This window comes from Cryptomeria japonica, chromosome 6, assembly GCF_030272615.1.
Source record: "Cryptomeria japonica chromosome 6, Sugi_1.0, whole genome shotgun sequence".
In the NCBI taxonomy this organism is placed as follows: domain Eukaryota; kingdom Viridiplantae; phylum Streptophyta; class Pinopsida; order Cupressales; family Cupressaceae; genus Cryptomeria; species Cryptomeria japonica.
In genome coordinates, this window is record NC_081410.1 from 460705054 (window position 1) to 460777142 (window position 72089).

General features: G+C 37.4%; 1 protein-coding gene across 1 annotated transcript; it reads left to right on the plus strand.

Annotated features, from left to right (window-relative positions):
• The first annotated feature begins 25338 nt into the window (after window positions 1-25338).
• On the plus strand, window positions 25339-29729 carry LOC131876661 (uncharacterized). Its single transcript, XM_059222104.1, has 2 exons — window positions 25339-25530; window positions 29232-29729. Exons 1-2 carry the CDS (start codon window positions 25339-25341, stop codon window positions 29727-29729), a joined length of 690 nt encoding a protein of 229 aa, XP_059078087.1.
• The last annotated feature ends 42360 nt before the right edge of the window (window positions 29730-72089 follow it).

Consider the following 72089-nt stretch of genomic DNA (forward strand, 5'->3'; position numbering starts at 1 on the left):
AATGAACTACCATGGATGAATGTAAGTGAACCAAGGGGATAGAGTGATGGTGGTGGGATGGTTTGGATAGGAGGAAGTGGAGGATCAAGAGGTGGAGTATATGGGATGGGAGGATATTGACTTAGAAGAGAAAATTGTAAGGGGTGTTGAGATGAAGGAGATGGAATGGCAGGATCTTGATTAGGATGGGGGGATGATAAGGAATCTTGATATAGAGGGGATGGAATGGTAGGATCTTGATTTGGATTAATAATGCTTTGAACATGCTTTGGAAAAAGATCTTGGAATGATGGGATTAGTGTGGATGGTATGACAAGAGGTGAGTGGGTAGACTCTTTAGGTGGAATGGATGGAATGATGGAAGATTCAATAACTTGGGTAGATGGAGTGGATGGAAGGATGATAGATTATTCAAATGGGATAGATGGAGTGGATGGACGAATGAGGATTTTCTCAACTGGGCTAGATGGAGCGGATGCAAGGATGGGAGATTCATCAACTAAGAGAGATGGAGTGGATGGAAGGATGGGAGATTAATCAACTGGGAGAAATGGAGTAGATGGAAAGATGAGAGGTTCCTTGGATTGAGTTTGAATGACTATAGGAGTAGGTGATGGGGATTACGAGGGAATAATCTCAATGGATGAAAGGTCTTTGATGATGATAGGAAGTGGGAGAGGAATGGTAATGTGGGATTTGAAAGGGAAGTTGGTGGATTGAGATAAGATGTGGTAGATGGTGGGATAAGATAGGAGGAAGTGGGTGGTGGAGGATTGAGGTGAGATGAAATATTGTGACTAGTGCCACGTGATTGTTCATGAATGTTCATCACAACAATGTGTTATGGCACTGCTTGTAGATAACTGAATCGTGGTTTTGAAACAATAAGTTGTGATGCTACTTGAGGTTGATGTTGTGGGGCACTAACCACTTATGGTACTGATTCAATGAGTGGGGGCATAGATGATAATGGCATTGTGTAATTCATGCCCCGAGTCATAGCGTGTGTGACAGATGATGGCAGATTAGGATTAGATGAAGGATTGAGATAGGATGAAAGATTAGAATCAGATAGAGAATTTTGATAAGATGGAAGATTAGAAGTGGATGGAGACCTAAGATAATATGGGATATTAGAATTGGATAGAGAAGTGAGGAGAGATGGGAGATTAGAACTGGATGGAGAAGTGAGATGAGATGGAAGATTATAACTGGATGGAGAAGTGAGATAAGATGGGAGATTAAAATTGGTTGGACAAGTGAGATAAGATAGTGACATGACTTGGAGATTTGTCTCATCAAGTTGATCAACCATACCCTCATCATCATCGACATAGGGTGAAGTGGAAGAAAATGAGGGATGACCATACTCATCATAGTAGGATTGAGACATGACTTGGACATTTGTGTCATCAGGTTGATCAACCATACCCTCATCTTAATTGACATAGGGTGAAGTGGAAGAAAATGAGGGATGACCATACTCATCATAGTAGGATTGAGACATGACTTGGACATCTGTGTCATTAAGTTGATCAACTATACCATCATTATCATCGACATAGGGTGAAGTGGAAGAAAATGAAGGACGACCAAACTCATAATAATCAAATTGCAACATGACGATTAGTTGATGAGTTGGAGAGATGAAAGATGAGAATGGACGATAGACCAAAGACCAAGATGAGAAGGGGACTAACTTTGAAGATGTTGGAAAAAGGATGAAATTTGATGTTCAATTTTGGATATTTGATATTCAACCTCTAACTTAGGAAGGAAATGATGATGGGAATTGGGAAACAAGATATGATGATGGGAGATATGAGACATAAAGTAATCTAACCGAAACTCGACAACATCCGGACACAAATGGGACACAATGACTGAACGTCGCGTGAAGCCAAGAACCAAAGGATGTTAATCAAACAAGAATCTAGAGTATCACAGACAACATAATGCCTAGACCAAGGATATCTAGGACCAAAGAAATGCATAGATAAAGATATCAATTGCCGATAATCCAAAGATTTCTACCAAAATGCAGATAACATAACGATAATGTAACAACATCGAACGAGAAAGATCATAAAAGATAGATCTTGACAGCTGGTAGGTCAAGCAGTTTTTAAGACAATGTAGATAGCATAACAACAACGTTATGACTTCTAAGGATAAGACCACAAAATACAAGTCGTAACTGCTGAAAGATCAAGAAATGTCTAATGCAATGCGGACAACATAATGACAATGTAACAACATCTAAGACCAAGGTCAAACAAGGTGAACTCTAAATGCTGATAACTTAAGGAAAATATGACATGACACAGACAACACTTCGACAATGTAACAACGTCTAAGACCAAGGTCATGAAACATAGATGCAAACTACCAAGATATCAAGAAGTGTATAATGTAATGCAGACAACATAATGGCAGTGCGATAGACATCTAAGACTAAGATCATAAAATATAGATGCTAAATGAAGGGGACATGTAAGATTGTAAATCAATAAAGCAAAAATTCGACAACATAATGAGACTGGACTAACCAAAGAGGACAAGACAAAGAAAACTCATTAGGACAAGGGTGCAAACCAGCTAGAAAAACATGGGCAAGACTAAAAAATGTTTGGACAACATAACGACACCAAAAACACAAACCCGTTGTTTCAAGGCACGTACCCACTGCAACAACACAATAGACAGTATCAAAAGTGAACCCACTAGAACAAGACTCAAAAACAACCAGATCAAACCCGGTAGAACAAATAGCAAACCCACTGGTTGAGAAAATAATAGTGTCTGCGCTAAGTATGTCAATTTTGGCTCAAAGTTGACAACATTCCTGCTAATACAAGACTGCAAACCCACTATAATAGACCACAAACCGTCTAGAACTGACTTCAAACCTGCTAGACTAATATTTTGACAAAAGAATTGACACCAAACATAGAAAGCATGAAGATATGACCATAAAATAGATAAAATCAATTAAGTACAACCCTATGGATAGTCAAATGACAGTATGTGTTAAATCTCCTAACCATAAAATACCACATCCAACCAGATAGATAGAAGCCTAACAACACTAGCTCCACCCTCGACACACACTTCTCGGGTATGCCAAGCTTCAAATTCTTGGGTAATCACTTCCTAGTAAATTTTCTATCTCTAATTGGGGGGTACATGAGGAGTTTCTTCAGTATGCACGTATTACAACACCTGAATCAACACATAGAAGGAATTTTGGATACTAAAGAACAATTGGCTCATAGTGGGGGAACTTTCGAGGTGAATCAAGTAGTCATACATGTGGTGGCTAGCTCATTTAAGAGATATCTCAGCTCGTAGAACATGGATATTACGCATCTACCACACAAGCACCAGGGGATTTTGACTTGCGTCAAGACCATAAAGGTATTTGCATAATGATATTGAGGGAAATCATCGGTATAACACAACATTACCAGTTGATTTATAGCTTTCACTAAATCACAAATATTTATATAGCAGACCGAAAGAAAGTACCGCTTGGATCGTTATCTCCTCATCCAACCTTATAGGCTACTTGGGGGGACAAGCCCTCCTACTTAGAAAGGAAAATCGAGCATTGCTAACACTTTTCTCTTGCACCTACAACCACGAGAGCCAGAGGGAGAGGATAGTGTGTGTTAGCAGTAGAACCACTTTACAGATGCACAAGCGTGCAAGACAAGAAAGACATGGGGTTCATTCCTTTACTTGAATTGAAGTGTGCCTAATTACTCAAAATAATTAACATGTCCATTTCCTTAATTGAATTTAAGTGTGCCTATTTATGCAATAAGACACAAAATAAAGAAGGAAATGAAACAAATGAAATGAGCAAACTTGTTCCAACAAAACCCCACTTTCTTTAGTGGTCCTACAACCAAAATCTTAGTGTTTAATGCTTAGGGGTCTTCTTATAGCTCAAAATGCTACACAAATGTTAGCAAAACCATCCAACAACACACAAATTAGCTGATTAGTACTAAAATAGCATTCTAGAAAATCATGTTTAAATGATAATTAGCGATCTCGCTACTGTGTGGTGCAAACCCATTGTTTCAAGGTATAAACTCACTATTTTAAGCGAACCTGCTAGTTGTCTAAAATATGTTCCTGTTGGTGCAAGGATGTGAACCCACTAGTGCAAGGATGCAAACCCGCTATTGCAAGGATGCGAACTCGTTGGTGTAAGGATACGAACCCATTGTTGCAAGGATGTGAACCCGTTATTGCAAGGATGCAAAACCGTTGTTGCAAGGATGTGAACCCACTATTACAAGGATGTGAACCTGTTGTTTCACTGACAAAAGTCAGTTATCATTTATAAAAACTCGAAACTTAGAATGAAAATTTAACTTTCCGTACAAAAATGATGATGGCGAACTCACAATTGCATGAAAATTATAATAGTGAACCTACGGTTTTAGGGCGCAAACCCATTGTTTCAGGGTGCAAACTCGATGTTTCGTGAAATTGCGGGATTAAGGAAATAGACTTCTTGCTAAGTGAAAATCAGCTTGTAGATTTGATTTTTTGCTTGCAAGTGCTCAAAATCTGCTATAAAATAGACTAAAACAAGAAAAAAAACATTAGAATTGTATACACCTAAATATGGTCTGAAGATAATTAATTAAATAAGCAATTATTTAATTAATATTCCTCCCCAATTTAATTAAGTTCACTAAGCAATTTGATTAAATTTCCCCTTTCATCTACTTATTAATAAATCTAAGGATTTATTTAATAGGTTCATTTCATAATCCTCTTTGATTAATTAATTCAAATTAATTAATTCCCCCCATGAAAATCATTTCTTCTAAAAACCTTTTAATTAATTAAAACAAATCAATTATGAGTTGTGGAAATTAATTAGCCTTTTCCCATTATTTGAATTTTTAAATTCAAATTCTACTAACTTCTACCACTCCTAAACCTAACCATTCCTAAACTTAACCCATTCTACCTACCACCATGTCCCCTTTCATCCAATATCTTCTAGAACCTTTGTGACACTTGTCACTAAGTGTTCCCTTTCATACACTCTCTTCTAGAAGCCTCTTGACACTTGTCACCATAGAGATGGCATATGTTCCCTTTAATCCAAGCCACTTTGCCATCCTTCTCCAATTTAACCATTAATATCTTCATATCAATCTTGACCATTGATTCTTGCCACCTCACCCCTAGCCTTGGAAATCCTATAAATAGACCTCATTTTGGAGCAATATGGGTCCCAATTTCATCTCATCTTATGCATTGTTGCTATAGGCATCTAGTTTCTAGAAAATCATTCTTAGCATTGTTATCATGTTCAAATCTTAGCTCAATTGCATCTTCATTCTAGCTTATTTTCTAGAATAATCATGAAATCATGTAGCTTAATCATGCTATCATTGCTAGATCATGCATCTTCATCTTTTAAATCCTCCATTTAAGTGTAGTCAAGTCACTAGAGTTTGCATACCAAGATCTGAGAGTAAAATTCATACTCACATTTACTAGGAAGCGATAGATTGCTTAGCTATGGTTTTGTCTTTCTTTGATTTAATTCGCTAACCATTGTTTGTAATGATTTATTGAGTGCATTGTGTTTGCAGGTATAGGTACACTTCACAGAGCATGACATTTTGGCGCCCACCGTGGGGCCGTAATCATCATTTTTGGCCTCTTAATCTTCAACAAACTTCATCTTTGTCGGGCTCTGTTTTAGAAATTTGTACGAGTTGCTTTTTCAGCTTGTATGAATTTCCTTTCAGCCTAGGATGACAGGCCATCTTAACTCGTATCAAGTGATTCTTCTGTCGTACGACATCATTTTACTCATTGCAAGATAGCTGATCCTATGTCGTACGAGCTCCATTTCATTGTCGTACGAGAGCTTAATGTGTGTCGTACGGATTTTTGGCTGCAAAATCATATGTCGTACGAGTTCATTTTGGTGTCTATTCGAAATCTAAAGTTCTGTTGTACTAAGTGGAAAATTGTGTCGTACGAGTCTCTACATTTATGATTTTTTGATAAACTACAAGTTAGGATTTTCTGATTCTAATATGAGATTTTCTAACACTAACTTTGATTGGTTTGTGAGATTGTTGGTAGCCTAACTCTTTTCTACAGGACGATTTAAGAAGATACGCTTGTCAAAGACATAATTCAAAAACAATCAATGACTACTAATGGATCTATTTTGCAGGTTGCCTATGAATCCAACTAAACTTTGTGTATTCATTAAATTTTTCTAGGAAAACTTCAATTTTGCTAAGGGAAATGAATAATCATGTATTTCGTGTCTTTGATGATAGGTGAGTATGCTCTCACCTTTCTTAGGTGATCAGAAAGCTAGACTCATCTTTTGCTTTCATTAGTGCATTTCTTTAGCAGACCTGTCCTCCCAAGGAGTAATAACTCTTAGCCATTAAGGCCGGTGAGAGGGGAACGACCTAAGTGGGAAGGGCTAACGCTAAGTAATCCAACCCACTATAAAATAAACATGTTTTTGATGAAAATCAAAGCAATGATAGTGCTCGGGAATAGCTCTCCTTCATACCTTCGGGTATATCAAACCTTGGTTTTCAAGGCTGGGAGACCTCTTAATTGAGTTTATACCCCTACACGCCGAATGGATCCCTTGCTAGTGTCGGTTAAAATAGAAGCTACCCGATTCACCTCTAAAAGGGTGATAATCTTTGTGCAAGAGAGATAGTAACTCTCCCAAGACACTTGCCATATTGTGCCCCCATTAGCATTTGGAGTTGGATAATACGGTATTGAGAATCCATTGTGTGAGACTCCGCGACCATATTCTGATTAGCTATTGGGTGTGTACCTAAGTCAGCAAGCAAAGGTTTTCATTCTCAACTAGGTTCCTTAGGGTTTAGCATTCTTGGAGTCCATTATCATATCATGTATTTATTATGTATTCATCCCTAAATCGACAAATCAGGCATCCAAAAACTAGAAGACATAAGCAAAACATTAAAACTTCAGATATCAAAAATTCAACCAAACAAACATTTGTATCTCTGCTTTGTTATCTGTCATACAAGTTAGGATCTCTTTCATACGAACCTGTTTGCATAAAATCTTGTGTCGTACCACACAACATTCTGTGTCGTACGAGTTAGTTGTTTTGTCATATGGTTCAAAAAAGTATGTCATACGAGCCTCTGCTTTTTTTTACATGAAAACTTATGCTTTTTCGTACAGACTCGTATCTTTTGTCATTCTAAACTGCATATCCTCTCATACAAAACTCTGCATTTGTTAGTCCAGAGCTGTGTCCTGCATGCCTGTTCAAATTTGTCATTTCTGCCTGATCAATTTGCAGTAAACATAAAAACCTGTTATTTGTCAATCTGTGCTTAGATTGTCTCCTTGCTTCACTTGGTCAAGTTATAATCCATCAAAATCATACTCTATAACATATACACCTTAAGATTTTCAAGTTCTTACCCTCAACAAGTTCAAAATCTAAACATCTCAAAGTGCATTATCACCCTCTTTGGTAAACTGATCACTCAAACATAGTTTCTCATCAGGATCAATCATTGTTTATCACGAAACTAAAATGTTTGGTCAGAAAAATCTTGTCCCACATCGTAGGATATATCGTTTCTACTGGACTTGGTTCTTATCAAATCATCATCATTGCACTCCTAAACTGAAGATCGAAAAACTTGCAAATTTTTAAACAATTGAATCATCTTTTCGTGTCCTATCACTCTAGCGTATCTACATTGACAGTTGATCACTTATCAAAACAACATTTAGATAATCAAATCCCTGAAACAGAAACAAAAGCATTTGCAATAGCTGAAAAGCATGTCAACATGACATACCAAAGCAAAATACAAGTAACAAGCCAACATATCAGAGCAATCAAACAAGTTCAAAATCAAAATCCAACCATGTTAAAACCTCACAAGGATTTAAATACATCTCAAAAGAAAGGTGGCTCTTTTATGCATCTCTGAAAGAGATCCCTAAAGTATTTGGCTAAAGAAGATCAAAATCGTGCACCCATATCTAACAATGATCCATCCATCCATAAGAAAATTTGCTCTCCAAAGGCATCTATTCCTACACCTCTTGAAATCTTTCAAGAACCTTCCATAGCATCCTTGCCAAATAATGTATCCAAAGCTAAAGTTCCCCAAGCAATATCTAGGATTGCCATCAAACCTATTTCAGAGGATCCTATTCAAAGTCCATCTCCTTCATATCCAAGCATTGATTCATTGCAAAATCCCCATAACGCTCTCTTGCAAATTGAAGTCCTTATTCATCGAACGCTTGTTAAATGAGTCCTAATAGATGGGGGAGCTGGCTTGAACTTTTTCTCTATGAATCTTGTCCATGCTCTAGGATATTTAGAAGATTTAGTTGATCCCCGAAAAAAGATAAAAATCAAAGCACATAATGAAGAAGAGCATTCATCTAAAGGAATTGTGGTATTACCCCTCAGAGTGGGACCTTTGTAGAAGGACACAACATGCCAAGTTCTAGACATGGACCTACCATACAATGTACTCTTGGGGAGACCATGGATATAGGATATACAAGCTATTACATCAACATGTCATCAGTGCTTAAAATTTCCTTATAATGGACAGGAAATCACAATATCAGCAGACTCAAATCCAATGGAGTGTTGTAATAATCTGAAATCAGCTCGAGAGGTCATAGTTCTACATAACAAAGAGGCACCAGCTTCAAGCACACAATCCAAGGAACAATCATTTGCATCAATTTTGTCAAACATCAAAAAACAAATATAGCTAAGAGATCAAGGGACCGGAGAATATTTTCTATCATGGAAAAACAAACTAGAGCAACTTGAAATTGAAAGGGAAGAAGAATATATAGTAGTCGATGTAGTTCACACGTATGTAGGACAAATGTTAGGAACTAGCCTACTTAAATCAGAATCACATTCGACTAACATGGACTTAATCGAGGACGATCAGGATTTTCTTATGCGAGGTCATTCTGACGAGAGTACCGTTCTAGACATGGAAATACATACTGAAAGCTCTGACATCTCTATCATGACCCCTAATATCTTTGAAAGTATTGAACATGAGGATCCTTTATCCTTAAGCTATCCTAAACCTATGGACTGGGAAAATGAAGGACATACCACCATGATACCTTTCCAAATGACCATGTCATATCCTTATATCTTAATGAAATCAAACCCACAACAACTTTCACCAGGGATTCTGCTAACGTGCCTCCATGTCAAGTGGGTGTTAAATCTCCTAGTTGCAAAAGTGAAAATAAAGAAAAGAATATCAAGTCTAATGCTGAAAACCATTTATTGGCAACATTAGACCAGGAAAAAGTAAAAATGAAGGACACATCTAATGGTGAAAACCTCCTTGAGGCACTGGAAGATGGGAGATTCGACACCTTACCTGAAGTTTATCAAGAGAAGTTATCTATCATAATAGCACCAGCAAAGGCAACTATCATTGACACAATTGATCTACATCCAACAACTTCTCTATTAGAACTAGCAAGACAAAAATACTTGAAACCATTCAAAAGATGGAAAGTCAATTTTACCTGGTCATATACAGACATTCTAGGGTTCGATTCATATCTTACAATACATCACCCGAATATCAGTCTAGGAGCAAGCATCAATAATGGAACACAACATGAATCGGGAGTAGGAATTATATTCATCACACCACAAGGTCATACAATCCCAAAAGTATACAAATTAAGTTTTCCATGCACAACCAATAACACTGCAGAGTATGAAGCTTTGGTTACAGGTATCAAAATGGTTGTAGAATGGAACATTAAACAACTTCAAGTTTTTGGAGACTCTTGGCTCATCATCAATCAAATCAATGATCACTATCAAACAAAAGATGACAAGCTAATGTCTTATAAAAAGATGGTTGAGGATATCAAGAAATAATTTGTAGAAATAACTTTTGAATAGATTCCAAGAAATGATAATAAAGCAGCAGACGCCATGGCTACACTTGCTTCTCTATTACAGACATAGGAAAATCAACAACGTTATGATAATTGTCCTAATTCCCAAATCATCTGTCAACTTATCGGACATGATTCCTCCCACTATGGCCAAAATCACACATACCTGAAAGATAACATCTTACCTCCTAACTTATCAAAAAACCAAAAGAAAAAATTTATTCACCAATCCTCCCATTTTACTCTCATCGTGGATACCCTGTTTAAATGAGGTCTAGACGGTACTCTCTTATGATGTCTCGAACAAGAAGAATCTGAGAAGGCCTTACATGAAGTCCATAATGGCATTTGTGGCACTCATTCAAGTGGTCTTACCCTTTCGAAAAAACTCATACACTTGGGCTATTATTGGCCAACCATGGAACAAGATTCTTTTAAAATAGCTAGAACATGCAAATAATGTCAGATCCATGGGAATTTGATTCATGCACCATCATAAGAACTTCATGCTTTAGCAACATCTTGGCCTTTTTGTCAATGGGGTCTTGATCTGGTAGGAAAGATAAATCCTTCCTCATCTAATGGTCACAAATTCATCCTGGCAGCTACAAAATATTTCACAAAATGGATTGAGGTTGTACCTCTCATCAATATCACAAGAAAACAAATTGCTACATTTATCATGAATTACATCATTTGTCACTATGGAATACCAATGACCATTATCATTGATAATGGGTGACCATTCAAAAATCAAGATGTACAAGAGCTATGTGAGAAGTTCAAAATACAACACAGATTCTCCACACCATATTATCCACAGGGAAATGGATAGGCAGAAGCATCTAACAAAACTATTTTGAAAATCCTTAAAAAGACAGTGAACGATGTTGGGAAAGATTGGCATATTAACCTAAACCCTGCTTTATGGGCTTACCGCTCCAGTATTTGCACATCGACAGGAGCCACACCTTTCTCTCTTGTATATGGATCAAAATCCATATTGCCAATCAAAGTAGAGATACCCTCTCTATGTGTATCACTAAAAGGACTCATCCTAGATGAAGAACAGCGAGTATCTAGACTACAAGAGTTAGAATTGATCCATGAACGAAGACAAAATGCCTTTGATCATCTAAATGTATATCAACAAAGAATGTGTCGGAGCTATAATAATAAGGTTAAACCATGAGTCTTTCAAGTGGGAGAGCTAGTACTAAAGGAAAATCCATGCAACCAGGCAGATCGAGAAAAGAAAGGAAAATTTGGACCAAACTGGTTAGGTCCATTTGTGGTCACAACAGTATTTGGATCAGGAGCATATTGGCTTTCAACACAGGACAACAATCAACTCGAAGAACCCATCAATAACATGCACCTAAAGAAATTCTATGTCTAACAAATCAGAAAAAATAAAAAATAGTGAAAAATTAGAAAAAATAAAAAACAGTGAAAAATCAGAAAAATAAAAAATAGTTAAAAAAAAAAAAAAAAAAAACAGTGAAAAATCAAAATCCAAAAAAAATAAATCAAATATTAGAAAAAGTGCAATAAAAACAGATGGTGAAAACTTGGCAAACAGGCACTATCTGTTAGCTAGCTCTTCCATCTATTAGTTCATGCATTCTTCCCGCTTGCATTCATTCATTTTCCATCAACACTGGCCATCATAAGATTTGTACATACACATGCAATCACAACTGCTCTCTCACCATGGTTTGGATCATTAGGTATATCATAACGAATTTGTTTCTAAGCTTGGGAAAAAAACCTGCACCTAGTTGGGGGCAACATTTTCAATCATTTTGAGCTTAATCAACCAGGTAAACCAATAGTTAGACAACACTTATCAAATGAAAACACTGAGACACATCCAACGTTGAGCATGACATCACATTGTTCACTATCAAGCCATCACACTGTCACAAAGTCAGCCTAAACCCATGGATGATATATCTTTTGGATAATAATTTTAACATGATTGTTCAATTTTTTTATAATTGTTTTTCGCTATCATGATTTCTGAGTGACTCCAAGATGTCTTGGACTAGAGGAACACGGAAGAAACATGATATTTTTCTTGTCTGCTATCTGGAAATTAATCATTAATATGTGCAAATTTGTCTCGGGACATGATCATCAGAGTATCATTGAAGACATTTCCAATTTGTGTATTGAAATGATTAATACTGTCTGTTTTACGCAAGCAACACTCAGGTCATCTCAATTCAATTATACCTCGATGCTTGTGCTAACTTGCTATATCAAAATCCAGGAAAATAGTGCTCAGGTCATCATGGTTTAATTATACCATCGATGTTTGCACTCACTTCCCACATTTCAAAAGCTCAATGATGACAAAAATGCAAAATAATCCAGTGACTGGTCTGGTCATAACTTTTCATTTTCATTTGCATTTTAGTTTGCATTTCATTCTTGTAAGGGATCCCACAAGCTCCTTTTATCCAAGGTTAAATCTATCACATGAATCATCAAAGCACCATCACAAGTGTATACGCAATTAGAATGATGAACTCATCTCTCTTATGATATTATCGACTTAGCCCAAATCTTATCCTACTCTCTCAATAGAATCAACATCAACATATCCAAATATTTCAGCAACTTAATATCAACAAACTGTTAGTTCTTTATCTAATCAACCTTATCAAATCAAATCAATCAATCAAACCTGATTGATCTATCATGTCTTATACAGGATAAATCCTTCCTGAAACCAGACGTTCTGATCATTATCTTATACAGGATGAATCCTTCCTGAAACTAGACGCTTTGATCATCATTGTCTTATACAGGATGAATCCTTCCTAAAACCAGACCGAATTTTGATCTTATCAATCTAATTAATCAAGATTTTTCAATCTTATCAATCTAAGCAATCAATCTAATCAAAGAACTCGCATTTTCATCAAAACACAGTTGCAGAAATCAAATCAAATCTATCGGGATATCAATTTCACAAAAACTCCAAAGATCATTTATCTCAATTGATCTCCTGAGGAGGCATCATCCTACCAGAATTTAGCAATCAAGAGATGGGGCATCCTATCAAACAAATATCATTATCAAAATGAGATTATTCTTTGAATCAACGCGTCATCACACCTCGCTTCAAAGAGGGACAAAATGTATACACCTAAAAATGGTCTGAAGATAATTAATTAAATATGCAATTATTTAATTAATACTCCTCCCCAATTTAATTAAGTTCACTAAACAATTTGATTAAATTTCCCCTTTCATATACTTATTAATAAATCTAAGGATTTATTTAATAGGTTCATTTCATAATCCTCTTTGATTAATTAATTCCCCCCATCAAAATCATTTCTTATAAAAATCTTTTAATTAATTAAAACAAATCGATTATGAGTTGTGGAAATTAATTAGCCTTTTCCCATTATTTGAATTTTTAAATTCAAATTCTACTAACTTCTACCACTCCTAAACCTAACCATTCCTAAACTTAACCCATTCTACCCACCACCATGTCCCCTTTCATCCAACATCTTTTATAACCTTTGTGACACTTGTCACTAAGTGTTCCCTTTCACACACTCTCTTTTAGAAGCCTCTTGACACTTGTCACCATAGAGATGATAGATGTTCTCTTTAATCCAACCCCCTTTTCCATCCTCCTCCAATTTAACCATTGATATCTTCAGATCAATCTTGACCATTGATTCTTGCCACCTCACCCCTAGCATTGGAAATCCTATAAATAGACCTTATTTTGGAGAAATATGGGTCCCAATTTCATCTCATCTTATGCATTGTTTCTATAGGCATCTAGTTTCTAGCAAATCATTCTTAGCATTGTTATCATGTTCAAATCTTAGCTCAATTGCATCCTCATTCTAGCTTATTTTCTAGAATAATCATGAAATCATGTAGCTTAATCATGATATCATTGCTAGATCATGCATCTTCATCATTTAAATCCTCCATTTAAGTGTAGTCAAGTCAGTGGAGTTTGCATACCAAGATCTGAGAGCAAAATTCATACTCGCATTTACTAGGAGGCGATAGATCACTTAGCTATGGCTTTATCTTTCTTTGATTTAATTCACTAACCATTTCTTGTAATGATTTATTGAGTGCATTGTGTTTGCAGGTATTGGTACACTTCACAGAGCATGACAAGAATAACCCATGAAGTGGGTCCCATCGGGCGTGCGAAAAACTATGCGATGAAAAATGTGCATGCGAATACAAAGGATAAAAGATAAAATAATTAACCAAAACAAGCACAAGACATCATGTACCTCAAGATCAAAATGGTAAAATCAAATAAAAAATACAAAGAAAATCTATGAAAAAACCAAATCCTTGCTTTGATTTGATTATTTTGCGATTGGATGTGTGCTCATGACATCGATTCAGATGATCTATTGTGCTCCATGAATTGATGAAGATGATAATGGAAATGATAATGGATGTGCCAGTGTGAGTAGTGATTTCGACAAAGTAACGATGCGTTGAATGAAAAGTGAATTCGAGAGGATTTGGTCTAAAAATGGAGGAATTAAATAGAAGATGATGACGAACTTATAAGGCACTGAGAGGGGGGGTGAACCAGTGCAAGAAAAAATAATATAAATCTCATTACCAACTTTAACAACTTAAAACTTGTCAAGCATATGAGAAATATCACCACATAAGAAAATGCCCAATAAAACAAATTCCACATAACACAAGAGATTATATGTGGAAAACCCAAAAGGGAAAAACCATGGTGGGAGTTAGTACCCACAAGATTTACTATCTGTAGAATAGAAATCTTGACCGGTTAAAATCTTGCAATTGTGCCCTTTTAGGAGCAGACCCGGTTAAGAGTCACCCAGCTAGGGGATTTGAATGATAAGCCCTATTAGGAGAAATGACCTATTAGGATCAACCTCGCAAGAGGGTTTAAGACTTTGATTTAGAGCTACGCTGTTAGAGGATTTATAGATTTAAGGTCTGTTAGGACCTACCCGGTTAAAGGATTTTGCTCTCCTTTCTTTACCATTGCATCTTTTATCTTTAGACCATTTTCAATCATCTTAGAAAAATAAGAAGGACATTGCATTTTTAGACGGTAACTCATTTCATTGATAAGGTTGTCAATGAATATGTCCATTTTCTCTTGATCAGGTACATCTCTTGGATTTCTATTGAACATTTGTTTCCATTGCTATAAAAGACCATGAAGATTCACCATTCTTTTGCTTGACATTACATAAATCTAACATTGTTATCTCATTTCTTACATTGTAAGAGTATTGTGAGATAAATTTGTTCACAAGTTCTTAGATTTAACTCCAGATGGTAGTCTTGAGAACCATTCCATTGATTGTTCATTTAAACTCCCAGGGAATAGACACATCAGGTAAGTTTGATCGTGTGCAAATTTCATACTCATAGTGCAAAATTCCCTAATGTGATCTTGAGGATCAGATTTCCCATCGTATTTATCATATTTAGGGATTTCACAAGGTTGTGGGAATGGTATCATGTTTAAACTTTTATCAAAAGGACATGGACAAATGTCCTCCAATGAATATTTCTTGGAACATGTTCCATTCTGCATATCCTATATTTGTTGTTGTAAGGTTTGTATTTGTTGAGCGAGAGTTAACAAAGGATTATCCATACGGATTTGCCTTGTAATCTCATAATTTCTTCTATCACCATGCTCTCTTCTTGTATCATCATGGTCTTTTCTTCTTTTCTCATGATTTACTCAATTTATATCTTCATTATTTGGATCATTTGTGTTTTGATTGTTACTCGTCTTTGTATCTTGTTTCAAACTTTCTATGTTAAAGTCTTGTGGAAATTTAGCTCTTGATTTTGCCAACATTAGAAGGTATTTTTCCTTTTGTTTCTCCAATAACTTTTTCATTAGTTTGTCAAATTTAAAAGCTTGTTCAAGGTCTCTAATGGTGTTATTGACCACTTCTTCATCAACATCTGTGTATCTAAAAGTTTGAAACATTGAATTACCTTCTTCCATTTGTTTTTGTTGTTTTCTGAATTGTTCGTAGTGAGCTCTAGTCCAAACTGGCATGTGATTGATTCGAAAACTTCTCAAGTTTTGACCTTCTAAATACAACTCAATAGGTGATTATTGGTTTAGAAAGATAAGCTTTGTTGATTTTACCACTGTTATTGGTGCATTGTGATAAAGTGTCTTGTTGTTGAAAGGCACGTCCTTGCAGAAGTTCTCCATCAAATTATGTCTCATAACCACGTAAATAGTGACAAAAATGGTGTAGGAATGTCCTATGTTTTAACAGGATCTTGCGATTGATATACAAGAATCTTATCCTCTTCTGAGTAGCCTTATAACTGGGTTTTCTTTTCTTAAGATGACATTTAAAAGTCATATAAGCATATGATAGTTTTACAAATTTGCTTTATTCCAATGTGAGTGCAATTCTAATTTTGATATAACCTAGGTTCAAAATAGGAACAATATATCCAAGATAATGAACAAAAGGTGGATATGATCAAGTTTCGTGATAGAGGATTCGATATATCCTGATGAGAAACTGATAATGATATTAATTTTTGCACTTGAGATGGTTGAATCACTAACTTGTTTAATGCTTTATGCTTATGAAAACCTTTGGAAATAGCCAGTTGGATTGGTAAACCAATTATCAGACTAGTTTGAAGGTCTGTGATAGTTTAAAGACAACTCTACTTAAAAAGCGTATCTGAAACTAATTTGGAATCTTGGTCTGATATACAGAAATGCCCTCTGTCTCAGATACGAAAAAATGTTTGCACTAACCTTTTTGTCAAAAGCGCTACCTTATGGGACAAATGCATTATTCTGTTGCTTGAAAGCGTTGCTTTGTGACACTAAAAGTGGAAAAAGTGTGTTACAAAAGCACAGTTTTATGCTTAAAAACACTAATTTGCTGATCAAATGCGTGAACCTATGACTTAAAAGTGTTGAACTATTGTTTAAGTGCGTTGTTTTGCATAATAAATGTGTTTTTTTGCGCAACAAAAGTGTTGTTCTGACTGTGTTACCAAGATTTTTCAATTTTTCTAGCAAGTTGTCAGAAATTTGCTCATTTCTAGATGATGATTTTTTTTTCAAGTTTTTGACCATGCTAAGCACGTTATAGACATAAAAGACACAATTTTTGAAAAACAAAATGCACAAGCAAGCATGAATCCTATGGTAGGTTGAGACAATAATTGTTGAATCTCACATGGGGTTTCCCCTGAGGCTACGCTATTCAAAGCAGATATTTAGATGCTTGACCCCACTGGCTCCACCCTTGACACTCACTTCTCTGGGGAAACCAAGCACCAGTTTCCATGAAAAATCCCCATGGAAAACTTCATATCTTTACTAAGAACCGTATGTGTGTGAGCCACTTCAAAGGTCCAACCTCCCACGCCAATAATTAGAAGGATTTTGGCAACTAGTACAAGTGGTTTTTAGTAAAGGCTTCCGGTCATGTGGACATATATGTGACACTTTCAGCTCTATAAATACAAAAGGTTCCTAGCCTATAGAGGTTACACTCCATAGGGTTTATGGGGAAACATAGTGTTGGTATGAACTAATCAACACATGTTGTTTATGGCTTTCATCACAAACACGATTTATTTAGAGTGGATCAGAAGGACTCAATATTAGCTTGTTTCCACTTGGGTCATTCCCCTCTCACTGGTCCCCTCAAGGCAGCTCAGGAAGGCAGGCCCTCTAAAGATTATACATAAAAGAAAGTAGGTTTGGTTTTCTAATCACCGTATGAGGGTGAGAGCATACTTGCCTACTACTTCATCAAGCACAGAACACACAAGTTTATTTTAAGCCTTCTACAATCTATGTGCAACTACTTCAAAGAAGTCACTCAAAATGCAAGTTGATGTTGTCGATTATCCTCCTAGTTAAGCTAAATGAGCAAGGTATAATATATTACTCTCCAAAATAAAAGTACTAATTAACTATGTGAGGAAATGCATGAAATTTACTTCAAAATAACCCTACACACAGATATGTTAGTAGTTTGAAATTTTCAGTTCTTGGACATTCAGTCCTGCAAAAAAGCTTGTTAGTTGAGAACAAAAGCGCTATCCTAGCAAATGTGTTGTATTCTACCTCAAAAGTGCTAACCTAGGTGACAAATGCATGAACTGGAGAAATGAAAATGCTTCTCTGCGGACTAAATGCATGAATTTGCAGACAAAAGTGCTAACCTAAATGCTAAGTGTGTTAACATACAAGACGAAAGTGCTAATCTGAGGACTAAATGCATTGATTTGCAAACAAAAGCACTAACCTAAATGTCAAATGTGTTAACCTATGAAACGAAAGTGCTAATTTATTAGATGAATGAGCTGTCAGAATTCACACAGGCATGAATTTGGATTACAAATGCGTTAAATTTATGTTTACGAGAACTAGACAGGATGTTAGAAAGATATATGCAAGGCCCGGGCCCCACGGTGGGCACCAAAATATGTCAACTTGAATTTCATCTTCAAAATACTACCTGCAACATATTAGCTTCACAAAATATAAAAGAAATACTATAGAAAATCCAAACTCAACCAATGAAACTACATGAAATAAATATAGAATAAAAAAATTATTACCTTCATGATTTAAGTCTCATTGTCTCCTAACTCCACTATTTCTGGTTGCAGATAATTTTCTCTCAGACAAGAACTAGTAGCTTCCAAGATGGCATATGAAGAATGGACTGATAGTTAACTGATACTATGATATGCATATGCAAATGATTTAAGCTAACATGATATTAAGTTTATAAAAGAAATTCTAAAATTGCAAATTTCTTCAAACTCAAACTAATGGATGCAAGATAAAGACTCCTAGAATGACTATGGGTAAAATTACAAACCTGTGGCACACTTTTACAAAGGAAAAGGCTAACACAACAATAACTGTTCAATTTCATCACCATAAAAGTGTCATTTGACTTTTGAATTTGAAGATGATGTAAACTGATGAAATCTGTAAAATTTGTTGAAGTTTAAGTCTACTATTTTTTGAATTTTTTTTATCAATAATTTATATGTTTTTTTAGCTTTAAAGTCCATTTTTTTATTGCTGAAAAACAGGGGGTTTGGTTCCCACCTCAAAAGTAAATGTAAATCAACTTTTTTTTTTTCTCATTTTGATATCAGTTATAGATCATATATTTATATAGTGTATGAAAAAAACTAAAAAAAAATTGATGTATATTTTCTTTGTAATAGCATTTGGAAGTCGAATACACTAGAATTTGACAATTTTTGTCTCCCACCACAATTTGTCTATTCAATTTATGATAATCCAAAAACTAAAAATACCCTTTTGGAGAAGACTCTCTCTTCTAGTGAACCATTTTTTTTTCAATTTTTTTTGAAGTGATTTGATATATATATTTTTTTCAAATCACTCATATCGAACAAAAGAATACCTAGTTGTTGTATTTTTAATTATATTAAATGTAATCAAAACATAAAAAAAATTATATGAGTAGAATCGTGACTTCGATCTCTAAAAAAGGGTATTTTAAATTTTTTTAATAAGTTTAATTTACCTATTGAATTTTGTTGTAGAAGTGACAAGTTTGTGAAAATCATCATTTTTGTTGATGTGATCGCCACTTGGCATTCCGCATAAGTCGTTTAGGCCGAAAACGTTCCCGTCGAAAACGTTCCCGTCGGAACAATTCAAAAATAGTTCTAGCTGGAACCCTTCCGACCGGAACTGTGAGGGCCAACGCGACCGGTCGCTTGAACCGCATATAAAAAAGAATTATTTTTTCCATTAAAAAAACCAAATCAATCAAGTGTGAAAATAATAAGAGTTATTTTTGCAAACAATCCTTTTTTTTTCAAATAAAGTGGCATTTTGGAACGAGTGGGAAGATTATAAAGGGGCCAATATTTCTAATTTTGTAAAGGGGTGAAGATTTTGAATTTTTTTTCAGAAGGCATCTACCCTTTCCAAGTATGTTATTTGAAATTATTTTTTCAATCATGCTTAATTTACAATATTAGATTTTTCTTGGAAATTAAATATTTTTTAGATTAACCATATTCTTTAGTCACTAAGATACGATGATAACCATTTCTTGACCATATATTCAACACTATTTAGTACTGAATTATATTATATTTTATTTCCTAATACTTGACTCAAATTCTCTATATATTAGCTAAGTGATTTCAATCAATTAATGTTATTAAATCACGTTCATATGTACATTGCATATAGTCAAATGTATCTAATTGAAGTATACTTAATTTCTTACGTTTTATCAATGTTCCTAAATTTCCTGAGCCTTATTTTTTCATTTTCTAAATTATAAAAATTGGACTTTAAGTCAAATGATCTAAATGGATGAAATTTACACATGTTAAGTTTAAGAATGCAAAATTATTTATACATTTCACTAATTACATTTTTTTTGTTAAGAACCGACGAAAAGTTATTAGATATATAACCTTTTTAGTTCAAAGCACTAAATTTTGAAGATATGCATATTTGCATGTGTTTGATTTTAGGTTCAAAGCACAAAATTTTGAAGATCTAAATATTTTTTGCAATGGGGAATAAGAGGACTAGATCAAGGTTGTATGATCGTAAAAGGGACGATAAGATGAAAGTTCATACAAAACGTAATCAACAACAATCTGTTGTTGTTCAAGATCAACCTAATGATGTTCAAGAAACATCTACTCAGGTACGAGATGAATTTTTTTTTTCTGGTATGAAAAATTTGATGGAAATGGATGAAGATAGTCTTTTCAATGAAATTCCATCTAAAGATATGATACTTGAAAGCACATTGAAATTGCATTGTAAGAATTTGTGGGATGATTATTTTAAAAATGTCTATTGTTGGAAGAGCACAATTATTTGCTAAGTTATTTAGGAAAAGGGAAATGAAAACTGTTTTGGAGTTGTTGGTTGTTGGTAATAAGAAAAGTTCGAGTGATACATTAGTAAAAGAAACTATAATTGAAAATTTACAAGAAGCATTGAATTGTATTGAGAACACAAGTCGAGGTGTTGATTTAAGTGTTGCACCTAGAGCATTGATGACTATGATTACTAGTAAGGAATTAACTCGTAAAAAACAAGTTAATGCAATTTCTCAATTAATGCATGTATCTAGAAGAACTATTCAAAGATACATTAGGAAGAGAAATATGTTGGATGAAAACATTGAAAAGAATTGGGTAAATATATGTAGGGTTCCTAGAAAAGACAATTTTTTTGAAGATATAAAAAGACAGGTCATTGATTATTAGACCAACCAATCTTGTGTTTCTTCCAATAGAAGGGATACTATACAGATGATAGATGAAGATGGTAAAAATATTACACATCCAAAACATTTCTTAGATACAACACAAAGTGAATTGTTTGAAGCATTCAAGCAAGAATTTTTCAGATGTAAAGATTTGCCAAAGGATGTTTGAGAGATTTCGTCCTTGCTTTGTACGCATAAATAAGGTACGTGAAACTTGTTGTTGTCGAAATCATGTTGAATTTCATCTACACTTACAATCATATAAGAAGTTCATGGCAACAATTAATCCAAATCTAGTCATTCCTACAAATACAACACAATTTGTGAAGTCTATTTTATGTGATAAATTAGAAGATTCCGATGAGTTCAAAATACAATGTATAAAAGGTGAATGCAATGATTGTGGATTTTTGAGTAAGTTTGTGTTGCAAACTGAGAATTTTGATATTCATGCACTAGTTATATGGAAGAGATTTGAATATGAGACATACCAAAGTAAGTCAGGAACTAAATCCAAAAAAAATATGTTGAAAGAGAGTGAATTGCCCTACATTCAGTTTATAGATAGATTTCGTAATATGATATATCTACATATCCAACATTGTCATGGTGCAAGATGGCAGGCTAAACAGTTTCGTGATTCAAAGAATTGTTTTCCACCAGGTTGTATTCTTTCAATTGTAGATTTCTCTGAGAACTATACATTTATTCCTCACACAAAAATTCAAAGTCAATATTATCATTCTGATCAAGTTGCAATATTTGTGCAAGTTTTCTATAGACATGCATAATTTCATGTGGATGGTATAGAGAATACTGAAAATGAACACATTATAATCAATGAGGTCCATTTCTATATCAGTGATGATACGTGTCATGATAGGAGCTATGTAGCACATTGTTTTGGAATGTTTTTTGAAGATATTAAAGATCATGGGATAAAATGTACACAACATTGGATTTGGTCAGATGGATGTGCCGATAAGTACATTAGATTTGAAATTGATTATTTAAGTTGTTTTTTTCTTTTATATATATGATTTGATTGTATATAACAGGTCAAAAGTTTAAATATATATTTAATATATATGTTATTCATGTTAGGGCAATTTAAGTCTGCAAAAGCTTTTAACTGGTTATCCCTACAACATGCTCAACGTAGCATAAAGTTTGTGTGGAACTTCTTTGAGAGTGGACATGGAAAAGGAGAGCATGATGGAGCAGAAGCATGTGTGAAGCGTGCATTTCGCCAACATGAACTTGCAGGTAAATTATCTTCATATATATATATATATGTGGGTTGTCCAATTTTCTAAAGAATGAGATTTTGTACAGGTAACACCATACGTAATTCTAATGATATTATTGAATAGTGCAAAAATCATTTTGTTGGTCATGATACAACTTACAACAAGCGTTATTTTCGGGAAGTTAAAGGTATATATATTTTCTTAAACATTCTTGGTGTTATTGAATTATTTTTAAAATTCAAGTGTATATATATTTTTGTATTATCAGATATTGATCGATCAAATCCTTATAATTGTCAATAAATTAATGGTATTGGAAGTTTTCATCAAGTCATTACTACGAGATTTAGCAAGCCTCGTGTTATTCTTGCAAGAGGAAAATCATGCTTTTGTGTTGATTGCATTGCAAACAACAGAGATACTCATTGTCAAAATATTGCTAATGGATATGTTTTGCAATGGGACATGAAAGATTTTATCACAATGCCTCCTTACGAAGATAGTGACATTATTGATATTCATGATCCTCTATATTCAGATGATTATGAACGTGTTTTTGATTTAGTTGTTACAGGTGCATGCATGCATATTTTGTAAATTACATATATGTACATGTAAAAAAATTTAAATTCTTCATTAATGTAATATTGTTCAAAATTAATTTAAAAATGTGTAATGAACTAATATTGCTTGTAATATATATATACATGCATGGTCTATTTTCACAGGTGATATTTTTGCAGTGATTGTTGATCCTGACAATACTGAAAGTGTAGATTATTATCTACTGAGATGCACACAACCAAAATGCAAGTTATTGGAATCAGTCAGTGATGATGATGGGCAACAATATCCCACTAGTTCAATTGTTGTTGAAGGCACCAATTATCAACAAATAAAGATAGATACAAATGGTGTAACATTCATTGATTATATGCCTAGCCAAAAAATTCTACACTACAGTCAATTAGTAATAGCGATAAGATTGTAGTTGGATACATTAACAAAAAGAGGACATGGCAACCAAAAGTGGAGGTTGCCTATTGAAGATCATGAATTTTTTTTAGAAATTATAAAAGATAGGGAGGATCCAGATTATATGTACCACGAGCTTTAATTCCACTTGTCATGTTTGAACAAGTAAAATATATTAGATAGGTCTTATTTTGATAAACTCATATATATATTTAGATATTTCTAGACATGTGTAGCAATTTGGATAACTCTTGGAAATTTAGATTTGTTGATGCATTTATTTTACATTTTATATGTTGATTTTACATGTTTTATTCATCTATGTATTCATTTAATTTTGATTTACACATTTATAGTTTCATTTGATGAATACTAAGAGGTGGGGGGGGGGGGTGAATTAGTATACCAAAAATTAATGTACTCAAACACTTTATCAGTCTAGTAGTAAATGGAAGGGGCTGCAGTATGAGGGGGTTTGGGTGGTGCGGGAAGCAACGAAGGGCAGAGGGGAGAAGACTGACGGTCTACATGTGGGTGCAGGCCGAGCAGCTCGCCTGTCATTCTATTCAAACAGTGAGCGGCCGTGGGGTTGGGGACCACGGGGGTACCTCCATCCAGGGAGTGCTGGGGAGGGGTGGGGTTTTTTGGGGGTTCTTTTTTCTCTTTCGAGCCCCTTTGGGGTTTTGGACTTTTCCCTTTGGTGGCGCATGATGAGTATTGGTGGGGATGGTTTGAAGGACACGCTAGCCTTAGATTTTCGGGCAGCGGTGGGATCAAAACCCCCACCGCAGGGTATGAAGACATTCAATAATAACCTCTTTTCCTCAGACGTGGGATCTGGTAGTGCGGGGAGTTCGTGCATTTCAAAGATTAATGGTTGCTTGGAGAGATGCAGTGAGAGGCCAAAGCTAATAATTCCTCCTGAGATGATAGTGGAGGATGTTGAATATTTCTCAAAACATTCTCTATATTGCAAATTTTTGGGAATGAGGGTTTCTTTGTAGTTCTTGGAAAACTGGGCGCAAAGGACTTGGGCCCCGTAGGGGGAAATGGAGATTATGCTGCTGGCAAACAACTACTTCATGGTTACCTTCAACTGCATCGAGGATCAGAATAGGGTCTTTGAAGGTGGTCCATATTCTTACAACCGGGTGGGGTTGTTTATCAAACCTTGGCATGCGGGGTTTAACCCTTCGGAGGAGCTCCTGAATAGGGTGCCTGTGTGGGTTCGCTTGCCACGCTTCCCTGTGGAATGTTTTCAAGAAGATGTGGTTCATATGCTTGCCGCTCTGCTTGGGAAGCTAGTGGGATCCTCTACGCAAACCCTGGGGAGAAAGGTAATGACTTTTGCACATATCTATGTTGAAATTGATCTTAGTAAACCCTTGCCAGATGTTATAGATATGTGTGCAGGATCTTACTCTTGGGTTCAATAGTTAGATTATGAGACTTTACCTTTCTGATGCCGGTTGTGTCGAGTATGGTCACTTATAACGTAAGTGCCCTAGATATAAACCAATGATGCGCCAACCTCAACCGTCGGAACTGAGCCAAGATAGGGCTGAAAAAGGGAAGCTCCTATGTCTGTCGAGGCTGGGGGTGTTGATGGTTTTGTCCCTGCTAGGACAAAGAATAGGAACCATGGACAAAAGAGGTCATTGCAAGAGAGGCAGGAGGAGGACACCTTCAACAGATTTGATGCTTTGGATGACCTGGGCCATCAGGAGGTTAATCCGGGGCTAACCCCTTTGGATCAAGGAGCATCGGGAGGGGCCCTGGTAAGAACTGTTGAGGTCCCTATCAAGACTCTGCAAGGGGTTGGAAGCTAGCAGATGGAGATGGATCAGCAAGTGGGGGTTCATGTGGGACTCACTCCTGGGTCTGAGGTGATTGTGGCAGAAGGGGAAGGCTCTCCAATAGAGTTGAAGTTGGATCCGGCTGGGGTTAAGAGAAATAAGTTTGTTGCCCATCTGGGTTTACATCAGAAAGATATTAAGGAAAATTCATCAGACAGGAGCTCAAAGGCAGGAAGAAAGAAGGATTTGGACAAGATTAAATTGATGGGAGAGAATTTGGTTGAGTCGGGGTTGGTAAAGACTTTGGATACTCACTTTTTCAATCCTCTAAAATGATTGTGATCTCTTGGAATGTTAGGGGCTTGAACAGTGGCCCTAGACAAAAATTTGTTCAGGACTTGATTAGGAATCATTCACCTGATGTCATTTTTCTGCAAGAAACTAAACTTACAGTAGAGAGTATGATGGGCCTGGTGCCGAGGATGTGGAATAGAGAAGAATGTCAGTGTGTTGGGGCAACAGGATCCTCTGGAGGGGTGGCATGTATTTGGAACCCCTTAAGGATCCACCCTATATGGTGGGTTGCCTCTCGATCATCATTATTCGGGGTGTTCTCCAGTCTTGAGACTGGGGAATTCATTTTGTTTTCTAACATTTATGCCCCCACTGATCTTCTAGGTAAGCAACACTTATGGTCTCATATTTCTAGTATGTGAGAGCTAGCCCCTTATCATCCTTGGATTATGGTAGGAGATTTCAATGCCATCCTTGAGAAGAGTGAGAAGAAGGGGGGGTGATGAGGTTGGAACCTTCTTCCTTCCTCTTTCAGAATAATATTTCCGTGTTGCAGCTTGTTGACATTAAGCCTGGTAATGGTTGTTTCACTTGGAACAATAGGAGGGTGGGAGAGGATTGGATTGCAGAGAGGTTGGATCGGTTCCTGGTCTCTAGGTTTTGGATTGGTGGGGGATGGTCCACCAGCTCAGAGATTCTTGACTGGAGAGGGTCAGATCACTGGTCCATCAAGCTGGTATCTTCTCTAGCTAGGGATGCTCACTCACCTTCATTTGAATTCCAACTTATGTGACTTCAAGATCCCTCATTGTAGGCTCTTGTAGCTGAGTGGTGGAGGAAAGGGAGGCTGGCCTTTGGCACTGCCATGTACTCTTTTGCCAAACAGCTGCAATTTGTTAAGTTTTAGTTCAAACGGTGGAACCGACAAGGTTTCGGGAACATCTTTCATGCCAAAAAAGCTGCTCACATGGTGTTGAATGGGATCACCAGCGTAATCAGAGAGAAATTTTTGTTGGAGGAATTGCTCAAGGAGGGAGCCAAGGTGGTCAAGGAGGTAGAGGAATGGGAACTAAGGAAAGAAATTTACTGGAAGCAGAGAGCCCATATTGATTGGCTAAAGGAGGGGGACAATAACATAGCTTTCTTCTTCAACTCAGTAAAAGCTAGAAGGCATGGAAACTCCATCCCTACTCTGGTTAATGATAGAGGAGAGCAGTACTTATCCTTGCCAGAGATATCTAGGGAGGCATCTTAGTTTTTTCGGTCCCTCTTCAGGGAGGATCCCTAGGGGGAAACAGGGGAGGAGAACCAGGTTCTCGCTTGCATTCCTTCTCTTGTCTCGAGGGAGATGAATGAGAAGCTTTTGGGTCCTATTTTGTTGGAAGAACTTGAGAGGATTGTCCTTCAAATGAGGAAAGGAAAAGCTCTAGGACCGGATGGGTTCCCAGTTGAATTCTTTGAAGAATTTTGGCATATTATCAAGCTGGATTTGCTGGAGGTGGTTCAGGAATCACAGAGGAACAAGCAAATGCTTAGGGCATTGAATGCAACATTTATTGCTCTTATCCCCAAGTGTGAGGGGGTTGATCGGTTAGGCCAGTTCTGCCCCATCTCTCTCTGCAATGTGATTTATAAAATCATCTCTAAGTTGATAGCAGATAGATTGAAGAAGTGCTTGGGGAAGGTTATCTCTGAGGAATAGAGTGGGTTTTTGGAAGGGTGTCAAATCTTGGACGGGGTGGCCATTGCGACAGAGACCATTCACTCTATGGCTACCTCCAAGGAAAAAGCTATGTTTATCAAGCTGGATATGGCTAAGGTGTACGACAGAGTCAGATGGTCCTTCCTCCAAAAGATCCTAAAGGCGTTTGGTTTTGCGGATGAGTGGATCCAGTGGGTTATGAGCTGTGTTATGACTACTTCTTTCTTGGTGCTTATCAATGGAGATCATACTAAGATATTTTGTGCTTCTAGGGGTCTTCGTCAGGGAGACCCCGTCTCACCTTATTTATTCATTCTCATGGTAGAGGGCCTGGGGAGGCTGATTAAACATAACATGGGACAGGGTATTATTCAGGGTTGGAGATGGGGTAATGAATTATAGTCGCAGTCCCATTTGTAGTTTGTGGATGACACGGCTCTTATGGGGCTCGCTTGAATCAAAGAAGCTAATAATCTACGTAAGGTCTTGGATGTTATCTTGCGGCGTCGAGCCAATTGATCAATAAGGACAAGTCTTATATCCTCTTCTTCAACACTCCTGAAATTATTCAAAGGAGGATTGCTCTTATCCTGAGATTCCAAGTTGGCTCCCTGCCCTTGAACTATTTGGGTATTCCTATATCCATTGGTAAACCTCCTAGGGACTCGTGGCAGGGTATCTTGGATAAATTTCGCTTGAAGGTTGAACACTAGACTCATAGATGGCTATCCTTTGCTGGGAGGACTCAACTAATTCAGTCGGTGGTTCAGGCACTTCTGATCTATCGGTGTATGCTTCAAGTGGCTCCTAAGTGGTTCTTGAAGGGTCTGGATTCTCTGGTTAGGAAATTATTATGGGCAGGTAATCTCTCCTCTTCCAAATGGAGCCTGGTCAATTGGGACTTGGTTTGTAGCCCGAAGTAGTCGGGGGGGTTGGGTTAAGAAAGTCTATTCTTTTTGGGGAGGCGTTGGTGGCTAAATTGTATTGGAGGTGGTGTGTAGAGCAAGATCGGAATTGGGCTAGAATCCTGGCCAACAAGTATATGCAGAGGGTCCCAATGGAGGAAATCCCTAGATATCGTCTGGAGGGAAAGGGCTCTTCGATCTGGAATACTCTCAAGAGAGGGGCTTCTCTCATTAAGGCAGGACTCTTCTGGATTTGCAGGAGGGGGGAAGTGGTTCTCTTCTAGAAAGACTCTTGGGATAGATATCCTCCCATTCCTGATCAATTCCCTTAGCTTGGGAACTTGTGCCAAAGGTTTTTGGAGGCTGGATGGTCAAGGGTGAGTGACTTCAAGGCTATATATAGGTGTGGGCGGCTGGATTTGGAGAGGTGGAAGACTCCTGATGAGTGGGCGGTTGTTGGGATGGAGGAAGAATGTGCGGAGCTGCAAGGCATTTTGGTGAATAGACGATGCAACTCCCTTAAGGGTAGGGATGGGTTGGCTTGGTCTCCAAATCCTAAGGGAGTGTTCATGGTGGCTAGCGGATACTGGGAATTGTTATATTGAAGATTTGAGGGAAGAGAGGTGAATTAGTGGAAGTAGGTATGGAGTAAAGTGTCTTGGCTAAAGTGTAATTGCTTTGTCTGGACTTTGGCTTTGAATAGATGTCTTACTTGGGACAATATCCGCAAGCATGGATTTATGGGGCCCTCTATTTAAGTTTTGTGTGGTAATGGGGAGGAAGATTCCTCACATCTATTCTATAGATTTCCTTTCTCTTTTCTTATTTGGCATTAGTGGTGGGGGGTCTGGAAGCATCCTTGTATCCACGCGGATTCTTTGGTGGAGTTCTGGAGCAGTTTGGGTAGACCTCCTATCCTGTCCTCCTTCTTTCAAATTGTTTGGTTTATTGGGCCCATTTTTATTTTGTGGCAAATTTGGCTCGAGAGGAACAAGAGGATTTTTTGTGAGGTCAGATTGTTTGTTCAGCAAGTTTGGAATAGGATCACTGCAATGATCCGGGAGACTGTGGAAGTGAAATGTGAGGTAAATTTTCCTTTGGGTAGAGAGGAGGCTGACATTGTGAGTAGGCTGGGTTTGCAGGAGTTGTCTCCAGCCTCAATGTGTGTCAGGAGAGGTAGATGGGCCATGAAGAAGGTGCAGAGGGGGGAGAGGTGGATGCCCCCTCAGAATGATTTTATAAATATTAACACTGACGGATTGTCTAGGGGTAACGCAGGCCCAGCTGGAGTTGGCGGTGTTGGCAAGAATAGCAGGGGGGAGGTGGTTTTCCTCTTTTTGGTGCATAAAGGGAGACAGTCTAACAACTATATGGAGGGACTGGTGCCTCTCTATGCCCTTGAGCGTGCTTGGGAGTTGGGACAAAGGAAGGTGATTTGTGAGTTGGATTCACAGATCATGATTAACCTAGTGACTGAGCAGAGGGTGTGTGGGATTCAGTGGCAATTGGCAAGGGTGGTTCAATAGATTCTCCAAATTAGCTCTTTAATGGAACAAGTGTCTTTTGTCCACATACCTCTGGAATGGAATAGAGTAGCTGATTGTTTGGCCAAGTGCGCCTCAGAACAAGATAGGGACTGGAAAGTTGAAGGTTGGGAGAATCTTTTCAGGGATTACTGTCAGGAGGTGCAGAAGATATTTATAGAGGACATGGATGGTTTTGAAGTTGGTTAATCGGGGGCTGGTCTAATGGTCCTCTTTTGGGGCCTTGGGGCTCTGGGTCTCTTTGTAATTCTAGATTTTGTGTTTCAATAAATTTTTTACCCTTTTATTCAAAAAAAAAAAGTCTAGCAGTAAACTGGTATAACAATTTAACTAACGAACTGGTTAAGACAAATGCAAACCAAACAATAAGTAAGACATTCACCCACAGAAGCACAATCACCATAACAAAAGAGATTTTGACGTGGAAACCCAAATAGGAAAAACCATGGTGAGATGAAACTCACAAGTAACTATCTGCAGAATAATAACCAGACCGGTTAAGCTCAGACTGGTTAAGGTCAAACAATGTTCTTTACCAGAATAGATCCTGTTAGGAATCTCAATCTCTGTTAGGAGATAAGTCTGATTAAAGACTACCTTGTGAGAGGATTTTAGATCCACAGATGTGAATCACCTTGTTAGAGGATTTACAAAGGCTTTTCTGGGCCTACCCAGTTAAGGGTTTCTAACTTGTCAAAGATGTGAGTAATCAACAAGTGAATGATCTAGCAAATAGCATAGTCTACTTGGTTAGATCCATGATAGCTTATTGCTAATGCATTTCAGCATTACTTTAGTCTTTAGTAAAATCCACACTCTGTTCTAGTACACAGACTTGATCTTTTCTTCTAAGATCACACATATAAGAACTCATCAACCACTTCAAACCCTAATAGCTACACACACATCTTGAAACCCTAGACATGATGTCCTTAAAAGGAATCTCATTTCATGTCGGTCCAATAGGATTACATTGCAAGTTCCTAGGTTCATTTTATCTAGACACATTTGGTAACACGACACAAAATCACCGTCAAAGTGTTAGTGGATGGTAACTCATCACAAAGATATACCGTTGGTAACTCATCATAGAGTATTATTGGTTTATACAACTTTATCGATTGTCGGTTGGTAACTCAGAGTAATACTGGTTTAACAGACTACCGACTGATAGAAATAAAGATTGGGAAAATGATAACTGCTGCTTCTAGTTCCTTTGCTTTGTTTCGCTTGAGATCCTTAAACCGCTTGAGGTCCTCATGCTGCTTGAGATTGGCAAATACTTTCTGCAAAACACCGATAGTCTAAAGACTATAACATAATACCGGTTTGAAACAAATACCGGTTGAGCATAGCTCATACATACAAAAAGTGATCTCATAGAAAGTGTGTGTCCATCAATGACAAGCACAACATAATCATCAAAAATTCCAACAATCTCCCCCTTTGGCATTGATGGTAACACTTAGGAATATTTTGACGTCTAAGTGTTTTTAGAAAAAAAATATGTCATAATAAAAAATACTCCCCCTAAGAATATACACTATCCCCTTGTAGAAAATAAAATGTATACTACTTCCTTATAGAGATAAACATGAGTATACATAGCATGCATCAAAATTTTAAATACCAGAATACTTCTCCCCCTTTGCCAACAATGACAAAATACAGCTGAATAACCCCTGTTTCTATTAGTTGAATAAATGTTTATGACAATAAAGAGCGAAACTTGTCAAAAACTGATTTAAAGTCCTGTATAAATTGCTTCATGGATAAGGACCATGAATCAAGTAATGAAGTAGCAACCTCATTCTCCATTTGCATCTGGCATACCTATTCCTCCATGGCATCCAAAGCACTCATCTCTTGAGTAACCGTCAAGACATCTAGATTGAGATAGCACTTATGAAGTATTTGCAGTCTTGGTAGTAGAACAAGTTGTAGTTCCTACAAATCCTTGGTCCAATTGCTGATCTCCAAATCAATTCTTGCAGCCTAAAGTTGAAACCGGTGAACGGTTTGCCCATAAATGGTAAAGGAGTCAAATGGGGTCTTGAAGGTGCTTAAGAAAGTCTACAAATCAGTTTGCAGTTTGTCTTTTTGGGAAAGCATATCATCACAAAATAGATGGGTTATACATATCTTACTGAGCAACAATTTCCCCTCATCCATTACATCTCTGATGTCCTTTTGTGCCTTTTGCAGATCAGACCAGAGCTCATGTAACTTTTTCACCAAGGCAGTGTTTAAAGCCTTTTGATGCTCCTTCTTGGCATGTGCTTCAGCAACCTCTTCCAGGTTTTGTACCTGGTCCTCCACAACTATGCATAAGAGTTTTAGTTGGGCCAGAGAGGAATCAGTACTGGGGAGGTTGGTACTGGGTATCAAACTGGTAAGAGTGTCCACTGCAGCTTGGATCACGTCTTTCTCCTTCTTCCTCCTTATCACCTCTAGGCATTCTTGAGCAAGCTTAATGCTTTGTAGAAGCTCCGATTCATTAGCAGATTGGAGGTCAATGGGACTGGTAAAGTCAGCCGATTTGGCTTGACTACTGGTTACCTTTGGGGTCTCCACCTATGTGCTCTGTGCCACTTCCTCCTTCTCTTTGCCTCTTAACTTATCTTCTTCTACCTTCTTTTCCTCCTCTGCTTCTTGATTTCTTTTCTCTTCTTCCTTCTTCTTCTCTTCTTCTTTCTTCTTCTCTTCTTATTTCCGCTCCTTTTCTCCTTCATCCTTCTTCTTCTCCTCCTCTTCTTGCTTCCTCTTCTCCTCTTCCTTTCTCTTTTCTTCTTCCTATCATTTCTCTTCTTCTTTTTGTTCTTCTTCCTTCTTCTTCTTCTCTTCCTCTTGTTTCTTCTTCTCCTCTTCCTTTCTTTTCTTTTCCTCTTCTAGTTTCCTCTTCTCCTCCTCCTTTTTCTTTTCTTCCTCTTTTCTCTTTTTCTCTTCTTCTGCCTATTTCTTCTTTTCAACTTCCTGTTGCTTCTTCTCTTTTTCTACTTGCTCCTTGGTAGCCTTTTCTTTGTCCTATTTTTCCTGTCCTGCCACTTTTGATGGTGTACCCGGAGTGACATTTTCACCATTCAAGGCATCAACATCAATAGGATCCATTTGATCAATGACCTATTCTCCTTCACTGTCATATACCTCATCTGGTTTATTGGTTGCCAGTTCTTGCTCTGCTTTCCTATTGGCTTCAGCCACTTGATGCAACCTTAAAGTGGCTTGCGTATGAGAGTGGGTATCTTTTACCACTACAAGAAATTTTCCTTCTAGCAACAAGAGTCTCATTCTTCTCATGAAGAAGAGGCCCTTATATCTTTCCACTACTTCATAAAGTTCAGCTTTAGGCACATTAGGAAGGTATTGTGCAAATAATTCCTCTCTTATTTCTTGTTCCTTTTCTATGGCAATGCACCACTTGTTATCTAAAGAATTATACAAAGAATTAGGTGTCTTAGATTTAATTTTTGATGGCCACCAGTCATTAATACATAAATAATTGATAACTTACTATTCAACTTCCTTCTTTTCATCATCATTAAAATCATCAAAGCACTCTTTCAAATCACCAAGTACTTTTCTTCAAAAAATTTTAATAGTTCTTTGACAATGTGTGAAAGGTTTGTAGGAGGAAATATCAATATTTACCGATGCATATGTTGTTAGTTCATTCTTTGTCTCTTACCTCATTTGCCTAGTCTTCTTAGGTTGTTCTTCAAACACAGTGTCCTCTAAGTTTGGTGCAGTGTCTTTTGTCTTCCGCTTTCTCTCAAAGACTTTGGCAGGTGCAGCTTTCGGTTTCTTCTTTGCTGGTGAACGCTTGGTCACTTTGGGACTTTCTGTCGTAACTGGTGCCGATACTGAAGGCACTGCCTTTCCCTTCTTTACTGATAGTTCTTCAACTAGTGTAACCCTTTCCAAATAGGTGTTAGTTCTCTTTGCCTTTGGATCAAGGGGCGAGGCGAGTAGGGTAGAGGCATACCCATCTAGCATGTCATACATTACCTCATATCCCATCGGTTCCACTTCTTCCTATCTAGGCTCAATCGCCTCCATTATGCACTCATCAACTCCGATGGTGAAGCAGATGTCATCTTTATATTTCTTGACAATATCACCTAATATTCTCACTCTTTGGCTCATTTTGTGTCTGAACTCATCAGAGTATTTGTTCAGAACTTCTGGATAACCGGTTCCAACCGCTTGAAGGCTTTCCTTGATTTTCTTTGTAACTGGTTGATCGACAGACCACTGAATATCTCTGACTCTTGGGAAGTGACCTTGGAAGTAGAAAAACAACCCAACCAATAGTTGTCCAAACTTAAATCTCAAGGCATTGTCCTGTTTAATCGCCTTTAGGTTCACCGGAAGTTACCTTTGCATACAGGTGCATAAGTCAAATGATGCATCTTCCATGATCATCCGGTAGGCAGCATTTACTACTGCAGTAGAGACATAGTTGATTCTGTTGGCATGGAACGCTTAGTATCCTATCACCATACACACATATTTGACTAGATCATCCTTGATGGAATTGACAGTCATTCCCCGTGAGTTGCTCACAGAACCGGTGAGCTTGGTCATTTCCATCTTGCAGATCTTCCTTAGGGCTGGCACATCACCAATGTTACAGAAACTGGTAACGACATGAATCACTTCTGGTGTGATATCATGAGTCCACTCTAAGTACATTTTATCACTGTACACTCTACTCATAATGATTCAGATGTGATCATCTGAAAACTCTTCAAGGAAATAGATTGCATTGTGAAGCTTCTTCTTTTCCAGGATGCTAAATTTCAGTTTAATCTTCTTGTCCTTCCCACAGAACAAACTCAACTGGGAATGGATTACAAGAGATCCTAAGTCTTCAATCTTGTAGTCAATGTAATCAGAAATGCCTTCCTCCACTATAATACTAGCGGGTATCTGAGATAGGGCATTGTATTTTTCCTTCAGTTGAATGAAGTCTACTAGATCAATGAGTGCACTAGGGCTAGAGTGTGATACGAAAGCCATGATAAATAGAGAAATTTGAGAAATACCTTCGTAATTTGAAATTTAGGGCTTCCAAATTACACTTCGACACACACTCCTTCAGTTGCTGGAATACCGCTTTGAGTTCTACACTTGACCGATTGATGTTCGCTTCTAATTCTTCTTCAAGATTTTGGAAATTCTTCGAATTGCACTCCAAATCGCTTTTTGTCGCTCTGTGCTTTAAAAAACTTCTTCGCCCGACAACTGATAAGTGAAAAATGACTTCCAAAATCCTTTTAAACAAGTTCTCCACCTACCATAATAAATGCTCCACTATTAGCGCGTAAACCCTAATTTGCCTTTTACCATTTCCGGTCTTCTGCTAGTTGACAGGTATCACTTACCAGTTAAGGTCTTTTATCAGTTTAAACCGAGGGTTTGATATATTTCACTGTTTGCTTCCCCTAAGCTTTTCTGATGCTTAGTTTGCCGGTTCAGTGACTTCCACACTAGGTGCAGAAACCGGTTCTTCTTGAATCACTTCTTCTGGCTTCTTGTTCCAGGCTTTCTTCATATCCACTTGAAAGATTTCAACATCTATCTTTCCTTCCGGAGTTACCGGTATATCATCTGATATATTCTTTTTCGTTCTGCAGAATCTTGTTGTATGACCCGGTTTGTTGCAATAATAGCAAATCATTCCAAGTGCTCTCGAAGGTCCATTGTTCATGTTTCCATTCTTCCTTCTGCATGTTGTAGCAGTGTGACCATTACCATGATAGATCAAACAGGTTTCTCTCCATCCAGTTGTCGCTTGATAGCCACAGCTTCCTGAGTGATAATTATAGGTATTAAACCGGTTTGGGTTCCCATTCCCAGAGGGTTCAGAAAAAACTCATTTACTCCTTTTAGGATACCTTCCAGTATTGTGCATGACAGACCTGCATTCAAATGCTCTATGTCCAAACTTGTTACATGCATAACAATTACCATTGAATCTATTGGATCTAGGCTTATTGTTTAGAAAATAAGGAAAGTTATTGTAAGCCTTACTTCTACATACATTAGTAGTGTGTCCCTCCTTGAGATAACTAAAGCAAACAGGTTTGAACTTTTGCTTACCTTTATCCTTTGGTACTGGTTGTTTCTTTGATGCTCCTGTAGACACCTAAAATTGTCCAGTCTAATTAAATAAATATTTTATTTATTTAATTACTTTAGCCTAATTCTTCTATCAATTAAATAAATCTTTATTTATTTAATTAATTCATTTATCCTCTTTTAGTCTTATTTCTCATTTAAATAAATACATTTATTTAAATTATCCTTTTCCTAAATTAAATAAATATCTTATTTATTTAATTAATCCCACTTCTTTTATTAATTAAATAAATTTTTATTTATTTAATTAATTTATTAACCTTTTCTACCTATGACATATGTCATTCATCTCTTAATTCATACACTACCTACCCTCTCATTATTTTTTGATTTCCTCTACCTACCCTCTAATCATAGCCAACCATTTATCTTTTGCACCTCTCAATCTTATCCCTCCATTTCTTATTGTGTCTTCTATATAAGGAGATGCTTTCTTCATTATCAAACCCTCAACTATGCATCTTGACTAATAAATTGACTACACTACGCTTTTGAACTTTCATATGCGATCCTACTTGCAACCACATTTTCGTTCTTTGTTGAGCTCTTGTGCACATATAAAATCGAAGATCAAATATATCAAGCAAGATCAATTGAGATAGGAAGAATGGAGATCAAAACCCTATTGGACATGTGATGGTATAATCTTTATGATTTCATTTGATTTGCATTGTCTTAGGTAATCTTCATATGTTATGGTGGATCTTTATTGTTGTTAGGCTAGGGTTTTTGTGGTTGAATTCATTTAGTCTTTCAATATTGTTGTTATCCATTCTCACCGTACACATTTTGGCACGCCCGATGGGACTCTTGTCCCTTTTGCATTTAAGATCTTTTGTTGCAGATTTTGTGCTTTTGAAGTTGCAGATCTGCCATTTCCGATGACATTTCCACATTTTCGCGTTTGCACATTTTGAGATCATGTTTTTGATTTTCTATTGCATCTATGACATCTGGAATTGCGTCTGCACCTTCAACAGTATTTTTTTTTTTGCATCTTCTAGGAAGAGCGTTTGTGTTCCCTAGTCGCGTCTGTGAAGTCTTCAGATGCGTTTGTGTTAAGGAACCAAGTCTGTATTCAGGAACCGCATCTGTGTCAGATATAATTGCGTCTACGAATTTATATAGCGTTTGTATTTCTGATAATCGTGTCTATGTGTAGTTGTTGCATCTTAGTTTCTTTGATTTGGTTTTTCATCATTTGGATTTTAGATCTGGTTTATATTGAGCTAACATCTTCAGATCTAGCTAACGAAATTGGTGTAGCTTGTCTTGAAAGAAAAAAAAAATCGTTTTGTTGAAGGCCCCTATTTCACAGTGTCTTTTGGATCTAAAATTTACCTAACTTGTGTGCTTATAGGAAGGGGTGATCATTTGAAACTACTAATAGATATTTTGTTGCAGGACCTTGGCAAGGGTTTTTTATCTTTATTGTGTGCCTTATTTTCATAGACTAGCAAACACTTCAATTGGTGCACTAAAATTGAACCAATGTCTTTTGTGTCTTGAGCAATAGGCTCTTTTTGTTTCATCTTTAGAGGGCCTATCTCCTCGTGTGGTCATTAGGACTACTAGTGAGGAGAGAATGATCCAAGTGGTAGCGAGGAAAACCCACCTCTTCCGAACCACTATAAACAACTGTATTCATGGTGAAAGCTATGGATAACGTGTGCTAATTAGTTCATACCGACACTATGTCTCCCCATAAACCTATTTGAGTCTTCTATATTTACAGAGCTAAAAGTGCCGCATGTATGGCCACACAAGTGGATGCCCTTATTAGCACCTTTTTGTTTTAGAAGCCAAAATCCTTCTAGTTGTTGGGTCAGGAGGTCAGACCTCTGGAGCGACCCACACACATACGGTTCTTAGTAGAGATACAAAGTTCGCCACGAGGAGTTTTTGTGGGGACTGATGCTTGGCTGCCCCAAAAAGTGAGTGCCAAGGGTGGAGCCAGTGGGGTCAAGCATCTAAGTATCCGCTCTAAATAGCGTAGCCTCGAGGGAAACCCCATGTGGGATCAACAACTATTGTCCTAGCCAGCCATAAGAATTGTGCTTGTCTTATTTTGAACATTCAAACATTCAAGACCAAACATCAAAACATTGTGTCTTTTGTGTCTTCAAGTGTATGCAAAACAATTTTACATCAAACAACACACTTTTCTTTGAGTCATTTTGAGTCGAAACACTTGAAAACATTGAGTCCTCATCAACATTGTGTCCTCTTGTCATGAAAAATAGTCAAAAATTCAGATTTGGTCACAACAAGTCATTTCATAGATTGGAAAAATTGCACAAAGTTTTCGGAAATGCATTTGTGTCTGATAGAACTACGCATGTGTCATCTAAACGTATCTGTGAAGGGCAGAAACACGTCTGTGTCTTTTGAGCAACATTGCACTTACAACATCTCAGAAACACGTCTGTGTCTAACAAAACCACGTCTATGTCATTTAAGCGCATCTATGTCTAATAGAATAGCATTTGTGTCATTTAAGTGCATCTGTGAAGTATACAGGCATGTCTACATTTAGAATTGAAAAACTTTCATAATCCAGCAAACAAGAAATAGTCAGTTTCAAACTTATTAAGCTTCCTAGGTATCTCTCTGGGTTTTCATCTAGCATTCAACCTGTCTTTGGGTCTCACAAAGTCCATCATTGCTTTACACCTTACATTACATTCACATTTGTCTAAACTTGAGTCAAAAGGTCACTTGCTTGTCCTCATCATACTTTGTCAACACTCTACATACAACAACATTTTGCTAAGTGGTCCCTCATCAAGGTCTATCACCTTTGGGTCTCATTTGGTCTTACTTAGAGTCAAGGTCAACTTACCTCATCAAGAGAAACTATCATCTCTTTGGAAGTCACACCTACTCTACTACATACATACTTGGTCTTACACTTTGGACATTGCGAGTACACCTCAGTTTCATTTACATTCCATCCAACTCTTGGTCTTCCATACTCTTTTCCATTTTCATCTAGTCTCATACATCGTTGGTCAATACCTAGTTCATGGTTGAAATTTGTTCCCAAAAATCTAGGAGAGAAACTAAAGAGGCTCAATAGTCCGCAAACATGACTTCTTATGAGTATGACATTGATATCTTCTTCAATTCTGATCATACTACATTACTTGACATGGATTCTTATAGAAACATTCCAAATGTTGAGAACATGGATACTATAAAGTACAATAGTACACACAATGATAATATGGACAACTTTTCAGTACATTCAATAGAAGTGGAAGACACCATTATGGATCCTCGTTTCAATCGATTGGTTGAGGAAATAATAAGGAGAGATAGACAATACTTCTTACAAGTAATGGCACAAAGTGGAGCCAAGATCCCTCATGATTTTGACATATCTCAAATAATGGAAAATCGACCTTTGCAACAACCTCACCTCAACATGGATCAAAGGAGGCCTAATAGTGGAGACAATAGAGGACCACATCTTGTGCCTAAATCACCATCATCTTTGTTTCAAAAACTAGAGGTCCCATACACACATGGTCAAGCATATGATACTCACCTTCGCAGACCATTATGGAAGTCTTATGCAAAAAAATATACTCAATCACATACCAATGCCGAGTATCAACCACCAAAGCAATTGGATATTCAAAGGCATGTTCAAAATTTGGACACAAGGAAACCCCGTGTCAAATTTGGGGGCAACACACTAGAACAAACTCATGACATTCCTATAGAGTATGGTATACATGGACAAAGCAGATATTCCATTCCTCACCATGACTCTATACCAAGTGGTACATATACACAACATCATTATAGACCTCCTCCATATGGACATATGTATGATCAATATCATCCATATATGCAACATGCTCCTCCTCCAATTGATGCCTCAAGCATGGGGTATGGTCCAAGAAGTCGGTCTCCACCCAAGAACAATTTGGAACAACAAATCAAGGATTTACAAAAGAAAATGGAGGACATAAATACACCAAAGCTAACTTACACAATGAGAGACATATGTCCCTATCCATTTGACAAAAGCATTCCAATGCCTCCATTTCCTACACACTTTGTGACACCTAAGTTTGATAAGTACAGAGGCAAAGGGGATCCTAAGGCACATATAAGATGGTTTTTCATAGCTTGCATTGAGATAGTAGTAGAAGAGACATATTTGATGAGATTATTCTCACAAAGCTTAGGTGATCAAGCTATGGAATGGTTCTCTCAACTCCCACCTAGAATTAAGTCATTGGGTGACTTAGCTGAGGCATTTATCCAACATTTCTCATACAACATAGAGATAGACATATCAGTCACTACTTTGTGCAACACCAAACAAAAGGATGGAGAATATTTTTCATCAGTTTTACAAAGATGGAGGAATCTAGCCAGTAGATTCTCTTGTGAAATTCCACAAAAACAAATGGTAGAGATGTTCACACAAAATGTTAACAAAGACATTGGTTATGACCTAAGAAAAGCTTGTTTGTCCACCTTCAAGGACGTCATTGAAAAAATTTTAGCAACAGAGAAGGTCCTAATTGAACAAGGAGTCATTAAGATATTCAAAGAAAACAAAGAGAACTTTAAAGGAAAAGATAAGCCAAGATTTTGGAATAAAAACAAGAACACAGTCAATGATGGTGTTGTGGATGCCAATACGGTACGACCCAAAATCATTTTTTTCTGGATCAAGCTCTACAAACAATCAAGTGAATACTCAAACAACTTCAAAGTCACGAAGGAAGTACACTCCATTGGGAGAACCACTTGAGTTCGTTTTCAAAAAGCTAGTGGCAAACAAGATAATCACAATTCCAGATTTTCCTCCATATGAGCCAAAGGTCAAACCAAATTGGTGGAATGATGATGAATATTATGAATTTCATAAGAGCAAAGATCATAAAATAGGAAATTGTCATCGACTGAAGAACATCATACAAGATCTTATTGATAAAGGTGACATTGAGGTTGAAGGACACTCATCCAATCAAGAACATGAAATGTTTAAGGAACCATTCCCAAAACATGACAAGGGAAAAGCCAGAGACATAGATGACCAAACCAACTATACCAAATCATCTTATGACTATGATTCAACTATCAATCACATTTTCATGGACAATTATGTCTCTACCATTATCATCAAGGACAAAACGCCTGATAATTCTACCCATAGACCTAAGATTGTCCTAAAAGGCATTGGATCTTCTTCCGAACCTACCTCTGAATGTAATGTTACAACTCGCCGAGGTAAATTCACTTTACAATTTGCTTCAGCTAAAAATACTACTTCCTCATCAACTAAGCCTGAGTAACCTTGTAGAACAGTGGGGGAAGACACCCGCACTTATTTCCATCCTTGAGCTTTTATGCATATCCCCCGCACATAAAGCTATTCTTGACAAAATCTTAAGAGACACTTTTGTCCCCATTGATCTGAATGTGGACCACTTTCAAGCCATGGTGGGATACCTTTCCATTCCACACTCCCTCACATTCGCAGAAGCTGATGACGCCTCTGTAAGTTAGCCACATAATGCACCATTACACATTGAAGCCTTCATACACAAAAATAGAATAAAATGAGTCCTGATAGATGGAGAAGCAGGTCTAAACATTTGTACATTGAGCACTATTAAACAATTGGGATATTCAGATAAAGCTGTGAATTCTACAAACAAAATTACCATCAAGGCATATGATGATGAAGAGCGTTCATCCAAAGGCACAGTCACCTTGCCTCTCAGAGTTGGACCAGTTACAAAGGATGTGGTTTGTCATGTCCTTGATCTAGAGCTTACATACAACATATTGCTAGGACGTCCATGGATTCATGAGATGAGCGCAGTCCCATCTACATATCATCGATGTATCAAGTTTCCACACAATGGAGTTGAAGTGACCATCAAAGCAGTTCCAAATCCATTCATATATTGCAACAATCTATGACCTCGATCAGAAATAACAATCTTAGTCAATCGAGAAGCTATTCCTTCATCAACATATGTGGATCTAGAATCATTGAAAGCTTCTACATCAAAACAAGACGAGATCAAAGAAAAGTTCAAGATTAAAGACCTGGGATGTGGTGAGTATATCTTTCATGTTGATGAACTCCCACTATCTCCTAAGGTATTCCATTGACATGAACAATCTACAAACAATTTACAATGCCAAGGAATTGGGTGTGAGCCACCTAGTGTTGTGTCTACTAAGTTTGAATGCAAATCTCCTTTAGTGGTGCAAGTAGCTCTTGATATCAATAGTCCTAAGAGTGATTCCAATGAAGAATCTATTGAGCGTATCGCCATCCCTTTTGAGAACTCACATTGCCTTACCATTTCATTTGCTCATTCTATTTCCATTCTACTTCCAAACTTGGATCAACAAGAATTACAAAAGCCCTTAGTCATTGGGGATCAAAAATCAAGCTTTGAAAAGAAAAATCTAAAAGTCAAAAATAAAGAAAAGTCCTTTAGTCCAAATCAAAATCAAAAGCTATTGGGCTCTGCAAAAATTAAAGTCAAGGATAAAAATCCTATGAACAAAAAAGAACAAGAGTTGATCTCCCCTAATATCAAAATAACTGGGGGCAAAAGTTCTACAATTTTAAGTCAAAAAATATACTTGTTGATCCCAAGTCTCCATCATGATATCCTACTTTCACTTCTTTACGCAATCATAAGCCTTCATCACTCATCCACTTGTTCCACACATCCATTCCCTTCTAGTGATACATCATGGACCTTTAATGGAGAGCTCTCAAAGGACTTTGTTATTAGGGATGCCCAAACTTCTTTAGGTGACACGCATACGGGCCTATGTAGTCCACACACTAGTAATTCTATCTCAGTTCCTTTATCAAGGAAGACAGTCACTCGAGCTACACATCATTCAGTCAAGGAACAACACAGCTGCAATCATAAGGTTAAGCCTCATACACTTGAGGTGGGTGACTTAGTTCTCAAGGAAAATCCTAAAAATCAGCTAGATAGACAGAAGAAGGACAAGTTCGAACCAAATTGGCTTGGTCCTTACATCATCACAACAGTCTATGGATCCAGTGCATATCAGCTCTCAACCACAAAGGGTGAACCTTTGGAGGATCCTATCAACAACATGCACCTTCGCAAGTTTTACACATAGCTCTTCGGAATATCCTTATTCAAAAATACAAAAAAAGTAAAAATAAAAAATAAAAATACAAAAAAAAAAAATACAAAAATACAAAAAAAAAAGAGTAAAAAAAAAAAAAAAACATTTCATCCAACGATGAAAACCACTTTGGTGTCTCCCTGGGAAAGTACCATGGTGAAAACCACGTTACTGGTGCCATGTGTAGAGACATTGCTCCTCCCTCCTTCAAGATTCCATTTCATCCTTTCACTTTGCACACACTCGCGGCCTATTCATTCATAATAAACTTACCCATTCCCATCATGGCTTGTTATTGATCTACCCAGGATTGGTTAGCCATCCATAATAAACATTCCTTTTCGCTTGTTTCATTCCATAATAAATCAACTCCTATCTGTGGCTAAGGCAAATCCTACATCTAGTGATGGGTGTGGAACTAAGAGCATCACCTATTTCCAGGGAGTATAGTTTCTTACATCTTTCTTCAGTCTATCTGCGCACAATCCGCAATAAAGCAACATTTGCATCGCCAATCTGCAATAAAGTTCCATCTTCTCCACAATAAAGTATCAATTTCATGGATCTGGTCAATTTCATATGAGACACAAGCAACAATGGGCTTCAACAAATCAAATCTTTCAACAGACTCAGACAACATATGGTTCAGTGCTATCTATCCTTTTGTGAAAGTAAACATTATGACCACAATCAAATAAGACTTATACAAGTGACAAGAGACACTAAACTTGAGGACTGCAGTGGATGTTGGTGTCGAGTCTTGGTTTTCTTTTGATTTTTATCTTGTTGGTGACATGTCTTTTAGCTTTTCCAGGATGTCTTTGACTAGAAAGGCGAGGATGGGGTATCATCACCTATTTTTCTTTTGCTGTCTGTGGATTGTCTCTTAGTAATGCTATGACTTGTCCAAGGATATGAGGACACTGTGAGTCTAGTGTGAACTAGGGCATTCCTTGTTTGTGACTATCTTATCTCCATGCAAACGAGTATAATGACTTTCTGGGTCAAACATATGCCTTGATTGTCATAACCTACTTGCCATAATAAAGCTCAATGATGATAATGCACAAGAAGCTTTTTCACTTTCATATCTTCTATCTTCCATCCCCCTTTCTTGGTTGACCTCCATCATCCTTCTTGAGTCCGTGTAGTCTTCTATCACATGACTGAGTATAATGACATGCCAAAAATATTTGCATTTCATGTAGTTGCACCTGCATTACCACATATAAGCATTCCATACATACATATAGATATCATAATTGCATCACATCTTGCACACAACACATATTAGCACATTTCACATTTGCATTATCATATTCATACATTCAAATTTGCATTTGCATAAACATATTAAAAACATAAAAGAACAAAAAAATATTGCATTTCATCATGTACATATTTACATCCACATCATAAGCATCACATAGAAACATACATCATGAAACATCTCATCACATAGGTACACATGCATATAGCTTCCATAAGGATGAATCTCATATATATATAATCATAAGTGTCATGATACAATGATGTCAAAATCATATGGCTACAAAATCACTCGAAGGTGTCATAATACAAAATGGTACAAAACTGATACATAGGGAGCCCTCTAAGGCTATGATGAACTCCCTCCCTCAGAGCCACCTGGCCTCGATGGAGTCTGAGCCCTAGAAGGACCCACCCCAAGATCATCTCTCCTATCCACTCTATCTAGTGGTGGTGGAGGACCCATAACCCCACTGATGGACGCCTGTCTCTTATCCCTCCCTCCAGTGGTCGTCACTTTCCGCGATGGTCTACGGAAGCTCCTAGCCCGCTGCTCTGGTGGCACAGCCCCATAGTATAGGTCTCTCCAGTAGCCTATCTCCTCCCTGGCTCATAGAACATAAGCATAACCAGCTCTTGTGTCCTTTGTTGCTTGCCTCCCTGCCCTTAGTTCCATCTCAGCCTCTGTATAACACTAGATAGCCTGATCCCTCTCCCGCTTAGTATCTCGCAGCTGTCTCCTGAGTCTAGCTGTCTCCCGCTCGAGATCCTAGATCTCGTCTTCTTGTCCCTGGCAGATCTCCCTCAACTCCAATAGGTCATCCTCCTCCTCTCCCCCCAGTACCTATGGCTTCTCATGCCCCTGTACCTGTGGCTATACCTGTGGCTACTCATGCCCTTGTACCTATGGTTGCTCCTATGGTTTCCCCTACCCCTATCCTCATCCTTGTCCTTGTACTTGTCTAGGACCCTGTGCTGCTGGCATCTGTAATGGTAAACCACCTTGGCCTCTCACCACCTGAGCCTGTCTCTCCTCTCCAGCCTCTCTCCATGGAGCCACTCTCCTCTCCCCTATCACACCTCACCTCCTCCATCGGCCTCTACCCCCACCATCTCCATCATCATCCTCATCCCCCCCGCCATCTCCATCTATCTGCTCCCCTGGATCTACCAATCGAGGAAATGGATGCTCAGCCCAATATGCAGTATACTTTGCATCCATCCTTGCATCCTCTATCTCTGGTCACATATCCCAAGGCAAGGGAATCATCTCTACCAGCTGCATCACTACTTGATCATATGACAATAATGGCCTGAAGTGTACCTGATCCCTCACTGTCCGAGCATACATCCCGGAACCCTGTGGCATCTGCTGAATCCTGTCGAACTGCCTGCAAACCCTGTCAACCAACTGTCTCTCTAGTACATAGGGTGTCTGCCCAATTAGATACTTGCTCCTGAAGGTGTATGGAAGCTCCATTGTGTCATCCTCCTACTCCTCGCACTCTCGGTATGGTCTCCATACCATAGTGTCAATCTCATTGATGACCCTGCGCTAGTGCTCCAATCTCCCGATCCGCGGCTGAGATGTAATCATATCATATAAGTGAACAAAATTGTGCCCATGGCCCCTACCTCTGAAATGTATTGGTCGGGTCACTGATAGATGCTCATAGGCCCATACCTGTAATAGTGTCACTCCACAGCCCAATCGTATGGATCCATGGTATACAAACTGATGGAGCTCGTAGTATAAATGCGCCAGCACGCATGGTCCCCAGGCATATCTGGTATGTTGTGGCACTAGTGTCTCTAAGGTACTCCCCCAACCCATATCTAACCCTTGTGTTGCCCTATCTAGACATAGGAACCCACTGATCACTCCTCCCAGCACCGCTGGTAGCGCCAATCTGGTCTATGTCATGGTATCCTACGCCACATGTCTAGCCCTCATCTCTAGTCTCGGATCCTGAAACACTCATCTCAGGGAATCCCTATGTCCATCTCGATCATAGGGTATCAACTCCCCATCAATCGGTATCCTCAGAATCCTGTACACATTCTCTAAGGTGACTGTCATCTCGCCCATTGGCAAATGGAACGTGCATGTCTCAGAGTGCCATCTCTCAGCAAGTGCGGTCAGCAATCCCATGTTTGCCCGAAACTCAGGCACATACAGAATGAATCACAAACCCATAACCTCAATCGTGGCTCTATCCTCAAATGTCAGCTCTAGTCGTAACCTCTGAGTCGATGGGAATCTCTCCCATGAATCCAACATAGGTAGGTACTCCTACAGTCAAACAAATCAGCTGTGTCAGTTAAAGTGGCATTCCCTGTTCATCACAAAATGTTGCTTATTATCCTAAGTGATTATGATACTCTATCCTAGTGACACTCACTGTTCATCACAAAGTGTTGTTGTTTATCCTAGTGGCACTCCTTGTTCATCACAAAGTGCTACTCATATTTGCACTCCCTATTCATCACAAAGTGTTGCTCATATTAGTACTCCCTATTCATCACAAAGTACTATGTCTTGGTACTCCCTGTTCATCACAAAGTGCCTTGATTTATCCTATCCTAGGGCCTCTTCTTGAGTGTATCCTCTTGAGTAGTTTTCCTGATTGGCAACGTATGTTCTATCACAGAATTGTCAATCCTAGCCCTATCTGTTATCCTAGTCTTCCCTAGAGGACCTACTTGAGTGTATCCTCTTAGCAGCTTATCCAATTGACAGCATATGTTCATCACAGAACTGCCGATTTGCCCTAGAAGACAAAAACGTGCCTTCATGACATAAACGCGCTTACATATTGCACAAACGCACCTGCTCTGCATAGACACGCTTGAAATACATAGATGTGCCTATGTTTTGCACAGACACACCTGCTCTACACAAATGTTCCCACATAGCACAAACGTGCCTACACAACACAAATGTGCTCGCATTCGACATAGACATTGTAGACGTATAAAAATGACCATATTCCTAAATGAATATTTTATGTTCATTTCTTTATTTAGTTAAATCCAATTTAATTAAATTATCCACATTCTTCTATTTAATTAAGTAAATTACTCAATTTATTTAAATTAAATTCACTATACCCATTTAATGAATAAATTATTTTATTCAATTAAATCCCCCCTATCCACTTTTAATTAAATTCAAATTTAATTAAATAGTTATCCTAAATTGAATAAATCTAATTTATTTAATTTCCCCAAATTGCAACCAAATTGAATGAATTAAATTATTTCAATTAAATCCTATTATCCCTCCATCCACTTACAAAATCCCAAACCCCTTTCTAATCCCTTCTAGAATCTTCTAAACACTTCTAATTAACCTAACCCCTCCTCTAAATTTTGTCACATCCCTAAGCAAAGGGAAGTCACTTCTCAAAGCCCCAAAGTCTTTGATAACCATTGAAGGCTTTCAACCTTCAACCACTAAATGGCTCAAAGTCTTTGATAACCATTGAAGGCTTTCAACCTTCAATCACTTAATCCCCAAAGTCTCCAATAACCATTAATGGTTAACTCAAACCCTCCTACATGGTTAAAACATTTGTTTTGACTCAACCTCTACCCAACCCAAAGGTCTCATCAGGTCTTTAATGCTTTGGCCATGATTATCTCTTAATCATTTGCACAAAGGTTTATCCTTGGATTAACTCTTAATCCAGTGGGTAATCTTAATTTAGACTTGACCCTTAGCCTCTAGATAACCTTGAGGTCTTCTCAGGCCTTTAATGCCTCCAACCTCTTCTCTCAACCCAATCCTAAGTTGACATTTGTCACCATTTTATTGGTGCAAATTTTGCACATGGATCCCCAACTTTCAAACTTGGCCCTTGATTAAACCTTTCAATCTTGACCATCCATTGCCCTGTTTGTGCTATAAATAGAGCTCTCATTCCTCCATTTTTAACAATCATCTTTTAAATTTGAAGCATTACACTTATGCTCAAATTCTTTCAAAGCTTTCTCATTTCATATATGCTTATCATTTAGCCTCTCTTTAAATCAGGAAGTAGACTAAATATGCATGTTTAGATTACTTTCTTTATCATTTTAGTTCAATCATAGACTAAATATAGTATGTTAGGATAGTATTCATACTAACCCTGTCATCTTATCATCTAGTTTATTGCATTTCTAGAATTAGACATAGCTTAGAATACATCTCATACTAAAAATCTATCAGAGCATCCCTCGTTCTTGCATTTGCCATCCCTGAACCATTTTGCTCAATAATCTGAGAGCAAAACATTGGTTTGAGGGACATTGTGAGATAGAGAACCATGGGACCCTCCTTGGGAAGCTGAGTAATACGTTATTACTCCATAGCTTGCACCAAGAAGTCCTGTGTGTGTGTGTGGACTAGTTTCTAACAATATTTTCACATATTGAGTTTTATCAGCCCACTTTTCCCGCATACAGACACCTTTTCATTCATAGATGCGCCTGGCACAAACATAGACGCGCCTGGCACCAACACAGACACGCCTTGACATTTTTTGACCTTGTTTGACATATTCTAAAATGCATTTATTGCGCTACCTAGCATGCATTAATGACAACATTTATTGCGACAAAGTACAAGGAGGTTTTGCAGTACTTATCGGCTCTCCTGCATCTGCTGGCCTCTGAAATCAACGAACGCGATCGAATCTATGCACCAATGCCATTGTTGTTGATTGTTCCTGCTCTATTCTCTCTCTACACTTTGATCTCTTGGATGTGTGGATGACAATGAGGATGTTTTCCCCTCGTGGTCTATTTTATAAACTACCCTAGCCCTAGCCTCCCGAGTCAGTCTTCATTATCCCGTGACTTTGTCACTCTATCCTATCCGGTCAATCCATTCTACCCTTTATTTCTTATCGAGAGATTGTCTGTGATCTTTTCAGACATTTTCATCCAATCTCTCGAGGGGGCATATCATTCCCATCTTGGGGCAACTTTGTATCAGTTCATCTTATCTTCTTTGAAACAACGCGACAAGCTGCATTGTCTCAAAGAGGGGCAAAATGTAGACACCTAAAATTGTCCAGTCTAATTAAATAAATATTTTATTTATTTAATTACTTTAGCCTAATTCTTCTACTAATTAAATAAATCTTTATTTATTTAGTTAAGTCATTTATCCTCTTCTAGTCTTATTTCTCATTTAAATAAATACATTTATTTAAATTATCCTTTTCCTAAATTAAATAAATATCTTATTTATTTAATTAATCCCACTTCTTCTATTAATTAAATAAATCTTTATTTATTTAATTAATTCATTAACCTTTTCTACCTATGACACATGTCATTCATCTCTTAATTCATACACTACCTACCCTCTCATTATTTTCTTATTTCCTCTACCTACCCTCTAATCATAGCCGACCATTTATCTTTTACACCTCTCAATCTTATCCCTCCATTTCTTATTGTGTCTTCTATATAAGGAGATGCTTTCTTCATTATCAGACCCTCAACTATGCATCCTGACTGATCAATCGACTACACTACGCTTTTGAACTTTCATATGCGATCCTACTTGCAACCACATTTCCGTTCTTTGTTGAGCTCTTGTGCACATATAAAATCTGAGATCAAATATATCAATCAAGATCAATGGAGATAAGAAGAATGGAGATCAAAACCCTATTGGACATGTGATGGTATAATCTTTGTGATTTCATTTGATTTGCATTGTCTTAGGTAATCTTCATATGTTATGGTGGATCTTTGTTGTTGTTAGGCTAGGGTTTTTGTGGTTGAATTCATTTAGTCTTTCAATATTGTTATTATCCATTTTCACCGTAAACATCTCCTTCTTTTGTTCTAGAGGTCTCACCTTCCTCGTATTCAGAGAAACCAAGTCCATTGGTATTCTTTACCAGTTTAGCTGACTCAAGATTTTGTTCTAGCTTGATAGTGCTCTTATTGAATTTGGCAAGTATTTCCTTTGACTCAGTAAGTTCTTTGGTAATAGCATCATTCGATTCTTTCAAGGTTGCATTCTCAAAAATAGCCATGTGTAGTTCACTTTGCATTTCATCCTTTTCCATTTTATTTTCATGAAGATGAGCAGTAAGTGCACTAATCTCTTGCTTCAACTTGGAGATCTCATGATCTTTGTCTTTTACCAGATCTTCAACTTTCCTCTAGTTCTCAAGCTCTTGACACATTCTGATAGTTAGTCCTTCAAGTTCCCTTCTTAGGTTGGCATTGGACTCATTCAGTTTTTCAACTTCTTGAACTAGGGCTTCCATGTCCGCTTCATCAGAAGAACTATTTTCAGTTAGCTCCATCAGTTTTTTAGCATGATCTCTTCTTTTTGCCTGAGAGGCCTTATATTTGACTTTAAGTTCATCATAGGTGTGTGGGGGAAAAAGTGACACTAAGAAAACATGCCCTAACCTCACTTTCAATCACACATTTGTGGAATACGAAAGAGCCTAGAGGTATCACACAATTGGCTACTTCTTTTTGTGAAAGAGAGAGCCATGGGATACCTATTAGGATTTCTATTCCTTTGTTGTAATTGAAAGATGAAATGTTGCAAGTTCAATCCCTAACCCCAAAGTGCAAGTATGAACTAATAACAAGATTACAGAATTGAACTTAAATGATGGAAAGTTGTAAACACAAGGACAAGACAAGAATGTAAATGCGTACCCGGTGTTCAAATATGAATGAAAATGTTCGGGATGGGGGCGCGGGCGCCACTATCCTGATTCTGCACCTGAAACTGCTCCGGAAACTGCTGTTTTGCACTCTGGAAAAGCTGTCAAAAATGCTGAAAATGCTGTCTGTCAGGAGGACCAGGGCACCCAGCGCCCCTGTCCCAGGGACCAGGGCACCCAGCGCCCCTGTCCCAGGGACCAGGGTGCCCAGCGCCCCTGTCCTGGCAGGACCAGGGCACCCCACGCCCCTGTCCTGGTCTTTTGCTCTGAAATTTGGTGTGTTGTTTGGTCTCCGTCTGCTTCTTCCGGATCTGTAACTTGCGGCGTCGTTTGAGTCCCGAAACCTGCACTTATATCTGAAAAGGTGTATGGTGGGCGGCTATATAGGGTTTTGCCTTAGTCAAACCCTTGCTTCGGTGATTTCCACCTCCACGAATAGCCAAGTTGTATTGTAAAATTTGTGTGTGCAGATCTTGTGTGTGTGCAAGATCCTAAAAGGCAAGTAAGCAAACTAGAGCAACCTAGAAAGTAAACCCTAATTGCTTGTAAATGATAATGTAAATGCTCTAAATCAAGATGCAAAGTGATCTAGAGTATGAATAAAGGACATATTGAAGCTTATGCAAAGACATGAAAACAACATGAAATCATACCCAACCCTCAAGGGAGGAGTACAAGCCAATCTTCAGTCGGTAATCTCCTATTGTTCTTCAATGTCTTCCAAGCCCTAAATGGATGAATGAAATTGATAAATTCTTGATAGAAGGATGTTGAATGTTGTTGAAGTCTTCAAAGATCTTCTCTTTCACTGCATAGAAGGTCCCTGAAAACAAAATTCTGGATCCTTTCAAATGAAGAAAGAGAGCTCTTATGTAGGAAACCCTAGATCGTAATTTTGTCTTTTGGCCGACCTAGAGATTGAATTTCCCGCCAATTTCTTGGGGTTAAGCTTTATTTTATGATTGGATTGTGCTCCTAAAATTTTGGGAAAAATGTCCGGGACCATGTGCACTCCGGGCGCCATGCTCCCGACAACTTTTCACCAAATTTTCAGGGCCATCGGATATGATGATTTTAGAGAGAATCCTGAAGTTATAGGTGATTTCGAGATGTTTTGACCCCCGAAACCAAGCCCCCAAGTTCGAAATAGGACTTAATTAGGGTTTTTGATTGAGTGATGTATTGGAAGAATAAAATGAAAAGGGCACACTTTAATGAAAGGGCCCAACTTTATGGTGTGGGAGATGATAAAATAGAACCTTAGACCTAATTAATTTGATTAATTAAGTGTTAAAGGGGAAATGCAATGCAAAATGCAAAATGCGCCAAGGCGGGTGCTAAACTAGGTGTGAAATTGTACCACCCTAGCAAGTGCATACAATTTACGACGCTACATTTAGCCCCCACTTTAGTGGTCATATGAACACTATGTGCATATGCAAGCTAAAGTACAGAAAAGTAAACATTATTTGGAAAAGGATATATCCATAAGTCTGTCGAACGAAGCCCCTAGCGGTATCTGCAGTACACAGTTAGGAACCACACCCTACAAAACACACGTTAGATCACCTAATGCTTACTAAGGAAGGTGATGAAAATTCGAGGGTAGCTATATGCCCCCCCCTGTTTCGGCTTGCTAATTTTAGTGAGTTGAAACAGGGTATCATGTTTACCACTTCGAATTGTTAAAGAATATTGATGACAAATGCTCACAAGAAGATTTGATATGAGATCAAAAATTAATGGAGAATCATTTGGTAAGAAAGAGGACTAAATCTCAATTCCAACACAACAAAGAGTGTGAGGATTTGAGAGTTCTCTAACACAAGATGAAGGATGTAAATGGAAGCAAAATGCAAAGAGAAGAAAAGAAAGGAAAAAAGCATGAATACACACATTGGTGATCCATGGGAAGAATAGTAAGAGAGAAAACATGGACTTCTCACCCCTAGATCTTGTCTAGGTGATCCATGGGAAAAGGACATGGAAAACTAGCCCCTAGAGTCTATCTAGGTGATCCATGTAAGGGAGGAGAGTGAGAAAGTCTAGCCTTATGCCACTAGTTCCACTCAACCTCGTGCATGTGTGTGTAAGGGAGGTTAGAAGCACCTCATAGGAGTCTATGCCCGAGTATGCTACAACCTGTATATGTATAGTACAAAAGCGTGACATCTCGCTCTAAGAGTCTGTGCTTTGGTTCTGAGAATAATCACCTTGCATAAAAGAAAAATGGAGACATCTCGCTCTAAGAGTCTGTGCTCTGGTTCCGAGAATGACCCATTGCTCAAAAAGTGTAATGTTTATGTCATAAGAAAAGTAGAACAAGGATACCTACCTTCATCACAAAAGAAGATACCCCAAAAATGCAACAATGTCATAGATCCAAGCAAGGGAGTTTTTGCACTCTTTAAGCAAGGATAAGATAGTTGAAAAGGGATATCTTGTAGTATGTGTAAAGGAGATCCTTAGAGGAGAAGAGATCTTTGTACAAAAGCCACCTATCCCCGAGAGGAATAAGACAAAGAAGAGAATAAGAATGCAATACTTCCTTCTTTTGCAAGGTGAAAGTGATTCTTAATGAAGGATGATGCTCTTTTTAACCCAATTGGGAGAGTGAATTCATTATAGATGTATTTTACCAAGTGCAAAAGAGGTAGTAGTCAAGGACTTACACCTCTTGTAAGAGAGAATCCTTGAACAAACAACAACAAATGCATACAAGGAATAACATCAAGTAATAAAGTTCACACCATCCACGAAATAGGAAAAAGTGGATCCTTAGATAAAAATAAGGAAAGATCATTGCCTCAATGAGAAGGACTTACACAACCTTCTACGGAGAGATTTGGACATAAGAAAAAGAAGAGATGTATGAAATCACTCTTGTCCCCATAGGAACAAGAGATAACATAGAAAATTAGGCTATTATGTTGCTTTAAAAAATATGATTGCACTTGAAATTGTACCATCATGAATGACAATGAGCCCCCAGTAAATGAGCTACCAATGTCACATAATGATGAGCAACATAATAGCCATTAATGTTATTTAAAGACATGATAGACTAAATGAGGTATTTGAATATGACATGCTAAATGCTCAACTATAAGTGAGATCAAAAACATGTATAAAGTGATAAAAATTGAAGAAGAAAAGTCACAAGAAATCTTAGAAGAGGGATGAGTGTAATTTATTAGAGCCTTATCCCTGGAGGAAAGGACTTTATGATGAATAGGAGATAAAGATTCATAAGTGGATTTAGAAATTTGAGGGGAGTCATAAAGAGATTTGTTCATCGCCAAGATTTCCTTATGAGGGGAATGAGAGTTGATAGAAGTAGAAGATGATTTAGTTGAAGTGAGATCATCATCACTACTAAATATAGCATTCACATTGAGAGATGGTCTTTTAGATGCTTTGGTACGTTTGTAGGGATTATAGCCGAGTCCAAAGGCATAATTGTAAAAATTAGTCTCTAGAGGAACTTTTATCCCTTGTTCATGAGCGCCACAACCATTTCCATGATACCCATGCTTAGCAAAAATGCGAAAACCACGACCATAACGATCAGCCATTTCAGGAAGAGAAGGTGGTTTTTCATAAGACAAAGAATCAAACTCTTCATAATTAGAGGTGTGAGGAGAAGAGGTTTGAGAAGCAGCCACAAAATTATTACTCATAGGTTCAGGTAAGATTGATTGATCTCTAATTTCTTCCTTCTCTTTAACTTTAAGCACTCTAGGAGGAACCCTATACTCACCTACAAAGGTGGGATTAAATTCAAGAGATCCCCAATCATCTTCTACGAGAACCTTCTCAGGATCAAAAGCCTTTTCATATGTAGACTCAAGTCGAGAAGGATCTTCTTCAGGAGCTTTAGACTCATCCAAAGAATTTTGACTATCAGAGGATGATGATTTGTTCATAGGTATCTTGTTTAAAGAGTCATCACTAGAAGAGGAAGGTTTAGAAGAACTCCCTTTGGAAGTAGATGTTTGCAAACAAGCCTGAAGATTAGTATCACCTATCAAGGTATATGTCTTATTATTATAAATAAATTTAACTTGTCTATGCAAGGTAGAGGGGACAGCTTGCATACTGTGAATCCAAGGTCTCCCTAATAACAAGTTGTATGTTAGATTTCCCGACATAACATGGATAGGAGTGGGCAAAGTAACAGGTCCCACTGTGATGGGTAAGGTGATAATACCTAATGAAGACTTAGCCACATTATCAAAGCCTCGAATGGGATGAGAGTCAGGCTCCATAAGGGATGTATCCACATTCATCTTATGCAATAGATTAATGCTACACACATTAAGGCCAGAGCCATTATCTACCAGTGTTCGTCTTATAGCAGTGTCATTTATGATAACCACAATCATCAAGGGATCATATTGATGTTGAATTTCACTAGTAGGCAGCTCATCTTGAGTAAACACAATTTGAGCTTTAGGATTCATCACAGAGTTAACCAAAGACACTATATTACTAGATGTATTAGGTGGAGGAACATTCAAATCTTTCAAGGCATCTTGTAACATTCCATGATGAACGGAAGAAGTTTGGATCAAATCCCAAAGGGATATCTTAGCAGGGGTAGCTTTAAGTTGTTCTATGAGATCATATTCCTTAACAATGACTTGTGAAATATGTGGAGCTTGCGGAAGAATTGGTTGAGGATTAGAAAGTGAAGTTGGGCTAACTGGAGGAGGATTAGGTTGCCTATTGTTTCTTGTGTTATAGGTATGAGCAACCGCATGATAACTCTCTCTAGTCAGTTGCTTAGCATACTCATAAGGGCTCTTAGTAGAATAACCTCCTTGCATAGTAATAATAGGTTTCTTAGGAGTGCAAAAAGAATCATTAGCATAACCACCTTGAACCACTAAGATAGGCTTATTTAAAGGTTGAGAATTTTGAGAAGGACAAGCACCTTGGATAGTGAAGAGAGGTTTGTTAGGTGTCTCATTCACATGTATCAAATTGATTGAGGATGGTTTAGGAGAATGAAAGTGTTGGAAGAATTGCTGATAGTCTTCTCTTGCACTAAAATCTCATCACGGATTAAATCAATTTTAGGAGAGAGACAAGGGATAGGCATTGATGTTCTAGTAGGAAGAGTAATACTAGGAAAGGTCATATCATCCTTTATCATCAAAGGATCTACATGGGGAATAAACTCTCTAGGAGAAGGATCAACATTACTCTCTAAAGTCTCACTTTTGAGAGGGAGATCTTTGAAAGAGATGTTAACCATCTTGCTTTGCACTAGGGTTTCCTTATGAGTAGAACCAAGTTGAGGAGAGGGAGATGCTTTATTTTTAGAGGGAGAATAATTGAGATTCAAGGAAGGTGAGAAATTATCAAGGGAGAGGGAATAATCTACACCTTCTTCTAATGGTTCATCCCAAATAGTGAAGTGGTTGAAAGGAATGTTTGAAGTATTGTCAATCTCGGGAGAGGAGATAACATTGTTTATTAATTCCTCATCCTTAGGAGGGAGAGCATCAATAGATGTGTTAAACTCATCCTCTTTCCTCAAAATATGTTCAATATGATCTTTAGGGGAGAGAGAATTAAGGAAATTTCTTATTATTTCATCTTCTTTCTCTAAGGGATGCTTATGGGTAAGACAAACTTTAGGAGAAGGGTAAGCATTTATCATTAATTCATCATCTCTAGTGGGAATTTTGTTGGAAAAGGAAATGCCATCACTAGGAAATGTAGGGATAATGTCATCTTCTTGCACAAAAGGATCCTCATGAATGGAGTGTTTTTTAGGAGGAACATGAACATATTTCTCCAAAGATTCATGCTTAGGAAGGAGATCTTTGAAAGAAGTGTTCATAACCTCTTGTTGCACTAACATGCCCCCATTGGAAGGACCAACTTTAGGAGAAAATAAGTCAATGTCCATCAATACCTTTTCACTTAGAGAGGCATCCTGTAGGGAAGGTCAAGTAACATTAAGAAAGGTGTTTATGATATCATTCTCTTCCTCTAGGATAGCTAAATAGGAAGGGCACATTTTAGGAGAGTTGTCAAGATCACTCTTAAAGTCTTCATCCTTAAAGCATGGGAGAGTATCAAAGGGACTGGTAGCAACTCTTTTAGGCACTAAAATGTTGTTATAGATGGAGGGAGGTTCTTTAGGAGAAGTAAAAATTGAAACAAGGGAAGCTAACCCATTATCACATCTATGAAATGAATGCATCATGACAACAATTTTCCTCTTTCAAATGATAACACATGCAAAATAGAAGGAAATGTTTAATTTTAACCAATGCAAGCACTTAGAATGTAGATTTAGAAAATGAAATTTATGATTCAAATGAGTTCCTAAATCAGATTTGAAATTACTGATCCAATTAAGTTATCCACAAGTTCAACTTTAGGGTTGAAAAATTAGGGTTTTAGCAAAAATTTCCTCTAAATTTTTGAATCTTGCAAGAAATTGAAACTTGTAAATACAAATTTGAATTTGAAATAGCATAAACACTCAAATTTGAAAACATAAATCAGAATTAGAGAAGATTGGAGTTCACGTCGGGTTCACCAAAAATGTGTGGGGGAAAAAGTGACACTAAGCAAACATGCCCTAATCTCACTTTCAATCACACATTTGTGGAATACGAAAGAGCCTAGAGGTATCACACAATTGGCTACTTCTTTTTGTGAAAGAGAGAGACATGGGATACCTATTAGGATTTCTATTCCTTTGTTGTAATTGAAAGATGAAATGATGCAAGTTCAATCCCTAACCCCAAAGTGCAAGTATGAACTAATAACAAGATTACAGAATTGAACTTAAATGATGGAAAGTTGTAAATACAAGGACAAGACAAGAATGTAAATGCATACTCGGTGTTAAAATATGAATGAAAATGTTCGGGATGGGGGCGCGGGTGCCACTGTCCTGATTCTGCCCCTGAAACTGCTCCGGAAACTGCTGTTTTGCACTCTGGAAAAGCTGTCAAAAATGCTGAAAATGTTGTCTGTTAGGAGGACCAGGGCGCCCAGGGCCCCTGTCCCAGGGACCAGGGTTCCCAGCGCCCTTGTCCTGGCAGGACCAAGGCACCCCATGCCCCTGTCCTGGTCTTTTGCTCTGAAATTTGGTGTGTTGTTTGGTCTCCGTCTGCTTCTTCCGGATCTGTAACTTGCGGTGTCATCCGAGTCCCGAAACCTGCACTTATATCTGAAAAGGTGTATGGTGGGCGGCTATATAGGGTTTTGCCTTAGTCAAACCCCCGCTTCGGTGATTTCCACCTCCACAAATAGCCAAGTTGTATTGTAAAAGTTGTGTGTGCAGATCTTGTGTGTGTGCAAGATCCTAAAAGGCAAGTAAGCAAACTAGAGCAACCTAGAAAGTAAACCCTAATTGCTTGTAAATGATAATGTAAATGCTCTAAATCAAGATGCAAAGTGATCTAGAGCATGAATAAAGGATATATTGAAGCTTATGCAAAGACATGAAAACAACATGAAATCATACCCAACCCTCAAGGGAGGAGTACAAGCCAATCTTCAGTCGGTAATCTCCTATTGTTCTTCAATGTCTTCCAAGCCCTAAATGGATGAATGAAATTGATAAATGCTTGATAGAAGGATGTTGAATGTTGTTGAAGTATTCAAAGATCTGCTCTTTCGCTGCATATAAGGTCCCTGAAAACAAAATTCTGGATCCTTTCAAATGAAGAAAGAGAGCTCTTATGTAGGAAACCCTAGATCGTAATTTTGTCTTTTGGCCGACCTAGAGATTGAATTTCCCGCCAATTTCTTGGGGTTAAGCTTTATTTTATGATTGGATTGTGCTCCTAAAATTTTGGGAAAAATGTCCGGGACCATGTGCACTCCGGGCGCCACGGTCCCGACAACTTTTCACGAAATTTTCAGGGCCATCGGATATGATGATTTTAGAGAGAATCCCGAAGTTACAGGTGATTTCGAGATGTTTTGACCCCCGAAACCAAGCCCCCAAGTTCGAAATAGGACTTAATTAGGGTTTTTGATTAAGTGATGTATTGGAAGAATAAAATGAAAAGGGCACACTTTAATGAAAGGGCCCAACTTTATGATGTGGGAGATGATAAAATAGAACCTTAGACCTAATTAATTTGATTAATTAAGTGCTAAAGGGGAAATGCAATGCAAAATGCAAAATGCGCCAAGGTGGGTGCTAAACTAGGTGTGAAATTGTACCACCCTAGCAAGTGCGTACAATTTACGACGCTACAATAGGCTTGCTCAGTCTGAGTGAGCCGACGAGTAAGTTCCCTCATAGTGTATTCCCCCATATCTCTTTTCAAGTGGTTAGACTTATAGAAAGGTTGGCTCTAATACCAATTGATGAATACTAAGAGGGGGGGTGAATTAGTATACCAAAAATTATTATACTCAAACACTTTATCAGTCTAGCAGTAAACTAGTATAACAGTTTAACTAACAAACTGGTTAAGACAAATACAAACCAAACAGCAAGTAAGGCATTCACCTATAGAAGCACAATCACCATAACACAAGATATTTTGGCATGGAAACCCAAATGGGAAAAACCACGGTGAGATGAAACTCACAAGTAACTATCTGCAGAATAGTAACCAAACCGGTTAATGTTAGACCGATTAAGGTCATACAATGTTCTTTACCAGAATAGATCATGTTAGGAATCTCAATCTCTATTAGGAGATAAGTCTGATTAAAGACTACCTTGTGGGAGGATTTTAGATCCACAGATGTGTCCTACCCGGTTAAGGGTTTCTAACTTGTCAAAGATTGAGTAATCAACAAGTGAATGATCTAGCAAATAACACAGTCTGCTTGGTTAGATCCATGATAACTTATTGCTAATGCATTTCAGCATTACTTCAATCTTCAGTAAAATCCACACTCTGTTCTAGTACACAGACTTGATCTTTTATTCTAAGATTGCACATATAAGAACTCATCAACCACTTCAAACCCTAATAGCTACACACGCATCTTGAAACCCTAGACATGATGTCCTTAAAAGGAATCTGATTTCATGTCGGTCCAATAGGATTACATTGCAAGTTCCTAGGTTCATTGTATCTAGACACATTTGGTAACACGACACAAAATCATCGTCAAAGTGTCGGTGGATGGTAACTCATCACAAATATATACCGGTTGGTAACTCATCACAGAGTATTACCAGTTTATACAACTTTACCGATTGTCAGTTGGTAACTTAGAGTAATACCGGTTTAACAAATTACCAGTTGACAAAAATGAAGATTGGGAAAATGATAACTGCCGCTTCTAGTTCCTTTGCTTCATTCTGCTTGAGATCCTCAAACCACTTGAGGTCCTCATGCCGCTTGAGATTGGTAAACACTTTCTACAAGACACTGATAGTCTAAAGACTATAACATAATACTGGTTTGAAACAAATACCGGTTGAGTGTAGCTCATACATACAAAAAGTGATCTCATAGCAAGTGTGTGTCCATCAATGACAATCACAACATAATCATCATAATGCCAATATCATTTAATTATGTTGTATATATAGTTACACATGTATATATAGTTTCACTAAAATGAGCAACTAATTATGTTGTCTTAAGGTGTTTTAAGTGGTCTTAAGGGCATTTAAGGGGATATTTGGCATTGATTCTTTTATATTTTTACACATGCATGGATTTGTTTTATTCATCTATGCACATTCATTTCATTTATATTTACACATATATTGTTTCATTTAATTAGGTTGTTTGGATTCATCTAATTATGTTGACCTAAGGTGTTTTAAGTGGTCTTAAGGGCATTTAAGGGGATATTTGCATCATTAATTTTTTTATATTTTTACACATGCATGGATTCGTTCTATTAATCTATGTACATTCATTTCATTTATATTTACACATATATTGTTTGGATTCATCTAATTATGCTGTCCTAAGGTGTTTTAAGTGGTCTTAAGGGGATTGATTCTTTTATATTTTTACACATGCATGGATTTGTTTTATTCATCTATGTACATTCATTTTATTTATATTTACACATATATTGTTTCATTTAATTATGTTGTTTGGATTCATCTAATTATGTTGTCCTAAGGTGTTTTAAGTGGTCTTAAGGGCATTTAAGGGGATATTTAAGGGGATTGATTCTTTTATATTTTTACACATGCATGGATTCGTTTTATTCATCTATGTACATTCATTTCATTTATATTTACACATATATTGTTTCATTTAATTATGTTGTTTGGATTCATCTAATTATGTTGTCCTAAGGTGTTTTAAGTGGTCTTGAGGGGATTTAAGGGGACATTAAATTTTTGAAGTAAGTTCATTAAACATGTGCATAAACACTTAACTAAAATGAACAACTAAATTAAATTTTAATGACTAAATTTATTTAACAATGAACAAAGTTAAAATAGACATAAACACTTAACTTTCACATACACATGTACAATTAACTAGACCACTTAACTAAATTCAAATGACTTAGAGATTCTATCATTTAAATACTTAAACTTTCAAAAAAGTAATCTATCTATATATAAATGTGCAAAGTAGTATGAAGTGTAGATCTATCTAACACATACACACACACACATGAAATATGGAAAATAAATATCTAGTACACACGCATATGAAATGTCTCGTACACTTGTACAAATATATATGCAATATCTATAAAATCTGTGCACATGCACATATATATATATATATATACAAAGAATGGGTCACTCGGGGCCCTGTCCTGAAGCATGTCCCAATCCATGCACTTGCAATAGAGTATGCATGCATAAAATTATACATTAAACATTTAATTTGAATGTACTAAAGTAAATTTTTTTAAGTAACATAGATTATGAGCATTTATACATAGAAAAACATACCTGTGAAGAGTCTCTAACATCACCACCATGTGCATGCAGGATTCTAGGACGTCTATGTGATGAGGAGCTCAACCTGCGTGATAGTGGTGCATCATGCAATGTTGAAATTTTGTTAGATATACATGTGTACACATATATTCATAACTTGAAAAATAACCCTTTAAAAATAGAACTTAAATATTTAAGATTCAACTAATTTAAAGTTATAATGTATGTACTTGTGTCTCATGATGAACAGGGTCGGTGGCAATGTGCAAATCCTCAAACATCGCCCTCTCCGCCTACAATATAAATTACACATGAACTTGAACATGTACATTATTTAAACATTCATTATTATTTAAATCTAATCTACTTGAACATGTACATGTACACGAGGTTGTAGATAAACATACCTCGGGGTCTCTAACACCTCCATCATGCGCATGCTGGACTCTAGAACGTTTGGAGGATGAATGGCTCATCTTGAGCAAAGCTCGCTCATCCTAGACAATGCACACATTTTGTTGGATATATATATATAATTTAAATCACTTGAAATTATTTACTCAACACCTAGATATCCATTTAAATAGAACTTAAAAAAAATAAAAAATAATTTAAACTGTATATATACCCATGTCTCCTGATGAACAACTGGGTCAGTGGCAACATCCAAATATCCATACATCGACCCTAACATGATACCCTATATAGTTCAAAAAATACAATCCAATATACATATAATTAATTTAATCTATGCAATTGATGTGTAAAATCAAGTAGCTATATAAAATATCTAAATTAAAATTAGTAAATTATATATTATATAATTCATACCTCTCCTACAGCATGTAAGGCTCATCTGATCCTGCTGATGTTAGAATCATGCAAGGAGCCCACTACAACATGATCCCCCTCACTGTTTGGCTCCATAAGCATGGTAGTGAACATTCCTGAAAATCTAGTATCAGGTACTGTGGCTCGATCAACTGATGTATAAATAGGAGGAGGAGGTGTATCCTGACCAACTGTTGTATGCGAGGGTGAGGCAGTAGGATGTGCAGTAGCAGTAGGCTGAGAATATATATGCTCACAACCACAACTAGATGCACCCAGTCTACCAAGTGCATGCCTAAACAATGATGGGGCATCCTGTAGTGGGATCCCATGATCCATAGCAATGACCTAATATGCATCCAAGATATCACTAGATAAGCATGTGCTCTTCTATCGTAAAGGATCTATGTCATGCATGCGTGCAGCATCCATCAGAGATGGTATGTCTACTCGAACATATGGATCATCACTCGCAGATGCATCATGAATGATAGTATGAGAGCGCAACAAATATCTACCCACCCAATCTGATGTCATCTCATCCACCTGTGTGACTATAGTAGCAATATTGGAAAATATGGACTATCGAATGTCATCTGGCACACTATCTGCAACATGTGCTAGGTTCGCACTCTTGGGAAGAACCACAAGGTTTGGACCAATCAATTCTCATTTATTAACGGGAGGGGGTGGACCTGGTCATCTAAACTTATCTAAAAATCTACCCTTCCCTTGCCCAGCATGTTTTAGAAAATCGGTGTAATCAACATCATCCAACAAATGAAACTCTGCAAACAATTGTTTGCAAAAATAAAGGGGCAACTCATCCTTTTGGGGCCACCTATGATGAGTGGCTAACCATTTAGGATAGATAGATGGTGCTACTAGTGCATCCGTGCACCTGGTAGGCATATAACCTTTCACCCTACCAAAGGCTTGATAATGAGGAAACATGGTTTTCACATCAGCTGTGGAAACCCTATCATTCACCATGTCCCATTTCACAGTACCACGTACACTATGTGAAAGGGATCTATAGAATTCCTCTGCGTTGACTTCATCATATGGATTATAATTGTCGACGAGGTCAATCATATGAACTAGCTCATGTCTAATAGTCTCACCCCTTTGTTTATTTGTTTGATCACGCATATTTCCCAAAGTGACATTTAAATGATCTAAGGCACGTTGGAGTGCCTCAACAGTCTGATTGTAGAGCTGTTGTCTCTCCTATGGAGTTGTTGTAGACCTATGTGACATTTTCTGACTCCCACGAGGATGAACACTACGCTCAGAAGTACTCGTGTTATGTGATCCAGGCTTGTCAGACATGATGTTCAGTGGATAATGTAGATCTAGATATATATATATCTACACATGTGCATGTATGTAGTACACATTAAACAATAATTAAAAACGTATACATACATTTAAATCATTTTAAACATATTTAAACATGTAAATTAAAAAAATTAGATATATACATTTTAAAGAAATTTAAATGTCATAAATGCATACTTGAGTTAAAATTTTATAGATATAAAGACAAATTTAAGATAAATTTCTAGAGATCTATGCACAAAAGAAATTTAAACAACTATAAATTTAATTTTAAATTTCAATATATATCTAATTTACAATTACATATATTTGCATATACAATAATTAATTTGAAAATTAGTCATATTAAGTCAAATTAAGACCCCAAGTTAAGTCAAATTAATTTACAATTAAGTAAAATTAATTTAAAATTAATTCACAATTTTGCATATGTACAAATTAATTAATAGGTCCTAATTTGGTCTTATGTGGTCCTAATAGGTCGTAAGGGGTGCAAGTAAATTTTGTAAAAGAAACCAAGCACCTGTATTATCTTGAATGACGTGGAAATAGGCTCATTAGTTTCCTAGAAGAGAGCAATTGGAGAAAAGCAAAGGAAATTGTTAAAGGGTGATAAATACATAGAGAGTATGCAATACAAACAAACAATGTCTGGAGTGTGTGATGTGATCTCTAATTTATGTCCAGAGGGACTAACTGGTTTTGGAGTTGGATGAGGAAACCTATTGGGCCACGCTTGGAGGAAATCAATGTGTTCATGTAAGGGTTGGACCTTTTTTCTATTATGAGAATGATGCTTTTGCACCGAAGGATATTTGGAAGACAATATCCAAATATTTCTATGGCGTGGAACCAGAGTTGGTGGACTCATCGAAGTACTTTTCAACTTCTATAAGACCAAAGAATTAAGCTTTAAAAATAGCCCTTGTATTGGGAGATTGTGTACATATCTTCTAAGATGCTGAAAAGTGTACTTTGAGTCCACCAACTCTGGTTCCACACCAAAGAAATTTTCAGAAATTGTCTTCCAAATATCCTTTGGTGCAAAAGCATCATTCTCATAATAGAAAAAAGGTGGCCCTTGCATGAACACAATGATTTCCTCCAAGTGTGGCCCAATAGGTTTCCCCATCCAACTCCAAAACCAGTTAGTCCCTCCGAACATAAATTCAAGACCACATCACACACTCTAGACATTGTTTGTTTGTATTGCATACTCTCTATGTATTTATCACCCTTTAATAATTTCCTCTACTTTTCTCCAATTGCTCTCTTCCTGGGTAGATGATGAGCTTGTTTTCATGTGTTGCAAGGGGCCTTAAGTGGTCCCAAGGGGTCATGCATGTGTTAGAACACATGCGTGACCCCTTAGGACCACATATGACCCCTTGCGACACCATTTGGTCTTATGTGGTCCTAATAGGTCCTAAGGGGTGCACATGTGTTGCAAGGGGCCTTAAGTGGTCCTAAGGGGTCACACATGTGTTCTAACACATGCATGGCCCCTTAGGACCACATATGACCCCTTGCGACAACATTTGGTCTTTTGTGGCCCTAATAGGTCCTAAGGGGTGCACATGTGTCACAAGGGGCCTTAAGTGGTCCTAAGGGGTCACGCATGTGTTCTAACACATGCATGACCCCTTAGGACCACATATGACCCCTTGCGACCCCATTTGGTCTTTTGTGGTCCTAATAGGTCCTAAGGGGTGCACATGTGTCACAACGGGCCTTAAGTGGTCCTAAGGGGTCACACATGTGTTCTAACACATGTGTGACCCCTTAGGACCACATATGACCCCTTGCGACAACATTTGGTCTTTTGTGGTCCTAATAGGTCCTAAGGGGTGAACATGTGTCGCAATGAGCCTTAAGTGGTCCTAAGGGGTCACACATGTGTTCTAACACGTGTGACCCCTTAGGACCACATATGACCCCTTGTGATACCATTTGGTCTTATGTGGTCCTAATAGGTCCTAAGGGGTGCACATGTGTCACAAGGGTCCTTTAGTGGTCCTAAGGGGTCATGCATGTGTTCTAACACATGTGTGACCCCTTAGGACCACATATGACCCCTTGCAACAACATTTGGTCTTTTGTGATCCTAATAGGTCCTAAGGGGTGCACATGTGTCACAAGGGGCCTTAAGTGGTCCTAAGGGGTCATGCATGTGTTAGAACACATGCGTGACCCCTTGTGACACCATTTGGTCTTATGTGGTCCTAATAAGTCCTAAGGGGTGCACATGTGTCGCAAGGGGCCTTAAGTGGTCCTAAAGGGTCACGCATGTGTTCTAATACATGCATGATCCCTTAGGACCACATAAGACACCTTGCGACAATATTTGGTCTTTTGTGGTCCTAATAGGTCCTAAGGGGTGCATGTTGGCATTCTACACTCTAGTGAGGAATGATGGTGTTGTCATTGATGGCAACCTACTGGCAACCTTCAAGCACCAACACCAGTAGGTATTGGCATCGACATACAATTCATCAGCAACGACAACAATGTATACCGGCATTCCAGCCGACAGGAATAAAGTTTTGTTTATTGTATTTAATTGTAAATATCTTTTGTAAAGCCGACATGACATATTGTAATAAGACTCATATATGTATGAGATCTTGTAAATCATTTTGATATAAGATGGACACATGGTAGAAGTGATGAGTGAATATTAAGGTAGATTTTGTATAAGGTTTATGGTTATAGTATGAGCTTAAACCGGCACTGAACCTGGCATAGCAGATGTTGAATTGTAGCGGTACATTATATTGGATTTTCATAATCCATTTTGTAAGTCAGTGAAACTTCCTTTTTGTGATTGATCAGTGAGCTCTAGGCAGTTGGCCTTCCTGCATGTGTAGGCCCCTCTTGTAAGTAATATCCATTCATTGTCAAGTGAGTGAATATTGTGGGTTACAAATCCCACCGAGGTTTTTCCCACACCGGATTTCCTCTTTAAACATCTTGTGTTATGGTGTTTTTTCTATGCTGTCTTTAGTGTTCTTATTTACTGCATTAATTCTTGTTTGTCGGTACACTATTTTGGAATGCAAAATACTTAATAAGGTTAAAGAATCTGTTAACCGGTTAGATACTGATTCACCCCCCCTCTCAGTATCTTTGGGACTATCATCAATCCTAACAATTGGTATCAGAGCTTGGTCCTCTATTTTCAAAAGCCTAACAGCTTGAGGAAGATTCTGACACCGGTACAGATGGAGAACTTAAGAACGCAATTAGAAGAAGATATTGTGCATTATGATGTAGAGAAGTTGAAGAATATCAAACTTGAAGATGATCTAAGGACTACATAGAAATTCATTCAAGGACTTCAGGAGAATCTCACTATTGCTAGAAATAAGAGAAAAGAACTTCATGAGAAGATGCAGAGTGATGATGATGAAAAGGAAACTCTTAATGAGCTTGTAAGCAAGATGGGGCAAGAAAACATGACTTTGAGGAATGAAATGCAAGACATGACTATGAGATTTTGTAAAGACATTGAAGACAAAAAGAAGAATGAAGATGACTTGACTAGAAGACTTAATGATGCTAGAAATGAAAATCTAAGACTCAGTCATGAAAATGATATGTTGAAGATAGATTTGATTCACATGGAACATGATAAAACTGAACTTATGAGACAAAAAGGATTTCTAGAAAATGAATTGGATACTGCAAATCAACATAAAGAGAAATTCAAGAAAAGTTCAGAAGAACTTGATGATATGCTAAAAAGTCAGAAACCTAATGGAGACACTAATGGACTTGGATTTGAAGTTGGTGAAAGCTCCGGTACTGCAAACAATCATGATCACAGTAAACCGGTATGGCAACCTAATGCTTGCAAATTTAATGGGAAATTCTTTAACTGTAACAAATGGTCATAGAGAAAATCAATGTAGATCTAGAAACAATCAGAACATTAATGCACCCACCGGTCAATGTTTCAAATGCAACAAAATTGGTCACAATTCAAAAAACTACAGAATGAATGTAAGATGTTATGTTTGTGGAAGATTTGGGCACTTATCTAATCAATGCAAAACACAAACCGACATAGGATATGGAAAGGCTATTCAGAAGAACAATGTGACTTGTTATGCTTGTAACAAGATTGGACATATTGTAAAATTTTGTAGAAGCAAGACTTCACCGGGAAACAATAAAAGACCTAGTTTGAAAGGAAAAGAGAAGGTTGATGAGGTAAAGCAAGAATTTTCAAGACAATGGATTAGAAAAATAGATCAGAATGTTGATGAGACCATTCCTTCACCGGTAGAACAGAGTATTACTCCATAGGCAGGAGATTCTTCATCCAACTAAGAACTAACCCTTGGGGGTATTGCAACAAGTTGAAAATCATGCAAGTTTACCCTCGGTTGATGGTGAGAAGATGGACTTCTTCTCTACCAGCAGATGTGTTAAGTTTCACTTAACCGGCGAGCATTTAATGCGATTGTTGGAGGAAAAGACATTATAAATAAGTTATTTTCCCTCTTTTTCAAATCACCGAGCATTCAAACTTTCAGAGAGCGCAAAATCTGAGCGAAGGCATCCAAGGCAAAGAAGTGAAGCAATTTCTTTCAAGCACTCAAACCATTATCAGGCAGATTAAGGTATTTATCAATGGCTTCCTCCTCTACTCCAAAATTTATTACAAACCCTAATTTTGTAGAAGTTGTGAAGTGCCCTAGGCCCATTTTTAAGATCATTCCCAAGATAGCGAAACAGGATGATTTCCTAGGTGCTTTTTCAAAAATTCCGAAAGGTATTGCTTATGTTGAAGACCCTAGAATCTATATTCATTGCCATATTGAGGAATTAGATTTTGAGGAAATATTGAAGATGTTTAAAACTATTATCTGTGATGAAAATGGAAATGTGAAACCCGAACACAAGGTTATTGAAACTTTAGGTTTTGGGGAGATCTTAGACATCCCTGATTTTCCTAAGTAGTAAGGATTGTCCTTAGCAGAGTTCATGGAGAATTCTTTTGGCTAGATTTTGTTTCTAAAATTACTAAGGAAGTAGTTAGGGCAGTGACTGGTTTAACCTCCACCGGTAGCAGGCCAAATAAGACTAAGAAGGATCCTAATAACATAGTGATGACATTAATAGGAGCAACATATGACACCAGATCCCTGTGAGTAAATGATGTCAAAAATGAGAATGTCAGATTTATAAGCATGATCCTAGGTTATAAAACCACACATGCAAACCGACTCAACTTTGTTTCTAGTCTTTGTATTAAAAGTGCATATGATATGGTCAATAATGATGCAAAAATAGATGTATGTGAGTGGTTAAAGGATGAATTGATAGATAATCTGAAAAAGATAAAAGGTGATAAGAAAGGTACTTTTCATTTTGGCAATCTTCTTGTATGTTTGATGTTGTATCTCACAAAAGAGGTTCCCGGTATTGGTAAGAAAGACTTTGGTTATGATATACCGGTAGGCAAACAACTGTTAGAAATCTTCACTGGTATGGCACTGATAAGGATAACAATATAACAGAGTACTTCAAAACATTTAAAGCAAAAAAGAAAACAAGAGAGAGATTACCACAAAGTATTGTAGAGAAGTATGAAAAGGAAATAGGTTTTGTAATTAAAAAGGATGAAATCTAGATGGAGGCAGTTCTTCCTAGAACTGTATGGGTAATAGAAATGGGGTATGAGGTAGATGTAAATATCATTGAAACTTATGCTAAAGCCTTGTTAGAGGCCCCTAGAGAACCAGAAGAAAAGGTTTTTGGTAGTGCAGAAATAATAAAAAGTGGTGTACAGACATTGAAACAGAGAAAGAGAAGAGAAAAGTACATAAGGAGTGCATCTAAACAAGTTAAGGAAATAAAAGAAAACATCATGAACATAACTGGAATAAAGGAAAGTGACTTAGAAGGATTACAACCAGAGGCACATCTCTCACCGGTTGGTACATCCTTTGACAGTGAAATTCCTATTGAGTTTAAGAGAGTTGATAGGAAGAGAAAACCTTCACCGGTACCCTCTCCTCCTCCCAAGAAAACAAGAACAACAAGGAAGAAGCAATAGGTAGTGAGACCACCAGCAAAGAAATTGACACCAAAGAAGAAGAAACAACAACATGTTATACCACCATTGGACAACTTACTGAGTGAGATAACTGATGACGGTAACTTAGCTAATGTTAGCAAACTGTACAATACATTCACTAATGAAGAAAAGGAAAGTATTGAGAATAGCATAATACTACATCTCGATATATACAAGAAAGTATTAATAGAAGTTGTAGATGATTTTCCAAGTGAATTGTACATGAGGTTAGATGCAAAGAGAATTGTAGTCATGGAGATAGATAAGAAACTAAATATTGAAAAACTACTAGCTATACATTAGGTCAACTCTGTAGAGGAAATTGATGAGCTTATTAGTGAAGCTAACCGATCAGTTTTAGCAAGTGGACACCGACATGTGAGCTTAATGGATGTCAAGGTAAATGAAATTGTAGAAGACACAACAGACAAGTGGGATATCTTCTTTGTAGAGAAGGAAAAATAGGAAGAGTTGAACAGACCCAAGAAAACCTTCAAGGTTTATCAAAAGGACAGAGACAAGGGGAAAGGTAAAGTAGGTGGATTACCCAACATTAAAGTAACTGACAACCTACCACCACCTTTGGTTACTCCACCGGTGCAGACTGATAGCACACCGGCTACTGAGAATGTGGATACACCACATGAGGATACCAACCCTAAGTCAAAAATTTTGTTCACCATGAACATTGACACTCAGGAAGTAAACATTGTAGTTGATAAGGAGAACACAGAGGAAAAGAAAAAGGATATTGCTACTGAGCAACCGACAGATAATATTGAGGTTGGAACACATGCAGATAATATTGGGGTTGAGACACAAGAAGAGCAAGCTGAGCATTCAATGGAAACACTCGACTGTGGAATGGTTACTGGTAGTATAGATGCTGGCACAATAAAACCGACAAAGATACCAACAACAGATAGTATAGAGAAACCAACTGAGAAAGTGGTTGATTTACAGGTACACATTGAGGTAGTGAAACCGGCAATCACAGAGAAACCAAAACCATTGCTAGTGGAAATGCAAACACAGACTAACCCACCTGAGGTTGAGACAAGCAAATTGGCTCTGAGTACTGCAAGCACAGAGATTGTAAAAGTAGTTGGTCATACATCTGGTACTTCACTAACAAAATTTAGACCTATTAATGTGACTGAAGTACTTTTGGACTCAATAAAGAAAATAAGAGATTTTTAATGCATTGGCCTATAAGGCAATTGATTACACAAATCCTATTCTTAAGATGATTGCACCCAAATGCAATTTAGAACATGTAAAAGATTCTTTAGGTTAGTTAGACACATTGTCTAAATATATTACTAGTAATATACTGACAGTTGATCAAATAAATGAAGAAACATTTAAGGAGAAAATGGAAAAGGAAAAAGAAAAATTCTTTGAGGAAACAATAAAGAAGTGCATAGAACACATCAATACACTTTTACTGGCACTGAACAAGACAACTTTGGCATACAAGGAACTGTATAGAGATACTTGCAAGACAAATCTATTGATGGTTGATATTGAAAAGAAAATAAGCACAGTACAAAAGGAGATAGATGATATAGTTGATAATATCATTGGTTCATCTAAACCTATATCAGTTATTGAGAAAGAAATTGTTGGATTTGAAGAAAAACTGGAGAAGTTAGAGAAAGAGAAGGAAAGGATAAAGGGAAAAGCCAAAGAGCTTAAGTGAAAACTCAGTCCTAAGTTAGATAACCTTATCTCTCTAAGGAAAGAAATCTCTCAGGCATTAATTCAAGGACAAAAGACACCGGAGGAACATATGCATCATCTCACTGGTATAATTCAGAGAACTGAGGCAGCTATGAAGGATAGTAATAGGTTTATACAGAGCTTAAACTTGGTATTAGTAGACCTATTCCAAATTGTAACTGTTGGATTTTGCCAAGATCAAGAGGTCAATGAAATGTACAAGATAGAGACACAATATAGGA

What these genes read in the sequence shown, in the direction of transcription:
- LOC131876661 (XM_059222104.1), top strand. Translation starts at nt 25,339, where the DNA reads ATGGAGATGGATCAGCAAGTGGGGGTTCATGTGGGACTCACTCCTGGG. An exon ending in CATCAGACAGGAGCTCAAAG is followed by an intron (nt 25,531 to 29,231) that starts GCAGGAAGAAAG and finishes TTGTTTGTTCAG; the next exon opens with CAAGTTTGGAATAGGATCAC.